Source organism: Medicago truncatula, chromosome 1, assembly GCF_003473485.1.
Source record: "Medicago truncatula cultivar Jemalong A17 chromosome 1, MtrunA17r5.0-ANR, whole genome shotgun sequence".
NCBI lineage: Eukaryota > Viridiplantae > Streptophyta > Magnoliopsida > Fabales > Fabaceae > Medicago > Medicago truncatula.
In genome coordinates, this window is record NC_053042.1 from 35,280,145 (window position 1) to 35,333,180 (window position 53,036).

Consider the following 53,036-nt stretch of genomic DNA (forward strand, 5'->3'; position numbering starts at 1 on the left):
CCTAGAAAAACAACATTATAATCGTTGTGACATTTCAGTAAGGTCCTACCTTCATGTAACAACAGACCATACTCCGAACGATCTAATTTTTTCTTGTATCGGCAACTACCGTTTACAATCCAACTATCAAATTACGATAACCCATCATAGCTATCCAGTTAATTCGTTGCAAGTATAACAGCGACTTAAGAGGGATGTATATTGTATTTATTTAAGGTGAAAATAAAGTAAAAATATTTATATTTCAGTAAAAAGAAATTAATAAATTTATTTTCTTTTATTAAAGCATCGATTGATTGATTTGGAGGAGTGTGTTATTCTTTTATATATATATATATATATATATATATATATATATATATATATATATTCGTGCCTTATAAAATAGTCTATAAATTAGCCGTATAAAATAATTAAGTGAAGAGCAACCAACCCTAGCTATAGTTTATCTCCAGTAGTCAAAAGCTGGGGTTGAATAATAAGATGTTAGTGTTAGACTATTCATGGTGATGATATCTAAAACGAAGGCGCATTGATAGCAATATAAAGCATTTTATGGCTATGTTTGCCCAAAACAATGAATCCACATGCATGGAAAACAATGAAGGTAAATTAGGCGGTGGTAGTGGGGACAAATTCTCTTAACCTATGTAATTCATTCCCTACCTACTTTCATATCAAACCAACAGATTCCAATTCTATCACCCAACGTGTGGATCAAATTCCAAATATTTCACCATCCATCCAATTAATTTTGCACCCCACACGTGTGTGCTTTTGATTTGACATTATCAACATCAATTCTTGCTATAGTTGCTTATAATTCTATATTAATATAGTACTGTACTTTCAATTTCAAGTCATACATTACCTTATTTTGGTAATAACCTACCCTAGTCATATATGCTAGCATTGTTAAACTGTTACGCCTAAGTCATTTAGAGTAGTACATATTCACGGATCAGGTTTTGCTATTGTAAAAACAGCACATGCAGTTTTTTATCTCAGTTGTTCATCTTAGATCGAACAGTTGAGATTGAAAATTGTGTGTTTTTTAATTAAAACAATCTATGTCATCCAACTATAATCGAATGGCTATTACTGACTACAGTACCCTACTGTAACAGCAGGGAATCCAATTCCCATATTCACCCCTCTTCGGTACCAAATATCTTGGTCCATAAAACCAAGATCATACTACACATGGATATAGCGGAATAAGGAGGATCGACTACATTTGTGATTGACAAAACAGTCGACTTAAGGGCAAGTTTATTATGATATTAAACCAATTGAATAAATATGTGACCTTGTTGCCTTATGGCGGTCTATTGAAGAGCCTCTCGATCACTTCTTATATAAAGAGCATGATATACCCTAATTAAAGTATCTATTATTTTCTTCTATACTTCGTTATTATATTATGTCTAGACTGACTTTGACATCAAAATATCTTTTACAGGTACTTCCTTGTTAAACGATCATCATTGGAGATCCTTGACTCTGACCATCCTTGAGGTTCGATTTATATTTTCAAACGAGAATAGCAAAAAAAAAATACAAAATCTTCTAATTTTTACTTAAAGTTAAAATGAGACATGAATATAAATTCTTTGTTGACTTTTTTATAGCGAATTTTCTTCGATCTTTCTTCAGTTTCAAGTGTCCCTCTATATTTGTATAGATTTAATCTTGAGCTGGCTAGGGGGGGATTCGGCAAATAACGAAACAAACAAATATTGATAGTTGTACGTAACTCAAATTTGATTGGTTGGAAGAAAAGTAAATGGACCTTTGTGTCTGCATTGCAATGAAAGAGGAAGAGAAAGTTGAGTTGTGTCCATAAAGAATGTCCTTGGTTTTATTATCACAGCCACAATTAACGTGGTATTGTCTATGCTTTGTTTGGTATTCTTTTTCTTTTTAGCTAACATATAACCCAACATGTATCATGTATCTGTGAGTTGTTTTTGTATTCGTGTGTTTGTGGTTTTCTTATGTGGTCCAAACTCCAAATAATACCTAACTTGCTATAGCTTCCTCTTTGTTACATATCTCTTTATGATTTTTGGGTGGGGCGAGGGAAATGTGTCATGGATATGTTAAATATCTCTTTATGATTTTGTCAAAATAAAATCTCTTTAAACTTTGTTATTAATCTATGTTAATATTTCTTTCAATTTTGATAATTTCATTGTAGGGTTAATATATATTTTTCTCAAGATTTAGAGTATGAACTTAGAAAGAAAAAATAAATGCAATTTTATTTTATCTCTTAGGAAATAATTATGCTTCTCCTCCCAAATGACTTAGGACCCTTGCTTTAATTTCTTCAAGACGACTGACCTGTTGTTTTTCATAAAATCAAACCCTTGCCACTGGTGTTTCATGTCGATAAAAAATGAATCAAATATGTTTCATATAAGTTGAAATATTGTACACACTTAAACTTAGTTTTTAAGATTATGATTTAATTGCTAAAAAAAGTAGATTATAATTTAAAGATGCCTATTTTTTTTTTTTTAAGAACTAAAGGGAGCCTTTAAAGATGTATATTAATACTATAATTTCCACTTAACATGTTCATCGTAAAAAATATCCACTTAGCATGTTATTATAATTAAGATCTTTGAAGAAGAATTGAGTAAGAAACACCCTTGTTATTTTTGGGGAATAAAAAAACATATCCAATTGACGAGACCGTGATAATTGCGCCCTAATTCTTTTTTTAACAACAAAATTTATTAGATAATGAAAGAAGTATAAAGAGTATTTAATCCACAATTCGGGAATAATATAAGAGGTACTCGCCCCATAAAAGAAAAAAATTAAATCAAATATCAAGAAATAAGACAAAGTACATGATTCGAAAACCATTGGTAATGCAAACAAAAAAACTCCTAATTTTCTAACAATAAACCATCTCCAATTGCGCTCTATTTGAATCAAGCAAGAGTAGGAGGAATGATAGAGAAAGGAGAGAAAGTGTGATAGCAAGAGTTACCCTCCCATTTGATACTCTCATACAATGGAAGGAAAGATTTTTATTATTTTTTTGGTGGGTCTGATCACACCAACAATGTTTTTCTAAGAAATTTTCGTTTGTAACCAAAAAAAAAAAAAGCTCTTCTAAGAAACTCGAAAAGAAATAAGACTGACTATATAAAATTTGAATTTAAAAAACCTAACACTTACTAGGGTGTCAATGTGTCATACGTATCTTGAGTGGCAAGAATGTTAATAAGTATGCTTAGGGGGTTTGGCTTAAAAATCATGAACTTGTTTCAAATTCTCAAAATAATGCTCAAAGTCTGATTCTGATTATATTCGGGCTGCAGACTTGTTTGAACCTACCTAACATTTAATATTTTAAATTGAAAAAAAAATATCCTTTGGAAAAAATATTGAATACCCTTTTTCAATTATTCATTTCACGTCAAAATAAGTATATCACATTTGATTTGATTTTTTTAAAGAATCTTACTTTTTTATTTTAATCTTTCGGTTTCAGAGAAAATGACCTAATAATCTGGAGTTCGATCATGATGTAAGGATAGCCTTACCAAAAATTGTTTCATTTGATAATCATGTTCTCCCGAACTATTCATCCTTGATGAAGCTGATTAACCACTTAAACCCAATTATTTAGTTAAAAAGAATACTACTTTGAATTTAAAATAGTATCTTTTTTTTAAAAAAAATTACCACACTTGTTAAGAAGTCTAATGAGGGAGTTTTGTTTTGAAAATGATGCATTCAACACATTGAAAATTTTAAAAAATAATTTTTTTTATATAAAATTTAGGGAAATGTTAAAGAGTGCCCTTGTGATATTGATTAAGAGAACAAAAATAGAAATATCATGTTAGAAAGTGATGAAAAGTGGTGAATTCAATTTTTTAAAAGTTAAAATTTTTTATTTCCAATGTAAAGTTACTATTTTTTGTTTCCTTAACAAATGTCTTAAGGGCACTTGTTAGCAAGACCTTAAAATTTATAATTTATTTCTATTTTTGAATCCTTAACAAATGTCTTAAGAGAACTCGTTAGCAAAATTCTTAATTATGTATGTTCTTTATTCATTTATTAGTATTTATTGGATACGAAAATCGAACTTAAAACCATCCTTCCAACTTCACTCTCTAACTCTTTCACCTTAACCACTAAGTCAACTTTATAACTCCCTCTTCTAGTTTATAGATAATACTTCCTTAGTTTATGTGAAATAGACAAGTCTGTTTTGTTTAAATCATTTTTAAACACTAATCAAATTTAGCAACTTCTTTTAGGCCTCTTCATTTGTATTTTAATGTTTTGATCTTCATCTTTATTCTCCTTCACTTTTTTATTACTTCCTTATACCAATCAAGCCATAGTGTCAGAAAAATAAAGCTTATGTTATCATTTTATTCTTCATAATATATTAACAATTTAATTAAAAATGTTAGTAAAAGATTCATATGATTAGATGCCCATTAGATAAGAATACCAACATTATAATACCACACTTAATTAATACAAGTATTTTATTTTTAAGGGAAGGGTAATAACATATCTAAGATTCTATTAGCACTCAGTTCCTACCCATACCAGCAGCTACCCACATGGTTAAGGGCATCCAATCAACAAGTCCTAAGTGGGACCCTCAACTACTCACATGTGTATCCGTTTTGTGTGATCCAACGCTCCAGGATTCGCTCTTCATATTCACTGTCACAATCAAAGCCGTCGATTCGTGGTCCCTAGTATTTAGTACAATTGGCTGTGCTTGTTGCTCAAATGTTCCCTTTTCCTCTTACAACTTGCTTTTTCATGTAGTTAAAGTCACCGACAATCGTATCTGTACTTAGAAATCGTACTCCACGCGCTTCTTCAACCGTGTGCCATCACTCTCATATCTATTTAGTGGTGGTGAAAATCTGTCAAAAGTACAAGCTTGATTAGATGTGTTTACCGACACAAGTGAATCTCATCACTCAAACTAACTTAAAATGCAATTTAACTCAACCTATCAAGTTGGGTTCAACTCCAACCAACCTACTTCAACCTAATGTGTTTGATTGCACTTGTGTCCTATAATATTAGATGACATTGATAGATTTAAATATGATCATTTTTTTAAATATAAAAATATGTGGAAGAAAAAATAGTTGAATGGATTTATGTATCACAATTAGATTAGTCAATTTCAGTGACATTTCTGTTTAATTGGTACATAAATGGAGTCTGATTTAGATTATATGTTTGACATTTTGAATATGTGAACCATATAACATTTATATTGTACCTTTAAAAAAAAACATATATATTGTAAAATATTTTTAAAAAAAAGTATCACCCTAGCACAACATAAATCAAATTATTTTAGAAGTTAAAGATTTTTATGATTGTACAAATTAATGTTTAAATTATAATATGTATTTTTTGTTTGACTTGATTTGAATTGTGGATAAACTTTTAAGTATTTATCAAAATTAAGTGTCGGAAATTTTTTTTTTTTTAATGTTCAAGCACCACAGTGTATTCATTTAACTTTATTTTTTTAAATTTAATAGATTTTCTCTTTTGCATGACTAACGAACCCAGCTCAACTCAATGATGAACGAGTTGGCTTGATTCAATATTAGTGTTAAAAATATAGGTTAGACATTTAACTCAAACTAAAGACAATTGATTATTTACTATAAATTTAGTCGAATTCAATATAACCAACCCACAAACACCTTGGGTTGATAGTTCAATGACAACCCGTGAATAAAATAAACAAATATTACAACTATATGTAAGTTGATTTTCTTTTAAAAGAAATATCGGTCAATTGATGGATACAAAAGCAAAAGTCATATATGTATTCGCAGAAGTATTACCAAAATATTCTTACTTAAATATTCATATTCGCAAATATGTGGATACCTCAAAGTTTGTTAAATAATCCTATAAAAGATATTGAACTAGAGAAGCACTAAGCACACTGTTTTCTTTTTTACACTCACTCTAACATGTATTCTCTTATTAAATGAAACTAATATAGATGTCAATTTTTTCATGAGAATTATTTCTAAAATGTATGACTCACATTAATTTCATACACTAAAAAATCAATATTAATTAAAATAGCGTCAAACAAACTATTTCTATCACTCATTATCTTATATGAGATGAACAATACTTATGTGACATTATAGTATCAATGTCATCAGAGATGTTCCTATGAAATAGGAGGTTCGACTCTCTTTTTAAAATAAAGTGAAAGAGAGGTGAAATTTATCTAATGGTGTTGTTTGTCATCCCTCCGTTGTGGGATAAGGAAAAATGAATGGTTTATGCAAAAAAGAAATGATTTTTGTGATTCTTTTAATGAAATGATATTAAGTGATTATACAAATTGAAAGTGGTTTGATAACATCAGATTTATGTCCAGAAAGGAGAATTAGAGTTTAGAAAAAACTCAAACATGTTCGAAGAAAGAAAAAGAAGTAATTTTTTTTTTTATTTAATAAGTGGGGTATGGGTATTAGACTTAATTTTCTTTTAAGGCTTATAGAATTTGGAGGCCCGACTTGATTGAGCTGCTTGTGCACCTTCAAAGTCGGACATGAATGTCATGTGATATTGATCAACCAGATGTAACAAGTGAATTTACGAGATAGATGATATATATGAGAAGGAAGGCAGATAACAAATATCTTTGAATATCCATTGTCTCTGTCCTGTCAACACCCTATTGGTCCGTGACTAAGCGCGTGTCACAAACGAAGGTGGAATCATATTTCATTATTGTGTTCCAATTCATGCACCACAAGGGAATAAGCCACCTAGATATTGTCCCACACTAATTTTGCTATAAAATTCATGAGCTACCATCTACTCTTACATCAACCGCATCTTATTCTTCCATCCATCTCATTTATCTATCAATTCTCAATTTACACATTCACACCAACAAATGGAAAATTCTTTGGGGAACCATCAAACAGAAATGAATCTTAAGGCTACAGAATTAAGGTTGGGATTACCAGGTAGTGATGAAGTGGAAAAACTTCCATGCAATTTTTCTGTTCTTAGAAACAACAAGAGATCTTCTCCAGAAGAAGCAAGTGATGTAGATTCCATTAGCAAGAGCAAATTGAATAGTTCTAATGGTTCTTCTCATACCACAAATGATGACCAAGATAATGCTCCACCTTCAAAGTAAGCAAAATCAAAACATTTATTTTGTTTTCTTCAATTTCTTTAGAAAAAAATATTAGAAAAAGTTGATTAACAACAAAAAATTAAATAGAAAAAACATTTAATTTTTTTTTAGAGATGCTATAGAAATTTGTTCGCAATAGAGATCAAACTCCTTCAGCGTCCTAACTCATACTACTGATGTACCTGAAAAAAAGAATATGTATATGATATGGATATGAATGTTGATTAAAGTTATGTATTATTATTATGCAGGGCACAAGTAGTTGGATGGCCACCAATAAGATCTTATAGGAAGAATAGTTTGCAACAAAAGAAGGGTGAAGAGGTTGGGATGTACTTGAAAGTGAGTATGGCTGGTGCACCTTATTTAAGGAAGATAGATCTCAAAGTTTACAAGAGTTACTCAGAACTTCTCAAGGTTTTGGAAAATATGTTCAAGTGTACAATTGGTGAATATTCAGAAAGAGAAGGTTACAATGGATCTGAATTTGTTCCAACTTATGAAGACAAAGATGGTGATTGGATGCTTGTTGGAGATGTTCCTTGGGAGTAAGTTTTCTTCTCCTCTATTATGTCTCTCTCTTTTCTTTTCTTTTTTAATTCATATTATTTAAAATAAACATTTAATTAATTAATATTGTTATCTTATGGAGTTGTTTTGTTTATATTAATTGCAGAATGTTCATGTCTTCTTGCAAGAGGTTAAGAATTATGAAAGGATCAGAAGCAAAGGGATTGGGTTGTTTTTGAACCAAGAAACAAAGGAAATAACAGTGAAGCCATTCAAGAGAGTTTCCTCTAATTGTCCTCTCAAAATCAGAGGCATACTTAGCTGATTAAAAAAGATAGAGACACGTAGAAACTTCTTTTTTTTTTTTTTCTTTTTTTTTTTCACAGCCAATTGCCTCTGATTATGCTTCTTTAAGTATAATAATTCTCTTCTAAATCATCAAAGCCAGGATGGAAAGAGAGAATATGAGAAGCAAATGCTATTTTAAATGTACAGAGGATATATACATACATAATACTTCATTTTGTCTTTTATATATTTGTTCACGTATATATAAGTCTAAATAAATAATGTATACAAGAGAATCACCAAGAAGGTGGAACTTTATTCTCTTTTTTCTGTAATATGGTTTGGTCTTGATTTGAAATTGAACTGTGTTTCTTTTTGCTTGATTTCAAGTGTTGTATTAAGGCAAATTTTATTTGACGAGTATTTAGCAACGAACTTTGATGCTAAACTTTCTATTATAATGACAAATTAATGTTAGTAGTTAGTGGTTACTGGTTACAAATTATAACTCCTCCCTCAAACCACCTTATCACCCTAAACGTTGATGCTAACTATTTCATTGTCAGAATGATCTTTGAATATACGCTAAAACTATTAGAAGCTACTATTAGTAATTTCAACCAAAGAATAGTAAATTATGGGATCCAAATTTGGGATTTCCTTAGATTCAATTTTCAAAAAGTTTGTCAATTTTTTTTTCAAATAGTTGGTCCAGATAATACAATTCTGGTGGAAATTACTAATAGAATTTAGAAGCTCTATATTATTCAACTGCAATTAATGCCTTGTCCAAAAATATACTATTAGACACTCTATATTATTCAACTGATTATGAATTATGGCATAAGACTAGTTCTATTATGTCAATGAAAAAGTATTAACATAAATCAAGAGTTAATAAAAGTAATATCTTCACTATAAATCAAACTTGCATCCTAGTCTCTATGTAGATCAAACCTTTGGTTAATTAGAAAGAAAGAAAGAAAAAAAAGAAGCTTTCTCAACACTATATGGTGTTTCAATAGTAATGTTGACATCAAATTATTGCTCAAGAGAGATCATGGAGTTCAAAACCGACACAGTTGTGGTGGGACAGACTCCATAACTGTGACAGTGCAAGATTAACTGGACATAATGAACTATCTACAACAGCTGGTTGACATGGTTACGTTTCAAACTTATCAATCTAATAGTAGACCAAGATACATGAATCCTTATAACAGAAACTTGCTCTAATTACTTACGCTTTGTTCTTTAGGAATCTGCTATTTTCGCCATTTTCATGATGTAGACACTTGATTAAGATCTATCATATATATCAATACAGCAGGTTAACGTATATGGCGTGTGTGCAATTCTAAATTTAGTTATTGTTTTGCCAAATTTTCACTAATTCTTCTCATAAATCTTCTCCAGAAAAATTACAATGAACAGGTAGGATCATTCTTGGTACGCATTTCCACATTAAAATGTTAATATCTGTTACATAGCCAAAAATCTAATTCTAAACAATGGTAACCAGGCTGATAAAATAGACTAGACTACTAACACAAATATATCACCAGAGACTATAAACAATGTCCCTATTTGTAGAACCAAAATTTAAGGGCAAAATGCAAACTGCACAAAGAAGTTTCCAGGTTGAAATGGAACATTACATTGGGCAAGGTTTGGCATAGCGTTTAGAAAGACAACATTTCATCTGCGCTCACCATATCTACAGGCATCCTACCATTTTGACCGGTATAAGACCCCATCCTCATGTCTAATATTTCCAGTTGGGATTTGACCCATGGTGGAGTGGATCTACCATCAATCCACAGAGCTTCTCCAGTATCTTTGTGCTTAAAATCAGGAGCTTTGGGGTTCCTCTGCAAAGTTACCAGAAATGTTTGTGAAGACACGGTGCATGAGAAATTCATAACAATTACTCATAAAATGAAATGGAGGAAATTTGTAAACAAAATCTTATTCATTCATCAGTGGTTGTCAACTTAGTTAAACATGGTTATTAAAACATGCAGATAGTTCTCCATGTTAATCCAAATAAAGAAAGTCAAGGTAACAATAATATTATTGGATTGATATGAAGTAATCAAGAAGATGTCTTTTGATTAAATCATTGAATTGTTATTTATATATATTGATCAGGATCTATAAAAATAAACCACTGGCCAAATATTGGAATTATTGTTTCCTTCACTGGTTCTCATTGGCCAAGGCCAATGTACCAAACCACAGTTAAATGATTGACAATCATGCAAAGAACGAAATATAAAAAACCTTGTTCTGAAAAGGTTTTAATTTTTTGTATAGACAAAATTTTCTCATAAATGCAAAAGGGGTACACGGTATGCTGCCAATAGGGTTGACTCTTTGTCAAGTTTTTAAAAAAGAAAAACTTAAAGAAAGAGATATTAAAACAATATTGGAACAATTAGAAGTTTTTAAAATAAAAACTTGTACAAATTGAAATTACCTTCCACGTCTCAACTATTTCACAATTCTCTCATTTAACTTCTTCATGAACAACTATAAGTACATAAAAATTTCTCCAAACATGAAGAACTATAAAGTTGTTTTATCTGAACAAGGGCTTTGGGGTTCAATTCCAGAAACTAATCTTCTATGGATAAGTTATTTATAAGTACCGACATAGATTCCGTCCTAAACTTCAGCTCATAAAATATGAAATGGAGGAAACAATAATATTGGATAAGTATGAAGTAATCGAGATGTCTTTTTGTTCAAATAATTGATTTGTTATTTATGGGTTCATAAAAATAAATAGCTGACTCAATATCATGTCAAAAAAAAATAAAATTAGTTGACTCAATATAATGCAAGCAGCAAGATATTGGAATCATTCCTTTCACCGTTGTCGGTTGATACGTGCTTTGCTGCAAGTGCAGACACCTAATTCTTAATGGAAAAGGTGCCAAGGTACTACAATTAAATTATTGAAAACTATGCCAACGTAAAAACCTTGTTCAGAAAAGGAATTTTTATTTTTTGGATAGAAAAAGTTCTCATTAATGCAGAAGGAGTAGTATGTGGCATGCCAACAGGGTTGACATCTGTTTGATAATTCTCAAAAAACACTTGCAGAAAAAGAGATAATAAAATAATCTTGGAATAATTATAAGTTTTTTAAATAAAAACTTATACGAAATTGAAATTAGCTTCAGCATCTTAACTATTTCACAATTCTATCATTTAACTTCATGAACAACTACAAGTTCATAAGAATTTCTGCAAACATAAAGAACTAAAAATCTGCTTATCTGAACAGAGGCTTTAGGGCTCAACTCCAGAAACTAATCCTTTATGGATAAGTTATTTAAAGTACCGACATAAACCTTGTACTGTGGCGCAAGTCCTAAGCCTAGAAATGGGGCAACCTACCCTTTTCCTAATCCTAAACTTCAGTGCATGAAACATTAAATGGAGGAAATCATTGAAAGGCTAGTAGAAATAGTGTGGTTGAGGTTGATGTCATAGAAGTTTGAGAGAGAATTAACTCCAAATACAATGGGATGTTAACAATAATCAATCAACATGCATGCAATATAAAACTTGCAAGTTGAAACAAACACTTGAAGACACAGAAAAGAAAAAGACGACATTATAGATGAATATGCAACTTTTCTTATTTCACATGATTAGTTAACATTACCTTGTTCCTCCTATTGTCCCACCACTCCCCTGGGTTGGCAAAGAAAGCTTGCCATAATTCCACCACAGAACCAGTCATACCATTTGTAGCATAACTCGCCTTCTTGCCTGAAACAATAACAGAAAAAGGCTCAAAGTTATATGGTAAAAAGCAAAACCCAGATAAAGCAGATAACTACATACTACAATCCACTGGTAAATTCTGTTCAACTTTTACAGGAAGCAAAATTGATTCTAGAATTGATTTTGACGTTATTTGGATGCTCTTGGGATGGGAATAGGCCAGGCTGCCCGTCAGGGGCCTATGACCCGGCCTACTTAAAGTTCGGCTCGGCCTAGCTCGGTTATTAAATAGGTTATGCTCAAGCTTTTTAAAAAGCTCATTATTTTAAATAGGCCAGGCTAATGCTTATCATGCTCTCAAGTATAATTGATATTGCCTCCAGAATTGGTAATTTGAAGATACAATTTCGAGTTTCTTCCTCTGAAATTGATTTTCAGCCTCAAATTTATTGTTCAACTCGCTTTACATAATGTCGCTGCAGAACCAAAAGTACACTTAATATATAACTTACCATTGTCATCAGACGTAATGAAATCAAAATCTTGATCATGTGACCGCACCGGCGAGTCACTCCTATCAATGAAATTCAGCTGCTGAGCAACCACCTGAACAAAAATCACAGCACATTGACATTAAATCTGGCATCAACAGAATCAAAATCAAAACAAAATTTCATAATCAAAACAAACACAGCAGTTACAAAAAAACAACCTTATAGTAAGTTTGTTGTTTGCCATCAACAGAATCAACAGTATCAGTAACAAGCCGACCAGAAACATGAATCTGATGACCTTTCTGAACATGTTGAGAAGCAACATGTGCAAGTTCATCCCAGAATGTCAAATGAATCCACGACATTTGCGAAGCATTTTTCTTGACGGAGAGACGAGTCCAAGCAACAACTTTCCCGGAAGGAAGATGTTTGATTTCGATAGGGTTTGCGACGAAGCCGATTAAATTGACGGAGTTGCTGAGGTCCTTGTTCCATGAAATTTCCGGGGGTTTAGGGTATGATGCTGCTCCATTATTGGTGATGGAATTGGAGCACTTCAAGTTGAAATTTCTGTGGATTGGTTTGGAAGAGAGTGTTGTGGAAAATGGGAGTTTGAATTTGGGGATGAAATTAGGGTTTTGAGGGAATGTGGTGAGGTTTCTGAAGCGAGTTGATGAAAGTGAAACTGTTTGCTCTAACGCCATTTCTGTCTGCTGCTGCCGTTTCACTCGATGATAAGGGGGGAATTGGCGGTCAATTTCCAGTTTTATTTTGGCGAGACAGTTGCTTTTTTGACAGACAAAATGTCCTAGAAACATAAGTTAACTGCCGCTGATTTTCTATTTATAATCAACGGTAGTTAACTACCGTTGGATGTATTTTAGTAGTTGGAAAAGCAATTCTCTTTTGGCGAAACAAAAATAAAATTGGGCTTTGGTCTATTTATTTATATTGGGAGGAATATCCCCACCATGGCCAACATGACTTAAAAATTGCTCTTTAAACACCTTGAAATTGCCGAAAATGCTTCCATCGGGTCCTAATTCCCGATCGACTAAGATCGGGAGATAAAATCTGATCAGTCCCGAATTGCATTTGCTACCAGATTGGGAGTTACGCCTTGAACATGGATCGGGAGTTAGAACATGATTCGTTCCCTAAATATTAAAATTCAAAAGCAATTCAACATTACGGAAATTGAGAACACGATATAAAATTACATTAAATATCTAGGCTTAAACGCACTTTTCACCCTCTAAGTTTGCAAAAGTTGCAATTTTGGCCCCCTTTTAAAAAAAATGGCAAAAGTGACCCCTCATGTTTACCCCCTTTTGCAAAACCTCAATTTTGACTCAGTCAACCATATGTGTCATGCCACCTGTGTATTTCTTGATTTTTTATTCCACGCGTATAATTAACTAATTAAAAAAATAATAAAAATTGGCCAAAAAAAGGACAGCACGTGCGAGAAAGAAAGAAAGAAAAAAGGGAGAGGTTTCTATTCTCCCTCAACCCACATGTCGCTTCCCTCTTCTCTCTGCAACATTTCGCCGCCACGACCACCATTTTTATTCTCCTTCAATCCACTCGGATCTATAGCATTTTCAAACGGAAGAATTTCTCAACATTCTTCATCAACTTAGCATGGTCAAACTTGTCTTGTTCAAGTTTAGTTTCAATCTTGAAACTCCATTTTCTTCCTACCCGTGTACAAATGTTCAAAGCTCCTAAATCTCAAATGAGTTTGATGCAAAATCTCTATTTGGTGTTGTTTCAATGAAAAAAAAATGAGATTTTGAATGATGGTAGTTTGACAAAATCGGAACACCGGAGCCGTTCAAAAGCCCTTAATCTCAAATGGGTTTGATTCAAAATCTCAAGTTGGTGTGGTTTCAATGAAGAAAGATGAGATTTTGAAGCAGGTAAAGAGGAGAAAAGGGCGCATAGAATATGGTGTTATTTCAATATATTTGGATTAGAAATGAAAGAACAAAAAGTGGGAAGATGAAGAAGGAACAAAAATGACAATGAAGACTGAGTTTTAGAATGAATGCTTGAGAGAAAATACTTGTGTATGTTGATATGGTTGTACATGATGTTTTTAGTGTTAATGTTTTAGTTCATTGGTTGTGTAAAGTTAGTGATTTTGATTCCAGATTTTCAATTGATGAAGATGAAGTGTTTCCATTTTTCTCTACTCACATGTCCCAATTTGCCTTTTCTTTTCGTTTTTTTAATTTAAGATATATACGCGTGGAATTAATTAATTAAAAAAATAAAAAATTACCATGTGGCATGACATGTAGGATTGATCAGGTCAAAATTGGTGTTTTGCAAAATGGGGTAAACATAGGGCCACTTTTACCATTTTTTTTAAAAGGGGGCCAAAATTACAACTTTTGCAAACTTAGAGAGTGAAAAGTAGGTTTAAGCCAAATATCTACCAACACTTTATGCACTTGTAGTTTGAACAAACTCACATATAAAACACTTCATCTTCAGATATCATATATGAAAACAAGGATTGTACATCGCTATCATCCTTAAGAATCTTAGGTTGGTAAACAACAATATCTTTGTAGTTATTATCTGTCATATCTATGTATGATACTTGAACAACAACATGACATGCAATATGACTTTCATCAGGATCATTATCGAAATGGTTAAGTTTTGTCTTTAATTCGTCGAACTTGTCGGTGAGTGTTAAAAACTTCTTAACCGTCTTTTTTCAAAGTTTCATATCTAACATAAGCTTCTTCTATTTGATCTACCTGAGACATGGTTCACGTTAAAGATGCAGATATAAGAGAAAATATCAGAAAAAAAATGAAATGAAAGAAAGGATAAAATGAAATGTAGTGTCATTAGAGAATTTTTTTTTATTGACATGCCTAGATTGTATCATATTACATATTTTATATACTTCACATATGTATGTATCATATCACACTCTTACTACGCATCAAGACTCCATAGTTATTGCATCTTTACCCTTTTTACAACATTGTTTAATATTGTCTTACATACGAGGTAGGGGGAAGCAATAGGTCTATTATAGGCTTTGAATTAGGTTCTGGATTAAAATGTGTTATTTTCGAGCAACACTATAATTGTTGTTGATGCCCTTGAGCAGTATAGAAACTATACATCTGAATTTGCTTTCATAGTAGACAAATATAAATAAGAGAAATGATATTTGTAAAACCGTTTTCTGACAACTTTTTGACAACTCTCTCTCATACTCACATTATACTCTTATTTTTTTTTTTTTTTCTCTCTCCGTTGTTTTTGACCAATGAAAAGAGAGGAAAAAAAAGTTGTTACATAAGTTGTCTCATTTAGTTGTTCAAATAACACTACTCTATAAATAAATAAGTTAGCTTATGAAAAATAATTTACGCAAATAATTAAGCTTTTATATTTAATTTATAAGTTTTTACTAACAAAAATTGTATCTTTATAAACGTTTTTTTTCATAAACTACCTTGACAAGCTTGTTAATAATATATAAAAGCTTATTTATTTGCATAAGCTTAAAAATAAGTCAATCAAATCAGGCTCCAAGACCTCTTCTATGATACTCCAAGCAATTAGGTTGAGTTTTTGAGACCTCAATTGTTTATTTATTGCTAGTGAAATAATTTAACTTTCCTTCCATAAAATAAATAATAACTAAGTGGATGAACTCAAATGTTTAATGAATATTAATTAAGGTTGAATCGTTAAGTACTAAAGAGTATTTGAGTTTGATTTATAAATGAAACAATCATTAAGTACCACAAGATTGGAAAGTAATAATCTCTTCCTCAAGCCAATCCATCCAATAGTCAACAAACAAGCCACATCACTTTTGACAAATTTTAATAAAAATTAACTTCTTAGCACACTTCAGCATTCAAGATGGAAGTTATACCATTCACATAAGAATGAATACTATGATTTGCATTTCCAAGAGGCATAAATACTTGCATCTATAGTATAACTTCCATCTTGAATGTTGTTTAGTGTTTTTATATGATATCCATGCTTCCTATCAATTTGTAATTCAATACACAAATTAATAGGTTCTGTTAGGTTAACTATATGTTGTGTATTATCAACAATTTCCACCGAAGGTGGTAAAATGATGTCTTGAGCAGTTACATATCCCATGACCTTTGAAACAAATAGATGCGTCCCGAGTTCCATACAAATTACTTTTCAATATATTTTCTTTCAAATTCATTAAAATTTCATGTATTGATTCTTGAATACCTAATATGGTAGAATATTCATGTGGTATTTTCTCAGATTTTGCACGTGTGATACATGTTCCCTCTATTTCTCCAAACAAAATTCTTCGCATTGCAATGCCTATTATATGTGCTTGATCTTTCCTAAGTGGAGTCAGAATAAAGCGTCCATAATAAAGACACTTACTATCTACCCTTGATTCAACACACTTCCATTGTAGTGTCCGAGTAGATACTTTAACTTTTTCTCGAATCATATTAATATATTTTTATGAAACTCTAGATTTAATTGTTTATTTCTCTTGAAATCTCTTTCTTTAATGTTTATTTTTAGTTTCACACACGTCTTTTTTTAGGAGCCCTACATCCATTATGTGGCATAGGGGTTACATCCCCTATAAATCTTAATAGTATACCACTTCTACGAATAGCTCTTAATGCCGCATCTCTTCCTAAACCGGGACCTTTTATTATGACTTCTGCTCGTTGCATGCCTTGATCTATCCATACAGCACGTAAAAGTTGAGAGCATGGTTTCTGTCACTTAAGAGTTAGGAATCAGGTCAAAGCTTCCTGATTGAGAGCCACTTGCTTGGGCACAATCAAGTTCCATTACTTGATTATACCTTAATATGAATTGGGTTAGGAGAGCACATTACTTGTCATTCCATCTCTCCTCCCATTATAAAAAGAGGTCCAATTACTTTTTTGAATAAACAACTCACGCCCACACACACCGCAAATAAACAAAAAACATCATCATTTTCTTCTGGACTTGCAACACCAGCATTCTTAAAGCAACCATTATCTATTGCACTTCAACATTTCATATCCTCTAGAGTTACATCACTAATAAATACTATATGGATACCACCCTAACCTTTTACAAGGTCCCACATCCCACTACAAAAACTAAAAACCCCACTATCAAAGCACTTACATCATCTTCCACTAACCTCCATCCTTTTTTATACAAAAAGGAAAAGCATATTAAATTAATTTTGACAAGTTATTTCCCTTTACAAGAAATTTTCCATGGACAGGATAGGGTTTGCTTGCATTTTTTTAGGTATTGACACTGAACCCTGTATTGACAAAAGCTGAAACAACCGCAAAAAAAGAAAAGACTATGGCATCCTACTTTGAATGCAACTTTATGCAAATCAATGACTAAGATTAAGGAGGTTAGGAACAGACAAATAACTTGTGGGCCCCAGAAGTAGTAGATGAGGTGCTCGATGGGACCACTGGATGATGTGCCAAGCATTGTTGAAGGCATGTCTATGGAGGAGGAATAGTTTCAGGCTTAACTATACTGGAGTTGTCTGATGGTTGCGATTGGTATATTGCAGATGCCAGTGAGATGGGCATTATGCAAAGAGCCTTTGATTGAAGAAACTGCATCGCAGCCCCAACATTTTCTTCCATGAGCTTAGCTACTTGCTTTTCTGTGCCATCATTAGACCACTTCTCCCAAGCTGGTTGGTTTCTCCCACTATCACTTCCTTCTTCCTGAACAATACTAAATTTTATAAATTGTCTGGAGAGAGAAACAAATTTATGCCAACGACATGATTTGAATAATTACCTCGACTGACGATAATGGGATGTCAGTTACCAGTGGAGCCACTGCACCGGCTCCACCCAATCTACTCATGCTCAAAACCTGAAAGATAGACAAAAGAACAATCATTGAAAATCTTCAGCACTCTTAGTTTCATGTTGCTGACAAATTTAAATTTGGATTCAATGAAGAGCCTTGCTTTCACTTTCATGTACAAACAGCAATACGTATGTACTTCCCACATGTGTCCAGAGAAATCACTGGAACTGCAAACATTTTTGTTGAAAACTAGATATTGGTTTTTACTATTCACACATTGAAAATTAGACCTATTTGGTGAACGGCAATTGAGTCCACAGTTGAAGACCTTCGGATAGTTGGATATTATTGGGTGGCTAAAGTAGCAACAACATAGCATGAAAATAGCATCATTTAATTGTATTTTAATATTCACCGGTCATCGGGAATAAAATCAAATGGCTAATGGGTCCCATACCAAAGTGGCATCTCAGACTCACAATTACCAGTTGAATCCCAACAAAATGATGATTACTAAGGGTGAGAGGTCAAAAGGCATAGGTAAATATGTTTAACATAATAAACAACAAATCCAGTTCAAGCTAACCTTAATTATAATTTAGACCTAATAAAGATAGAAATCAAATGTGAAATCCATGAAGCTCACAAAAGCACTAACCTTCACTTGAAGCCTTAAGAATTTGACATAATCCACAATTTCATCTAGCATGGCAGCTCGATCAGTCTGAATAAAGTACAAATACACAGTTTTATAAACATTGGAAATAATATACAGAAGAGGACCAAGAGCAATACAGCAGAACACAACTAAGTCACAAAAAAAAATCTCTATATCTTGAAATCCAGAAGACTTTCATACTTCAGAACTCTTCAAATTTCATGTTCACCTAATCAGAAACTATATGCAGATTTTATTCTCTTCTTTTAACCTTTTGATAGGATTGTTTCCCAGACTAATTGTAATAAACATGCAATTGTTAACGATCAAACAGAGAACATGAGAGGTATACCTATCTGGAGGTCTAACATTTAAGAGCACAAACACAGTCTAAAACGAAGAAAAAAAAAAAAAAAAAAGGGCAACCCGGTACAGTAAAGCTCCCGCATATGCAGGGTCCAGGAAGGGGTCCCACCATTTGGTGTATTGTACGCAGCCTTATCCTGTTTTTACACAAGAGGCTGTTTCCAGGAAACTGTTTTGAGTATTAAATTGGTCTAAATGTAAATTCCATTTTCCAAACTCAGACACTCTTCAAGTGGGAAACAAACATGACCAGTGTCTGTGTAGATTGTAGAACTATAGATTGTTATGTTTTGACCAAGTATGCATTGAACGATACTGACCAAGATTACATAAATACCAATGCCTAGCAACAAGGAAAATCAGTCAAAACACCCCCATAAAGCTCCATTTTCAGCATTGTTTTTGTTTCCGGCAGTAATTAACAAGCTGTACCAAATTTTGTCTCCATATCTTATCTAACTTCAGAGTAGGCACAAAAAGGACCACCTTCACAAGTTCTATAGACAAGTGCAAACAGTACATATCATGCAACAAAAACAACATGTAGGAGAAGTCGCATACCTTGTTGACACTAGGAACAAGTTCTTGCAAAGCCCTGATTCTTTCAGCTATTCTTTCTCTGCGCAACTGTTATTGAACGGAAAAATGAAGAGTAAAGAAACATTAGCATATCAAGGAATTAGCAATGTGATTTTATCCTCCTCATTACATGTTAATCATTCGTATTTGTTAAAAGATCCTAGAACTCACCCTTTCAGCGATGCTATGGGGATCTGTAGCCTGTCCTCTTCTTGCCCGCACTCTAGGACGCATTGCTGGTGGTTGTGGAGCAGCAGGAACTGTAGTAGGCATGGGTTGTCCATGAAAAGTCTGCAAAAACTTTATATATCGTTAAGACAAAAAAAATGCTACTTGGCCAACAACACTTCTCCAGGCCCTCCCAAAGGCAGAAAGGTAAATATAAGGAATCTTGCAAAAAGTAAGCAATTATTGTAGATTAGTTGAAGCCAAATACTATGTATTCAGTATTTTGCTTCTTCAAAAAAAAAATATGTATCCAGTATTTTAAGATACTAAAAATTACAGGGGGAAAATGACTCCAAGTACTGTTGGCAATGTCTAAATGGCCTAATTTTTTCTATATTTACATTCGGAAATGTTCATATAATTCATGAAAAAACATTCAAGTATTATGATCTAAAGATCCAGCCAATCCCACACATTCCATAATATATAATCATACTTCATTCATCTTTAAGTTGGATTAAATCACTCTAAAGATCATACACCAAGTCAGGTGCTACCAGAATGAACCACCCACAAAAAACCAATAATAATTCATGCTATGATAAGTTTTATTTTTAAGGGTCGTGCTATGACAAGTTGGCATCAGCAAAAGCAAGCCCAAGTAACTTGTTACTTCACCAGGCAGCTGAATTGAAGAATGTCATTTCTGAGATATAAGTATCAGCAAAAAAAGTATCATTCTTACTTACTACTAGTTTATTATTTCCATTAAACTCTGAAATGTTTTCTAACTTATTTGCATTATGTAAGCTACTACCAGCTGAGCTGACATAATTTTATTTTTTTGAAGAAGGTAAGTTAGCCCACCCAAATTGGCACCTAAGAGAATCGAACCTGAGACCCCAAGGAGGAGCACACTCCCAGGTCCCAAGCCAATACCACCGGACCATGATGGCAACCGCTATTTAAAACCCAGATAAATAGCAATACACTGTTTCTCACCAAAACCAAGTTCAATTTAGCTTAAACAGATGATCTTACCCACCAAAATTAAACAAAATTAGTTTAATAAAATATATAACTAATGTAATTTTGTGTTGATAGCAAGAAAAAAGTAAATATAAACGAAAAGTTTATGTTAAGTTACATTCTTAGGTCTTGTATCAACAAGATCCTCCCGGAAACGCTTCCCACTCCCGGAAGCTTCATCAGGCTTCAAAAACCCTCCTCCTTTACCCTGGTCCAAGCTCAAACCCAAATGATAAACCGGTGCATGAAACCCCCCTCCGGCGCCAAGGTGAGAGGCCGCGTCGCCGGAGTTAAGTTGCAGCATCATCGGAGAAGCGTCGGTTCCGTCGGCGGAGGTGAAATTCGGGAGACCGAGAATTTGTTCAAGGAAATCGTCGGCGGGTGTATCGGAAGGATGATTCGCCATAACTGAAAAGAAAAGAAAATTTGTAGTTGTTGTTTTCTCTCTGCTTATTTTCTACTCAGTTTGTTGTTGTCATTAGTTTCTGAGTGACTAGTTGAAAATGGTGTTTGAGTTCAGACACAAGACACAAGAAGGGGTTTCGCTTTATTGGATGCTTGGTTAAATTAAATACAACTCTACTTTTTTTAATTTTTAACAAAAGGGGCTTTATTTCTTTATAATTTGTAGCTTTCCTCATATTTTTGCCTTTTCTAGAAAACGTCCTTTGTGTTGAGTTGTCTTGGCTCATCAAGTTACGCCTCTACTAATGAAAAGTTGGAAATCACACTTCTTCACAGTTAATTGTGTGAGCTCTAGACTACTAGACAAAAAAAAATGGAAAGAAATGTATCACAAAACTTTTTTTTTTTACAAATATCACAAAATTGTGTATTTTTTATAAATATTTCAGCGACCTTTACAAATAAATAATTAAAAGGTTCGCATTTAGAAATCAATTTTAAACCATTTGGTTGCCTCTTATTTTGTTTTAACCGTTCAAATTTTAGAGAAAATTGATCATAATAATTAGAACTTTGATACAAGGAAAGAAAAATGTAGTCAAACATTTTTCTACCAAATATCGAATTCGAAAATTTGTAATCGATTCAATCTTAAGTGAAGTTCATTAATCACTTGAATTCAGTCATTTGATTACATTTAATTGACGTATCATACCAAATTAATAACCTCTTTCAAAATCTTAGTTAAAAATTAAAGTAAATTGAAATCTTATACAACATCTATTTACAATATCTCAAATTAAAGTCGTGAGCTTAACTCAGTTGGTAGGAACGCTGCATAATATATACAAAATTCGGATGTTTAAACCATCACAAAAAAAAAAAAAAAATCTTGAATTAAAACTCGACATCTATTTATCTTATCTTAAATAGAAACTCAATTTCTATTTATTGTTTGAAAATTGCTTTTTTGACATGAGAAACTTCACATTGACACAAGTAAATTACGTTAGGGTCCCTGGCGGTAGTTAACTACCGTTGAGAAAACCGCCGACAGTTAACTGCCACTGGTCCCAGCGGTACTTAACTACCGCTGCATTCTGTATCTTAAGAACGCAGAAAACTTTTAGTTTCTGGTTACAAGTTCAAAACAACACAAAACCAACTTCACCCCAACTTCATCCCAACTTCAATTGCACGGATTTGAGCCAAATTTCTTCAAGTAATTAACAAGTAAGTTATTTTCTTCCTATTTACATGCAATGTAGGTTGTTTAGGGTGTTAGTTTTCATAATTTTAGCAAAACTTTAGTGTTTAGGTTAGGTTTTTGAAATTGCAAATTATGTTAGAATTTGATGTTATAATGTAGGGTTTTTGCTGGCATTGTTGTTTAGAGTAGGTTTAGGTACAATGTAGTTGAATTTGATGTTGAATTAACACTAATTGTGCTAGTATTTTGAAATTCACATAAGGTGTTTGATGAAATGCCTAAGTGAGAAAATCTTGCTTTTTTTTGTGTAATATTTTTGCAAATATGTTCAATTTTATAATGTATGTTATAATGATTATAAGTTTGCATTTTTTTTTTTGGCAAGTTTGATTAGTTTGGACATAATAATATAATAACCGTATATTTGTGTAATGCATATATGTTATGATGTTTATAAGTTTGTTTTTTTGGCATTTTTTGACAAGTTTGATGAATGACATAATGTGGTATGTTACATAAAGTTTGATGAATGTGTTATATTAATTTTATGAATGTCTAAGTTTAATTTGTGATAATATAAGGGTTAGAACATTGCTCCATAATTTTGGCATAATGATAACCATAATGTAGAATAACCATAATGTGATAATGTACTTAGATTAGATTTGATGAATGCATAAGTTAGATTAGGATAATGTAGTTAGATTAGGTTTGATGAATGCATAAGTTAGATTAGGTTCCACGTATTTATGTTTTTTTTAAATTTGTTTTGTACATATATGGCTATGGATACGGATGAGCAGCAGCCGATTATTAGAGAGGATAGGATGCAGAAAGGTAAAGCGGCGAGTACCGCTAGCGCTCGGAGAGAAAAGGGGGATCAAAACCCTTATGTCCTTAAGACTCGGAAGCGCAGGGACCCGAGAATAGATGGAGAGGAGCCACAGACGAGGGAGGAGCTGCAGGAGAGAGGCAGGAGGAGGGTGTGGTGTGTGAGGAGTTTCCTTCTATATCTCGTCGGTCGTGCGCTGTTCACTAACAAAACGAACAGACACATCCACTTGTTATATCTTGATTGCATGGCGAACTTGCAGGCGATTGGGAAGTGGTCATGGGGAGGGATGACCTTAACTTACCTGTACGATTATCTGGATGATTATGTTATCCTGAATAATAGAACGATGGCTGGTTGTACGATTTATTTTAATTTAATATTTATCTTAATTTCATTTTGAATTTATTTTATAAATCATGTTAGATTATTTTATAATGTTTTAGATTTATTGAATATTTAACTCGAATAATTAATTTTGTGTATTATTTATTTTGTTGCAGGGATGGATTTTGGAGCATTTGTCAGGTCCTTACCCAAGGAAGCCTAACCCGAGGTGGAAGCCGGAGAGACCATGTGCTGGGAGATGGCTTACTAGCAGAGGGCATAAAGATGTCCACCATTACCGCTTACGTATGGATCGCTTGGAGGTGGATGACGTTAGGTTTTCTACTTATGGTGATCACAGAGACGTGCACCCATTTCAGCTTATGTGCACTTACTCGGGATGGCTCATGTGCGGGAAGGAGAGGGTGTACCGTCATTTACCTGAGCGAGTAAAGAGGCAGTTATCCTTTGTACATGACGTTCCTAGACATCCGTCAGATGTCCCTCATGTGCCTACGCAGATGCTAACCACTGTGTTGATGGACGCTCAGGCGTGGTTATTCACTGCTTGGGGAGATGGGTGTGAGAGACCATGACATCATGCGCCTGGCTACATGGCTTGGTATGCCAAAGTCTCTCACCCTCGTATTCTCCCACCTGATGAAGGATCTCCTCACAGGGCGGCGAACGTGGAGCAGATCATAGAGGAGGAGCATGCCAGGGAGATGCCTGACACACTGACGATCATCCGGGATGTGGTGCATATAGCTGATGATATTGTGGCCAGGCAAGCCGAGATGACTAAAGAGGAGACTGTCCAGGAGGTGATGTGGATAGCCGGTACTGGTCGCCCTGCCCTTACGTATCAGATTGCCAGGCGGCGCAGGGGGCCGAGGCATGCTAGGCAGCAGGGTTGATTGTGATTAGGCTTTTTTACGTACTTTTTGACTGTGATGTATAATTATGACATGTTCCGTACATTTTGATATTTCTATGACATTTTCCGACATACCTTTATATTATTTCTTGCGTTTTAATATTATCTGTTAAATATTATTTTGTACGTACGTTTTAATTTTCCGACATATCCTGACTGTTTACTTTAATTTGCAATTGGATGCAAAAACAGGAAAAATTCCCCTGGATAACCTGGTCTAGTTTACTTGTATTGAACGATAGTTAACTGCCGCTGGTGCCAGCGGTTGTTAACTGTCGGCGCTTTATCCAACAGTTGTTAACTGCCGCTGGAGGCATTTTAGTATTTTACTTATGTCAATATGAAATTTTCATTATCATAAAAGCAATTTTCTTATTGTTTTTACCTAAAAAAAAAAGTAGATTTATAAGATTTACAAGCATTTATGTCATTGCTCGCCTTTGTTCTCATTTGTCAAACAAGAAGGCTTGTCATGGACACATTTTTAACCCCAGCTTCTCTCTCAATTATTCGAGTGACATTGACAGAAAGTTGATAGACATGGAAGCGATGGACGGGATGAGTCAATCCAACTATCTCAATTCTTTTAAACCTCCAAAACATCATGGTTATTAAGTTCTAAAAACGGGTTAAAGTTAAAGAGTTGGCCAGACCAAAATCTAGAGACATTTTATGGTCGAGTTTAACGCGTCTCAACTTGTCACTTGCTCACCCCTCACATCTAATTGTTGGCTATGTTTTTGTATACAATTGTTAGTTATATTAAATTAGTAACGAAACTTGTGTTTATAGAGGGAAATTGTTGCACGGATTTCTTGGCAAAGTTCAGGTGCTCTTCAAAACTAAGTGTAACTTTTTATCAGATTCTTCTTGAATTTAAATCTATGTTGAGCCTTGATGCTCCAAACTGAACTTTGTTCGGTTTTGTTTTTCTTTCTTCTTTGTCATTCTATCAAAAGAAATTATTAAGAAGCTGCTTTTATAAACAAAATATTCAATTTAATATTTTTACTCAAAAAAAAAAATATTCAATTTAATATTTGTTATTTTAGATAGAAATCTAGTGGTAGAGAATTATTTTAAGAATCGTGTTTTGAATTTGAATATACGGTAAAATACTAACAATTGTAAAAAAAAAATCAATCTTTCACATTCAACATTTACTCATAACCAAACGATGGTCATAAACTATCATGTCAATTGTCCTTGGAACCTACTTGGTGTCGTCTTAAATATATTCAATCTTAATTCGACCCGTAGAGCATCAGATTTATTCACGTCTAAGGATGGATTAGGACAATGACAAAGAGTGCTGAATACTGATGGTGACAATGGATAGTAAACAGTGATATCACGAAGGAATGTGCTAAACAGTGGCTGAGCGTTAGGCAATGGAAAGGGTGAGGTTTAGTATTTGGATGGAGAGTTGTTTCCCATCATGGGAAAGTCATTTTTAACGATTGGATTAAATAGAGAACATAGTTTTATTATGGACATTCAACACCAAATGTTTTTCCCACACTCACCAGTCACCACTCCCACAAATAGCTGTTGCTCTAACTCTCTTTCTATTACTCACACAATATCACTTCTCCATCTTTTTCCTCCAACGCCATATCATCATCAACCTCAAACACCCATAACTACGTTAAACCAATTTCTGGGTTTACATTCCTCTCTAATTTTTTTTTATTGTCTTCTCAATTCACCTCAAAGTCCATGACAGTTTTCTCTAGAAATAATGGAGTCTTTAACCTAACTCATCACTGTTGATCTCCCGAAACTCAACTTATTTACCACTGAAATTGTTTATCCCTACGAAGATGACACTCTTTCCCTCAGCTTCCTCAAAGAACGCTCTAACGGTAATGACTGACTCGATCGGTAACGAGTTTGACTCGGACCGAGTCGACTCATGACCATTGAAGAGGTTAAACGTTGTGTTCTCTCTCAAACAATACGGACTGTTACTTTGTGTGTGATGCTGGACTCTATTCTTCGAAGAAGTTAGGAATCCGTTGAAGAGGTTAAAAGTAGTTAAATGGGTTGAAACGTGAAAAGGAATCCATTTAATCTTTTCTCACATTTCAATATCATAGAAAAATTGTATCATAAAAAAAATAGCTTCTCACCTTTCAATATCTAAGAAAAATTGTACCGTGAAAGAAAAAGAAATTCAGAAAATTGTCCATAAATGAACTTATCACATTAGTGAACAAAGTATTTGAAAGGATATAATAGTTGTGAGATGTCATGGTTATTGTTACCGAAACAACCCTTTTCAATATTAATGGTGGATTTTAGTTTTTTCATGTCTAATTATTGAAAATTGATTTTCATTTTGAAACTGTTGCAATCGTAAGAAATGGATGGAGGACCAATTTCATTACAAAAATGCAAAATCCAAATTGAAAATCAGTATTCAATTGGATCCAAATTGTTATTTTCTAGAACAACTGATGTGATCCTAAGATGTTCTCCCTTTACAAGAATAATAAATTCATTATGGAATAAAAGAATCAAATTATTTTTGGTTCAAATTGTTATTTTCGTAGGTCATTATGTATCTGTCTTGTATTCATCAATCAATGTGCAAATGAATATGTAACCTTCTCATGCATTGATCAGCCACCAACTTTAAAGATCCAATTAAATTGTAACCTCTTTTGTAATAACTAGCCACCTAGAAGTTATAACACTAATTATGCTATGATTGTAAACTTTTTCAGCATCCGAGCCTATTTCCTATATAAAGGGGGCGAAAATAATGAAGGGGACAAGTAGAATTTTGATTAAAAAAAAATACACTTTGTGTGTTGTGAAGCTTTGCTTCTTTTTGGTTCTGGATTGAACCAAGTTTATCGAATCTTATCAATGGCTTCCTTACCATTGTGGCGATTCCATAATGAATTTATTATTCTTGTAAAGGGAGAACATCTTAGGATCACATCAACAACACTCATATAAAACTTGGAACTTTGAGTTTTCCGGTAGCAACCATGGTGGTGCGGTGGTGGTCAAAGTGGTTCTGTGATTTGGTGGTGGTGGTGTGGGTGTGTGGGGACATGAAAGAGAGAGTGAAAGATAGTGTAAAAAATAATCTAATGTTGAGAGAGTAGGATAAAAATGTGTTCCTCATTTATTCCAATGGACATAATCAACTTTCCCATGGTGGGAAAGAACTCCATTGACCCATGCTAAATGCCACCATGGAAAGTGCTACTTCTTAGTGATGTAGATAGGGTGAACTGTGAAGTATGGTTATCAGCATAAAAAAATTGCATGAGTCATATCTTATTCAAAACAAATTAAATACAATGAATTAATCGCTACGTATATCATTTTTGGACAGAATAAATGTATGAATCCTAGTTCATTCTCGTGAATTGCAACTTGCCCATAAACATTTTTGTAGCAACCCAAACTATATCTAGGATGAAGGACACTATCAACAACTACTTAACAGAGAAGTTATCAAGCAACATCAACGGAAGATCTAGTAACTTAAAATAGTAAAAACACAAGCATTCCTTGAGATTTTCTGTCCTGAAGAACAAGAACTGGTAACTCTTTTTTTTTTTTTTTTTAAGAAGTGGTAAACTTATTACTTAAAGAAATGACAATGCATCGACCAATACCTTCAAGATAAAATACACACTAAATATATATCATTGTGAATCTACAAATGCTAACATCTAGAAAAATTAAGGTATTATTTAGGATTACCCTATCACTCATATTTGATTTTGGGGTTGTGAAAAGAATTCCTTTGCATTATGAGCTACCTCTGCCTCCAAAATTGCTTCTTGAACTATGTCAGATCCTTTCACATCAGCTCCTAATACAACCAAAGCTTGTTTCAAATCAGATATCATTATAAACAAACAGAAACCCATCAATAATATACATTACAGCTAGGACTTGTTACTCAATCAATAACAGAAAAGACATAAAGCTACCGTGCATTTACTAATAAATAATGAAAAGAAGGAATTTATGCTTTTCAGAAAGAAATAAAAACAATTTTTATAATCTTCTGGTTTTCTAGTATATGCCAAATGAGCCAAAGTATAAACAATGAACGAAGTTCAAGCAAAAACCTTAACTTCCGGACCTTTTGAATAACAAAATATAGTTCATAAATTAATAATTATACATGATGAACAAAGTCAGATCTGAAAACATCTTTTTTTAGAAGATCTGAAAACATCTTTGTATGCGTATTTTAGTGCATGTATTGAAAGACATAGCAAGGAAGCCATAAACATCACAGGATCACAATACATGCAGAAACTGTGAATATAAGAAAGTTGAGTATAAAATTTCTAGCATAGCATGCAACACAGACATCAGACAATCATATTAAGGTATAGCAACTACACAACAAAAATTATTATTACCCCCGCGATTTGGCAAGAGTCCAGTATTTTCAGCGGAAACTGGCATGACAATAAGCTGCAGACCAACTTTAACATCCTCAACTTCAGTGCTATTTGCCGAGGAACCATTCTTTACGGCAGGGGCCTGTGCCAAACTGGCATAAGCAGTTGCTTGACTTTGCATATTTAATGATTTGGATGGCAATGAAGTTGAATCCTATAAATAAATATATACACGTAAGAAAACACAATTCCTAGAGCAGTATATACTGTAAATTATCAGGTTGTATCTGGTCATTAAACCTTGGTATGAGAGGATATTGAGTTATTCACCCCAGCATATTCTGGTTTCCTGTTGTCTATATATGCAACAATAAACAATAACATGGTTATACAAAATCTCGGCAATTGTATCGGTAATTTTTTTGGATTCTATCATATGTTTCAGTTTCAGATTAAATGGTGCAGCAGTATAAACAATACCATTTGAGATAGATGCCTGGTCAAGATTATCATGCCTCCGAGTTGATGGGCCAGGATTTATGAATGAAATGCTTCCAATTTCATGACGAATAGCCTCTAGCTGTGCCATTGTTTCCTGAAGTTCCTTATGAACCTAAAATACAACATATGTTGGTAATTAGAACATAGTTTTTTGTTAAAATGGAATGATTCTACCACGTTTTAGTATGGACATAGTTTTTTAGTATGGAATGACTCTACCACGTTTTAGTATGGACAGGCAATCCTTGATGTTATGATGTTCCTAACTTTTAAATTCTTACTTGATATTATTGTCTATCAAATTCAAAGTGAATCACATGTAGTTGGACTCCAAAATGCCAAGAATACATTATCTTTTTTCAAACCAAATCACAGTCAATATTTTCTTCATTTAGAAATTTCAGGAATTTTTTTTAAAAATGAATTTTTTCCATGAATATATTTTGCCAATTTTTTAGCAAGAAACCAAATGTAACACATTAACAATTAATATTAGGACTCGCTCGATAAAAAGTAAAAGACCTAATGAAACAAATCCATGTGAATTATAAGTTGATCGTAGAAAGGTAGAGTACCTGGTTAACTTGAGATCGCTGCATAACAGAATCAAACTGTCCACGGGCCAATTGTACATATCCAACAGCCCGTCCAGCTAGCCTCCCTGCTGTTCTGGATATCATTGGCAAATCCTTTGGACCTATTGCACATTCATTTTCCGGATAAGCAATTTAAAGTATTACTATTGAATTTTCCTTATGATAAACAGAAGTAAGAATAACATGAACCAACCAATCACAGCAGCAGTGGCTCCCAGCAACAGAAATATTTCTCCAAATGAAAATCCCAGCATTGTTCAGTGTTCTTGTGTGAGATTTCTGTTGGAGAGGTCACAAATCAGCAAAATTGTAGAAGTAGGAGTCCGATTCTGATCAATAAAGAGTGTATCAATTTCCTTCAGAATCAAATATCATCTGGACATTTGCCTCCACTAACTATAATTTCATATGTTCTTGTTATACTTCTATAACATCAATAATTTACAGAAGTATAATATAATTTGCAATGTCTTCTTGACAGAATTATAAAGGTGTGACAAACATTACATCTTGATCATTTTAGCTGATGCGAATACTATTGAGTGTGAGGGTTCCCAATACTAATAGTATCCACCTGCCGGTAAAGCGTTAGATATAATAAAACAATACTTTACCGGAACTGCCTCACAATTTTATTATAATATAACTGAGCACACAATAATGGTTCAAGTACACTGATAGACTGATTACTCTAACCATCAACATAATCATGCCATTAATTTATTTAATAACAACTGACCATTTCTATCTTTAGAAATCTGAATGTTAAACTATCATTAAACAGTTATCGTATCTGCTGTTGAGATTATTAATCTATAAACCACATTAACATATTATCGTTCCATCTAAGCATTTCATCTAATTCAACTATTACATCTTATATCCAAATCATCTAGTTTTTATCTTCTCCACTATCCACTTACCATTCCTTTAGGTATGAAAAGACAGAGATGATGAATATAAGTATTGGAAATGATTGGATTCATTGGAACTACGAAAGATCACTTCAACATTTTAAAATGATCAAAAAGCAAAACTTGATTAAAAACGCACACAAACCATCCCACTTGCAACTGCAGATTTTATGCATAAGAACATGTAGAAAAACTCATTTAAAATTAACACAAACAGTCCCAATTTGAAAAACATATCTTCTGCATAATTTTCCACATAAAACATGTAAAAACTCATTTAAAGAAAACACGAACAGTGTCAATTTCAACCCCAAATTTTCTGCATAAAAACTTATAAAAATTCATTTGTAACAAACACAAACAATGTCAATTTCAATCACAGATTTTCTGCATAAAAACTTGTAAAAAAAATCAGTTAAACCAACACAAACAGTGACACTTTCAAGATGAGATTTTCTGCATAAAAATTCAGTCAAAACAAACACAAACAGCATCACTTGGAACTGCACATTTTCTGCATAAAAGTACAAAATGATCACAATTAGTCCCAACAATTCAAATTCATTTCCAATTCAGTTACTATCATCCATCAAGGATCAAGGAATATTTAAAGATACATAATATAGGTTAATCATTCGTTCTAATAGAGTCTTAAAATGATCTAATTCTGGAACTACTTGACTTATCATGAGAATTTTGTATGAAAATCTAATTTTCTCATACATAACACAAAACACATTATTCTTAAACTACAAATTCAATTCTAACACATTGAATTCAAGCCTAAGAAAGGATAACCCACCTCAAAGAGAAGCTTCCACTTGATGCAGTTTGTCCAGAAATCTCTCTGTCTTCTTCTTCAAAGCTTCTTTGCTCCCTAACAAGTCCTCACTCCAACTTATAACAACCCAACATCTATCTTCAGTATAGACTTCTACATGCAAATAGCCTATTACTCAATTTGATTGAAAGGTGAATTTGGGTAAAAGGGTTTGGACGGAAATTGAGGGAAAAAGAGAGGAATTGAGTTTGTTCCAATTACCTTTGTTTCCTACTACTTCCAACTTGAAAGAATGCGGTTGGGTTCAACACATGCAAGCTTGAAGATTGACAAAAAATGGAGGATTTCTGAATGAGGGTTGGAGAGAGCTTCACGAGAGAGAGAGAGAGAGAGAGAGAAGAAGATCTGAATTTTTTTCTTCTTTTGTCTATTTCTTCCACTAATACAGCCACATAAAAATTAACATTATGTCACTCATCAATTGATATTTTACTATTTTTTCCATTAGATATTTGTATGACCACTTTATCCTTCATTTTGGTGGTATTAATCCAAATTTTCTTTGTTAGGCTTAAGATAATTCTAATTTATTCCTTTTTCCATCAAAATTTAGAATTGGGTTGTTACATGCTACTACCCTCCTTAAAGGAATTTCGTCCTCGAAATTCATACTTCATTCGATTATCTCAAGAATAATTCGTCTATGATCGGATTTTAATTCTTATCGGTTCTCTTCCAAATCCAATTATAGCTATGTCTCTTCAACTACTTGATTATATCATCTTAACTTCAAAAAATTTACCATTACCTATTTGATTCATTCGGTACGTAGTCTACTCCTTTATGTGATTTCCCAGTTAATTTATTATTCATCCTACAATATCACATCTGTCAACTCCTTCAAACAATCAATCTGATTATTTCATTCACAATTCAAGGTTTATCTTATTATCCGAACGATTCTCCGAGTCTACTGAGTAATTTCCATGTCTTCTCAATCATTGTCTCCTTCATATGGTTTCGAACAATTCAAGGTCCACACATCCTACTACTTTCTCACATCCAAAATCAGTTCGAAGTTATTTACTTGGAGCTGAGATGATCCTCACCTAGCTGATCACTCATCACAAAACTCTCGCCTTGTCAAAAGCTAGAAAGTCTTTGCCTGTTCGCTGGCTCAACCATCTCATTTTCCTTTGTCTTTCAACTAACAAAGTTAAGCATCACAACATAGTTCAAAGAGATCATTATACCTAACAATCATTTAGACGTTCAACCCTACCAGGAAACCAACGAGGTTATCAATATTAAAATCCTCCACACTAAGTAATTTTGTAAAGATAATTCTCCGACCTCGGCTATAAAGTTGTATTGTTACACATCTTCTGATAAACCATGTGATTAAGGTTATACATATGTGCATCTTACTTGAAGCGTATCTGTCAAAAATCTTATGAACATCTTTGCTCCAAAACCCTGAGTTTTAAGTATTCCTCAACTTCCTTCATAGGCTCATTCTTCCGCTGCGCCCTTCGATACTAGTAACTCACATTTAACCCTTAGGGTGCATCTCTGAAGTTCAGTTTACGGATTGACGCACAAATTCTATGAGACAAATAAGCTTCAGGTATACAAGAAAATAAAGGGTCAAAGTTCCAGAGAAACGAAATACAAGCAAAAAATTGAGTACATAGTTTAAAGGTCTCAGCTCTAAAATACACCAAGTCCGGTTAAAGTAGAGGCAATGCTGAATTTTTTTATTTCCTACAAAGTTATTCAACATATTAAGGAGTTTGGTCAATAAATGGTGATTAAAAACAACTATTTAAAGGACATTGAGTTTTCTCTAAAGAGGGAGAATTTCTTTTGTTGATGACTTTAGCCATTATGAAAGGTAAAAATGATTCAGAAATATTGGTTAATAATATGCTATGTGCTGACTTTGAGATATACTATTGATAGTTTGAGATGGAAAAAGAGGACAATTATGTTTTATAATTACGACGGTCAAAAGCTTGTTTGGAATTGCTCCATCTTGTGTAAACTAATCAATCAGATTTGGCATAGGAAATAATGAGTGGAGTTTAGCCACTTTGATTGTCGACTATATTTATATGATTTTGATATGAAAGAGATTACTCGAATGCGGGAAGACATAGATGAACTCCGAAGAAGGGTTAGTTTCAAGTTTTCTACAGGAGTGGTAGGTACCCTTGAAGTCCCACTTAGTGATTTCCACTTCCTAGTGTGGTTAATAGGTAAGAAATTGCTATTTTCGGTTAATCTACAAGCCAACAGTCTACAAAGACTTTGGGTTAGCTTAAAATTCGTACTTACCATTATGTCAGATAAGATCACATCACATGCTGCATCAAAATTTCAACAGTTACTGCCCTAAGGCCCTCTTTCTGGTTTCACCCTTGCACTATGTTCCCAGTTCTTGCTACTTGGTTAGGTTCCGCTTAATACCATTCATCACCATATCCTTCTAGTCCATCAATATTTCTCCAATCTTAGGTTCAGTCGATGATAGGTTACCTATTTCGGGTTCCCAGATTATTTACGTAAGATATCTCGTAGAATGAAAACATATAATCCTTCGATAATCAAACCTACATTCTTTAACTTCCACATGATAGCTACGGTCTTCCATATGCCGAAATCCCAAATAATTCTCGATCCTAAATTCCGTTTAATCTTCAAAACACCAGTCTACTATAACTCTAAGTTAACTTAAATTTCTCCCTTAAACACCAGTCTACTATAACGCGTGGATTGGTTTCACCTAACGTTTGGATCTGAATTTGAAGTCCTTGATCATACATTAAAATGGATTTATCAACTTGACCTAACATCGAAAAAGTTACAAAACTTAAATGAGACTTTGAATACAAATGAGCCACGTGTTACAAAGAGGGAAGAGGTTAAACTACAACTGAGGAATCCTAACTCTAGAGATGATTAATATATTAATAATCATACATCACTAGAGATAGTTACTCAAAAGCATATATGCAATAATTTAATCATACTAATACTACATGCATGCTCCAAGATTGTCACATTCATAGATTAAAATCCCAAAACCCAAATTCAAACCATTAATCTCAAAATAATGAGGAATGAGGAAAGGGAACCCACCTTTTATACTTATGATGAATGATGTTGATGTTTGCTCTCAATTTCCTTGATTCCCAATTTTTCTTCTCTTTATCTTCAAAACCCCAAAATTACCATGTTCTTTCTCAAACCCTAGATTAATTTTGTCTTCCTAAGCTTCAATCTTACTTTTTCTAAGTTTTTATTATAGCCTTAGGATGGATTAGGTGATTTGTTTCTTGAATTACATGAACAATTTCTATGGTTTGAAGGTGGAAGAAGAAGATGGTGGTGTGTTTTTGTTGTTTTTACGGTTCTAAGACCAAAGGAAGGAGAGGAGAAAATGAAAGCTCTCCTTGTTTTGCCTATATATAAGTTTTACGAGAAATTACGTTATTGCCCTTAATAATGCAATTCTACATGACCCAATGATTTAAAATGAGGGAAATGATATCTGGTGCTCCGAACACCGGTTAACGATCTTAAATAGTAATTTTTTATAAAAATTTATGTAATTGGTACATTATAAATTAAAAAATTTCACATTTTAAAAAAATAATTATTTAATTTAGTCTACTTAAAGAGTACCTCAGACACTCGTTAACCAGACTCAAATCATAGAAGCAAACTATTAAAAGCATACTAATTTACTTCATGTAATGTAGGCTTCAGAGCTCATTCCACCTTTGTTGCAGCAACAAAGTTCCCCACATTAGTTCCATTGACGAGTTCAGCGATAGATTTCTATAACAAAAAGTTTCATCAAAACAAACTTAGAGATACAACAATTTAAAGAAATGTAATGCAATCTTCAAAATCCCTTTGAAAATTTAACAAAGTAAACTAAAGAGTATATACGATAATAAGGATAAAAGAGTGTACCTTATTTTTCTCTGCTTCTGTTTGAAATTTTTTACTTGTTATTATGTTTTAGATGGGGAAACCAGGCACATAGGCATAGCAATAGGACAGGGACGTGTTTCATTTTCTCTGTAATCAAATCTTATATACAGTACTAACCGAATTTTGAGGATGAGAGATTGAACTTTGTTCCCATTTTTGATAGACCGAGTATCCTCCTCTTCATCTTCGCACTGAAATTACTTTTAAACATAAAAAGAAGTTTTTTTAAACCCAAACCTGAACACGTCCCAAACAAGAATTTTCCCCAAACTTGTAACTCGAGCCTACTATCAGAATTTAATTTCAATATTTTTTCTATTAATCTTAATCCATTTGGGGTGGAAAAACGCTAAACACTATGTGTATTTGTCAACCGGAAACCATGAAAATGTTCACTGTGATTAATTGTTCAAAAATATCTCAAAAGTAGGGACGACATTTAAAACCGTGCATTTGTACATAGCAGCGAAGCCATAAATTTTAAATAGTGGAGGCAGGCATTATATATATAATTTGTAGCATTACATATATTAAATAGAGGACATAATCATATATTGAATTTTATATGATTGAATTAAAGACATATATTACCCCGACGTACTCTAAATTTTTAACTTTGAATAGAAATGTTAAACTAACTCAAATTTGAATATCTCATTCTTATGTAGCTATTTATTAAAGTAACCTTAAAAATGAACATATTTTTTTATTTTATATGATTGAATTTTATTATATGATGAATTATGCATATTTGTAGAGAACAAGCTGAAGAGTTGGCTCGTAAGAAAAGGGAAGAAGCTCAAGAGTTGGCTCGTAAGAAAAGGAAAACACCAACATCAACAGATGGATCATCTGCTAGCAAAAGAGAGAATTTTTCTGGTAAGAATTATGTAAAGTTTCTAGTTTTACATATCATGTCTTTGAATAATCAATGTATAAAATAAGAGACTTTGAATTATTTTTTAGGTTAGTGTGAAACTTAAGATGTTAAATAAAACAAAATATCATATATTGTTTAACCTAAATTTCCTTTGATATTGAAGGTGATGCTTCTCCTAAGAGAACTTATGATTTGAGGATGTGTACAAGCAATGAGCCTCGCGTAGTATAAAAATACATGTAAAAGAAAATTTGTGATATTTTACACTTACATTTTTTACTTTTAATATAAATGTTTCACTAAATCAAATTTCACTATCTAATTCTTATATATCTGCTTATTAAAACAACATTAAGATTGAACTTATTTTATATATTTTATAGGGTTAATTATGTTTTCGGTCCCTACAAAATTGCGACCTTGTAAGTTTAGTCCTTATTTAATTTTAATAGCTTTTTTAATTCTTACAAAAAATTTATGCACTCAATATTAGTCCTTACTCAATTCAAATTTGTTTAATTTATGTTTAAACTCTTAAGTTTTTCAACAATTTTTTACAGACGTGTTAAGAACGTTATTAAAAGGTCCTCCGAAAAAAATATCGCAAAAATTTGATTTCTACGTCCATATTTTTGTTACTTATATCTTAAACTTTTGTCGTTTTAAAAAATTCATATTTAATTTATTTCATGATAAAAAATTATAGATTTTAGTAAATGAACCTTTCATAGTGTTCTAAACTTGTATAAAAAGAATCGTTAAAATATTTAAGAGTTTAAGGATAATTAAGCAAAATTTATTTTAGCAGGGACTAAAATTATAAGTATTTTTTTTTGTAGGGATTAAAAAAGCTATTAAAATTAAGTAAGGACTAAACTTAGAAGATCGCAATTTTATAGGAACCAAAAACATATTTAACCCTACTTTATATGATTGAATTTTATTCTATGATGAATTATGCACACTTTTTAGTGAAAAGTCTCAAAAGACAGCTCTTAAGAATAGGAAAACTACAAAAGGGGTCATATGCTTGAAAAAGAAAGAAAATTCTTGAAAATAATTTTGAGAAACTTTCTAATTTTTACATGTCTTGTCTTTGAATAATTAATGCATAAAATAAAAGACCTTGAACTATATATTACGTGAGTGTGAAACTTATGATGTTAAACGCGATAAGATATCATATATTGTTTTTTAACGGTTTTAATTTGTCATATATGTAGGCCTTGGAGAACGATTGAGGTTGGCAGTTGCAAAAAAATGGAGTCTAGATTTATTGGGAAAAGCTCAATAACCTCAATTATCATTTAGTTGCATCTACCCAGTGTTAAACAATTGTATTTTACATTGAAAACTATTGTCTTTGTCTTTAATATCTCATAATTTCTACCCCCAAAAAAACATCTCATATTTTCTTATAGACATGGAACATGTACTGTGTATATCATATTATTTACATATTTTTTATTTTTTTGTCTAGTAGCCTAGTGGTTAGAGCTCACACAGTTAATTGTGGAGACGTGGGGTGTCCGGGGTTTGAACCTCGGCTCCTGCATAAATTATGCAATGTCCCTATCAACTGAGCTAAGCTCACGGGAACTCTTTTTTAATAGTATGTGCTTACGACTTTATATATATATATGGCAAATTCTACGGTACACCCAACATATTTGAGTGCACCGGTACACCAAACATTTAATTTTATAGGTAAATGAGTTGTTTTTTGAAGATTTTTTTTTATTCATTTATAATTATAATGATTAAATCTTATTCATCAAAAGCGTAAACAAAATAAAATTGATTATTTTTGAATTTTTATGGCTAATAATAAGAACTTTGATTATTTTATACGATAATATCTAAAAAAAATTACTATGATTCTTATAAACAATGAATGATGTGTTTTTCTTATAAAATCATATTTATTGTGTCTGGGATTCGAATCTCGGACCTTGCATATATTATGCATTGTTTTTGTCAACTGAGTTAAACTCACGGGGACTTACGACTTTATATATACAATAATGAAATGTATTTTTGATTTTTTTTTTATAAGAAAGTGAATATACATATATATTTTTGTCCCAAATTGAGGAAGAACATTCGAAATATGTATCAATATATAAAATTACGCTACTTTATAAATGTATCTTGTTGTTAAAATAATATCTTTCCAAAATTAATTTGACATTTTTTCTTTAAAATAGGGTGAAACAAAGAGCATTTAACCCCCAAAATATATTAAAAGTAGAACATAGATACAAAAAAAGAGGAAGGGGACCACTCTCTCAAGAAGTAGAAAATATGAAATTAGGTAAACCAATCTTGTTTTGGCATATGATTCTTTTGCAAACAAAGGAATCCAAAGATAAATCAAAGTTTGCAAGAGAATCTGCCACTTGATTTCCCTCCCTATAGATATGAGTTACTATACATGTTCCTAAGAAGAATACCAACATTAAACCATCTATTTATAACTTGCCAATGAAGATGAGCTAAAGATTTGAAAGCATTCACTACTAGAGAAGAGTATGTCTCCAACAAAAGGTTTCTCCAATTATTTTCTGAAGCAATCTTTATGGCTATCATTGCTCCACAAAGTTCTGCTAAGTAAGATGTTGAGTTTCCGAAAGGTTCAGCAAAATAGGAAATGCAAGTAGCTTCATGGTTTATGAATATACCACCACAAGAAGACATACCTGGATTACCATTTGAGGCTCCATTTGTATTGCACTTTATCCAAGATTGCATAGGAGGATGGTAAACAACTTCCAAAATTGAAGGGGATTTGGGATTATTGATAGTAGCTTTAAGATTCTTCAAAAGGGTAAAATCTTACCGAACATGTATCGTTTTTGAATGAGACTTGAACCATTGGAAAATAGACAAAATTTAACACGAAATAGGTTCTTGAATGACTTGATTTATTTAGTTATGTTATTACTTAGGAAATTGAGTTACAAATTTCTGTTTGTGTTGTAAAATTTGCACTAATTTATGATGTAAAGTTCATGCTATAATTTTGGTATAATGCTCGAATTGGACTGACAAAGAACTTTATATTAAGAATAAGGAAGCTTGAAAGGAGACAAGAAGCTTTGAAGGAAGGCTATAAACATGAAACAACATATAAGATTTTTGGAGATTCAGTGATTTGGGGATTTTGGCATTAAGTGGAAGCTACAATGAGGTGGGTTTCTAGTAAGATATTGATTTACTTAGCCTTATTCTTGAAATTATGAGTAGAAATAGTTTTATGCGCATGCACATCAAATTATATATGTTAAGGATATTTAGAGTTAATTGGAAATCATGTGAGAATAATATTGGACTAGGAATTCCTTTCAAAAAAATAATAATATTGGACTAGGAATTTTTCATGAGAAGTATCATTTTATGGCATTGAATGTAACTTGAACCAAGTGTTCGAACTGAATTTGCTTAAATATATGAGTATTACTGACAAAAAAAAATGTTAACGATAATCTCTTTTTAAAACTATCTCTAACACTTGCTCTCTTATGTGATGAAACTCATGTGGTTTTCAACATTTTATGTGACCCATTTTCAAAGTATGAAATTTATGAATTTCACTTGATAAAAAAATAAGTGTTAAAAATAGATTGTTTACAACACTCTTTGTAAGACAAATTACTACTTAAAATTAAAAGGAAACTTGATTATAAATTAATTATTCAGAAGGATAATGAGAATGATATATGACTCATAAATGGATAATAAGAATGTCCTAGTTTTAAGGAGGAGAGTGTATGGGAGTTTTCTATTTTATTGAATAACATTGTTTTGCCGGATAATGTTCATGACACTTGGAGGTGGTTGTTAGGTCCTGCGAAAGGGTATTTGGTGCGTGCAGCCTATAGCTATTTAACAAATACATCTGACATACTGGACATGTCCTTAGTAGATGATGTTTGGCACAAGCAAATCCCTTCAAAGGTGTCTGTGTTTGTGTGGCGCCTTCTCCATAACATACTTCAGACTAGAGAAAATTTGGCTCATCGGGGAGTCCTTAATCCATCTGACATGGCGTGTGCAGCCGGATGTGATACAACTGAAACAACTTCACATCTATTTCTTCACTGCAACATCTCTAGCGAATTGTGGGCTAAGGTGTGGAATTGGTTAGGCATTACATCGGTGCTTTCTGGTGAGCTTCGACATCATTTTATTCAGTTCACTATGATGGCGGGAATGCCTCGTTTTTTACATTCTTTCTTCAGGATAATTTGGTTTGCAACCGTTTGGATGATTTGGAAGGATAGGAATAACCGCGTATTCCAAACTACGGTATCTAATCCTTTTACTCTAATTGAAAAGGTTCAGCAACAGTCTTTCTTCTGGTTGAAATCGAAACGAGTTTCTTTTGTTTACAGCTACCACGAGTGGTGCAAACACCCGCTTCTTTGCATGCGTGTTCATGTGTAATTTATTTTCTAATATTGATGGTACTCTTTATTTTGGCACCTTGACTCTGTAAATATTGAACGGTGTTCTTTCTTTTGCACACCATGTGCGGGAGGGATTATCAATGGATTTTATATATCATTTTTATTTGTTCAAAAAAAAGAATCTAATTAAAATGGCTACCAAATCATATGAGTATGATGTGGCCTATAGGTTCATAAGGTAGTAAATTGGGTCCCACCATTTTTTTTTACTTGTATTCATTTTATCCAATAAAAGAATGGTTAAAATATGATTTTGGTCCCTGCAAATATGTCTCGTTTTAGTCCCTATAATTTTTTTTTTGTTTTTGGTCCTTGCAAATATGCTTCGTTTTGATTTTGGTCTCTAGCCCTACTTTTGTGATGATTAGCACACGCGGCACATGATGAGTGAACCCATTTATTAGAAAAGTAGTCCCTGCAAAATCTTTTGATTTTTAAAAAGGTCCCTGCAAGATATTTTGTTTTTGAAAATAGTCTCTTCAGGGACTAAAACAACAACGAGACATGTTTGTAGGGACCAAAACCATATTTTAGCCTAAAAGAATTAATGTTGAAAATGAGAAAGATCTCATCTGATATGAAAATTCATTGAAATCTCCATCATTCATTTGAAAGGAGAGAAAGATAATTTCGATAAAAGTGAGATTTTTTTTTTTTTTTGTCAAATAGCGTTGTGGGACTTGTATGCATTTTATCCAATAAATGAGCGAACGAGAATGAATCATCTCATGTGACATGAGAATCCATTGAAATCTCCATCATTCATTTGAAAGGAGAGAGAAAGATAATTTAGATAAAAGTGACTTTTTTTTTTTTGTAAGTAGCATTGTGGTTAGAAATTCACATATTAAACCTTCAATAAAGAAATCCACCTCTTAAATGAATAAGTGAAGTGTTTGGAACTGAAGCTCCGACTTCTACATTATTATGCAATGTAATATCAACTGAACTACGGAGACAAATAAAATGAGTTTTTAATGATGTAAATTATAAAATCCATTTAAAAAGTGTATTAAAATAAGTGTCGCTAGCATTATTCGTGACAAAAATCTTAACGACTAGGTGTACTTTCAAACAACATATATTGTTCTGTTGACTAGATTAAAATTATGTTAGCACAAATCCAAACACTTAGAACAATTCTTTATAATTCAAACACTCAAAAAGAAATGTCTTATTGTTCTCAATAGAAATTGTTGACCTTTAATATGATTAATAGTGCTTTATCCCTGTAATATAAGTTATTTTTGGGTTTACCCTCTGTAAAAATTTTGTTTTGGTTTTCGTCTTTATAAATTATTTTTTCCAGAATACCCCCTAATAGGCCATTTTTAGAATTTTTTTTTTTTTAAATTTGGTTTTTGAATGACCTATTAAGGAGCTATTCTGGAAAAAAAATAATTTTACAAGGAGGGAAACCAAAACAAATTTTTTACTGTGGCACTATTAACCCCCTTTAATAAGAGGTTTTTTAAATATTCTTTTAGGGAATCCTTTAATAAGAGATGTTTCAAATTATTCCATGAGTGGCACCTTAAGCTTATGTAAATCTGAATCTTATGATATATTATCCAATGTTTGGTTATTTTGTTTTGTTCATGGATGCATGAATATACATGATTTAATCCATTGATTGCTTTAATTTTCACCCCTAAAGTGAACAAAGGAATGCATTTGTTTAATAATTTCATACTTCTGTTGTATTTATAAGAGAATCCACACTCATCATGTCCACCTTAGATACCCACATCTGCAACATGATAGATTTAGTCTGTTCTTTGTCGATTTGGATCATTCTTATTGCTTCTGTATAAAGGTAATAGCCACTGGGATCCATATTTCCTCCCATAACTCCACCAATAGATAATAAACAGTGACATAATTACACCAAGGGGTATAGCCCATCTGTTTCAATAAAAAAAAAAAAAAAATCATATAAATAAATACTAAGCATGAATAAGATAGAGCAAATAGTCATTTTCGTCCCTGCATGTGTAACGAGTAATCGCAATAGTCGTTTAATGTAGCGAAATTACAAAGTAGTCAAAATAGTTCTTGACGGAGTCAAAATAAATAAGCAATCAAAAACTATTTTGACTAACAGAATGCAGAGTAACAATCTATTCTAAAGAGTCAAAGAGTATTTTGGGCTAACAATCTATTCTAAAGAGTCAAAGAGTATTGAGAAATTTTACTAAGCATGAACATAACTAATCTGGATAGAAATTAAATTACCTATCAAGATCCAAGATTGGGTTGTAAACCAGAGTTTCCCAAGTTGCAACTATAAACTGCCAAGCTGAATTATAGTAAAGTGACTCTACTGACCAAAACATTTTAGTGTAGGTCTCCAAAAATATAAAGAGTATCCATGCTCCAATTTCAATCAAAATGAACTTTATAACAAAGCGTCCAATCACAACCATAATCAGGGAGAACACCACCAACCAATTGAAAAGTCTTTGGTTGTATTCCTTTATAAATTGAGACCTAGACTTCCCTAACATCTGCAGAATACATATCCATTTGTTACCAAGCCATATAAAAATTCAAATATTCATAATAAATGTTCTTGTATCAGACCTTATTAATCCGTGTCACATAATTTGTCTTCGATGGTCCAATGCATTCATGATCAAAACTATGATTGCATTGCAAGAAACCTGCATTAAATTTTGCCAATGAAGGAAGTCTGAGAATTTGAAGCTGATCCATTTTGTCCTCACATCTGATGTACAGTGCCTCACAGAGCTTTGAAGATTGATACTCATTTTGCAAAATAACATTCTTATACATCTGCAAGATTTTCCCCAGATAAATTATTACTAAATCTTGAAATATAATTGGTTGAAACTTCCATCAACAAGATGACTATATAAAGGATCTTCCATACTTAACAAAACCATCAAAATATATTTGATTTGAGGAAATCACTGTCGTAATTTTTGCTAATATATTTTAGGTTCCAAGAGATTTCTCAATTAGCCAATTATATTTTCAGCTTTTATTTACTATACTAACATTTTTTTTTTTAAGGAATTTACTATACTAACATAAACAGCACCTTTTTTATTTCTTCATTCAGCTGCATGGTTGATTTCTTAGCATGGTGATGACCAAAATGCTGCTGATCAAAAACTTTCATGACTTCATTTCTAGACCTATTATGGACCCCTTGCAGATATTCCTCTGAAAGAGGTAGATCCAGTGTTGCCATCTTTTCACCATATAACTTGAGACATCTCTCAATAATACCTTTGTTGAAAACCTCCACAAGAGAGCCTGATGATGGAATTTCTCCTTTGTTCAAGGCGTCAAGTATCTACATTTAAAATGTCAAGTATCTAAATTTAAATCCTTTTTAATGGTTTGGCTGACTCTATTGTATAATAATTATGAGATAAGGGGAAAATATAAGAATTTTATAAAGGTCCTCTAAGGCTGTCAGTTAAATAGAGGAATAAGTCTGAAAAACTGTTTAGAAGCTAAGTACCTGCTCCAGGAAAGAGACAAATTCCTTCCCATTTAAAGTCTTCCCTTGTACAATCTTTGGAGAGATTATACTGGTAACAAGCTCTTTCAACTGCTCCCTTCTCGTAACATATAACTGATCGAGTTCTACATCGTTCATATCACAAAGCTTTGTCCTCTGAATATGTGGCTGTTGAGATCCAATGATTAGTTTGATCAACCAATGCATTGTTTTAACACAAAAAAATGACTACATTCTAACATGGCGAAAGTTTCTATAAAAACAGATTAGTAGTTATGTGAATACTTAGATCGGTGCCACCATGCCAAGAAAGTGGATTTAAGGTGTAAACAAAATTATAGATAACTAGTACATGAGATGACTATTGAATTCAGGCAACTGAAATAAATTACTCCCTATATTGAATTCAACACATACCTGTGGTAAACTAAAGGCAGTGTTGTTGTTCCCCATCATAGCCAGCGAGTCCCGGATCTGATTAACCTGAAGAAATGAACTTTCAGTATAAATTTTCAGTTCCAGAATAGCAATAGTTCACTGATAATTGGAAGTTGAACTCCAGAAGAGGAGATACCAAGTCAATATTTTTGTCTCCTGCAGTTAAATAGTATAAGAAAGACCTTCTATCAGATCATTTGCTTTAAAAAACATGGAAAATTAGGCTGTGTAAAAGTAAACTTTAGCCAAAGCTGCAAGAAATGGTGCTAACCATTGGTATTGGGAACTCTTTGAAGAGCTTCATTCACCATTTCTTGCACTGATTTCCCTTCTGTAGATGATTAAGATAAATACCTGTTATTAGTAATGTTATTATGTTATCATGCAACGGTTATTATATTAGGCTGTTATTGAATAAATAGGGAAATGGAAAGGTAGGCAATTAATTGGGACAAGATATTATTGATTGGGAGAGATCAAGATTTTGAATTCTTAAAAGGGAGATCCCCAAGACTCTTGAATTTTGGTACCAGTTTCTATCAATATCAATATTCAATAAGTTGCAATGCCCTAGAACTCATCAATGACCGAGGCATTTAAAGGGATTGTCTACTGAAGACTAAAGAACCCCGGATGGCGGTATGGAATTGAAAGGCGGCATGCAGGTTCCTGATGTATGAACACGACTACACAACTGAGCGAAGTATTTACAAACTTACGCAGAAAATCACGTTGGATGAGCCACAAGAGCTTAGCTGGTTCAAAGGCCACATCATCGCCCTACAAAATATCCAAATATTCAAAACAAAAGCAATTATCATCGACAATTTTAAGTTAAATTAAAAAAAAAAACATAAAGAAATAAAGATTAGATAAATGGAGACAATATTCAGGTCCTTGGCTTACCTTCACTCTTTTCAACATATGGCAGTTACAAATTTAAGATATATGCAAAAGAAATAAACTAGTCAGTAACCATAGAGTATCCCTAAAACAAAGAGGTTTCACAAAGCAATTTTAAATGACAGATACAAAAATTGATAATCACGAAAAGATTAACAAATCCATCCAGCAGATGCAAACCTCCCATAAAATTCTTCAGCAAGCTCGACCGCAAAAGAGAGTCGAGAGATGTCAGCTTCTCGTATCTAACACACAAAGATGAAAACATTTGAGATTGGTCTAATTTTTTATTGAAAAATTATGTGCTGGCTGAGGACATCGAGATTATTCATCCCAGATCAAGTAATTCAAAGTTGATACCAGCAATCTTCTACATGTAGTCAAGTTTCTTGAAAAGAAAACCAATTTGTGCTCAGTTATTTAAAGCCTAAAAGTAATCTATCATAATTTGTGCCTAGTTAGTTAGAGTTTTGGGACAACGATAGGGTGTTCTTCTCTCCATATCACACCACGGTAATTTGTTTGCTTCCGGTGATTGGAAATTCGAGTAAATCTATTAAAAGGCCTATCACCCTAACAACAACTAATGCTGCACATCATGGACTACATAAAGAACTAAAATCAGTCATCAATATATTACTCATTAGCAACATTTTACCCATTTTTCTATGTTCTTTTGTTAAACTAATTATTGACCGAGTGCACTTTACCTTCGCATGGACCAATGTATACATGCCATATGAAGTCAGAAAGCAACATTATATTATACTCAACAATGAAACATAAACTTCTTTCTACGTTGCTCAATCTCAAAATGAAGGCCTTTAACATTGCAACAAGATAAACACCGGCAATGAACATGAAAATTAGGTGAGGAAGACATTATCTAACCGTCTCAGGCAAGTTATATACAAGCACAGAGCTCATGACAGTTGCGAGAGCAAATATCCTGCAAAAGAAAGAAAGGCCAACTGAAAAATCATACATGACTCAAGAAAGAACACAGAATGCATGATTTGTCAGCAATTACCGATCATCATATACATTGGACTTCCCGACACTTTCAAATCCTTCTGTATCAAGGTAAAGCACAGAAGTTCTTACTCCATTGATATCTAACTCTATAGGAGTTCCCCAAACCCATATTCCTGAAGATACGAACCAAAAGATAATAAAAATGATTACAAAAGATTTATATATATAAATTTAAATATGCATATTCATGACAAAAATGCCAATTTTCATCCACCTTTTGTCTTGACATCACGCATGTGCCCAACACCAAATCCTAACAAAAGAACATTTCAACGTAAATCATTTAAAACTATCAAATACTGACATACAACAACAAAAATAGAGAGAAATCAATAAAATGCATGTTGGGAGTATATTCTAGTAGCAATAAAAGATGCACCTTCATAACAAGAAAGAGATAGAAGTTGATTAAGCAAAAAAGATTTTCCAGAACGATGCGGCCCAATCACCTGATTGAAACAACCATAAACCAATGGTAACTGGTAATCAACATTAAATTAGAAGTTTGCGAAAATTCATGTTAAAATAAAGTAAAATGAAAAGTTATAGACAATGTATGCTTTAAAGTTACAGTCAAACATACTGCAACAGATGCAATGGGGTTTGTAATTCTCTCAATAGCCTCCAAACCTTCTCTTGAAAGACGGAGTTTTGTATGACCAGGATCCGGTTCCACAATGGGAAAACTGTACAAAACACAAACAGGACAAGAATAAAGGAAACTTAATCAACTTGAAACAAAAAATGCACTTTACAACAAACTTTAGAAAATCGGCCATGTACAATGGCCAAGAGGATCTCACTAAAACCACGATTCAGAATAGAATAATAAGTGTGTAACAGAAGCAACATGGAAAAATTGCCAACTACTCCAACAAATCATAACAACAATAGAAGAACTTGAGTCCCAAGCTATTGGTTGAGTTTGCCACATTCAAAGAAATAGATAAATCAACACACGTTGACACTATAATTAGGTTAAAAAATATCACTTTCCTCTACATATATCTTAATAGTTTGTCCTCTGATTTTCATTGGTCTCACTTTACCTTTCAATATTTGAATATCCTATTCCTTCTAGTTTACTATTCTTTAGTGCTTTGCTGCTTGTACAAGTCATCTCAATGCATACCAAAACCATCTCAGAAGATATTTTACGGTATTTTATATTGCAAATGACCCAAATTTTCTTTCTAATCTTATATTTTCTTGTGTAATCAATCATCCATAGTAACATTGTCATCTTAACAGCAGTAAATATAGTTTCTTGTTATTAAGATAAGTTACTCACTTCAAAATGTTGCATGCTTGTGAACTTGTGACCATATTTAAGTCTATAATTTCGCTTGAAAACTATAATTTCAAGAATCCTATCTATCCGATGTGAGACTAAATCCCACCCGAGTGTTGGTCGCTAACACACCCCCTCACGCTTCAGCCCAAGCGTGGACGATGCAAGCCCAACGATGGACCCGACCATGTAACGAATATCGAGGCCTAACTTATCCATCCATACAAAACCGGCTTGTACGGTGAGATGTGCCTCCTTTTTATAAACTCTTTTCAAGAATCCTATCTATCTGATGTGGGACTAAATCCCACCCGAGTGTTGGCCACTAACATGTATAGCAAGACAAAATCATCCCATCACCACCACCCCTTTTTGTATTGATACCACATTACCGATTTAATTTCTGAATAACCGTATTGCAAAGAGAAAAGGGAACATGATTGATTACACATATGTTGGGTAACAACAATATAGGCTCTCATTGACAAGACAAAATTTTGAGCTTATAACGGATAGCTAATAAATTCATATGACCAAAATAGAAATGTTTGGTAACAATTTTTATCTTAATTGAAAAAAATTAGATATCAATTACATGTATCTTTTTTATATCATATCAGCTAGTTCAAATGCTAATTTTTTCAAACATTAAAAATTCAATCGGTTGCTTTATCCTCCGTCAACTATTCCCTAATTTTTTTTCCAAACTAAGTCAAAGTATTTTACATTATTTTGCCCGTGTTATATAAAATGTTGACACAAAGTATGCTTATGTGACAATATTTTTTTTATTTTTACCAAAAAAAGATAATGGGGTGAGAGAGGCTCAAACTCTCGACCTCAGGATTACTAGAAGCTATGAGACCTACGCGCTAGCCAACTGCGCCACCACCCCTTTATGCTTATTTGACAATATTATAAATTCTCTTTTCGAAATTGGTGCAAAATTAATTTACACATTAAACTCCATCACGCAAATCTAAAATGACATAAAATGCAAGAAAAAGTAGTGGAAATGCAAGAAAAGCTTGATGATGGTGTTAGGACCTAAGTCCATGAGGAGAGTCCAACCCAAAAGACTAGTTGAATAGGTGGGAGAACCTCACGGCTTAAGTACCACATCAAGCATTTTGATCTACTCGATGTGGGACTCCTAACAGATGGCAGACATATTGTGCATGCATAGTAAGAAAATGAAAAAAATGAAGGAAGTGGTAACACTCACGGTTGGTGGAAATTGTGGATGGAGAAGGAAGGAATTGAAGAGAGGGAAATGATGAGTAGAAAAAGCAGCACCATATTGGGATTATGGTTGAAGAAAAGCTGAAGAAACAAACCATATTATTCATAATGATCATAATGGATGATGAAAAGAAGAAGAGGAAAAGGTAAGAATATTGGGAAATGAAGGAAAACCTAGAGAGCGGTGTAAGTTAAGAATCATGGTGGAGAAGGAAGAAGAAAACTTGGAAATGAAAGACGTTAGTTTTGTGCTTTTGGCTCATGCTTTTGTTGCAAGATTGCATACAATATATGGTCATAATTAAAGATCTAATACAAATAACTTCACACTCAAGAGTCTCAGACTCGAGTTGACAACAAGAAAATCAAAATCGTCTTAGATAATATATATATGAGTCATATTAACTTGTTTAGAAAGGGTACCGTTTAAAACAGAAATTTTGTATTGAAAATAGTGGCCGAATTTCTTGTGTAGCTAAATTAGAGACTGAATTATTATTGACCGATTTATTAAGAATTATACTAAGAATGGTTTTTTTTTTCAAAGAATTTTATTAAGGATCCTACACACAGTGACAGAATCAGATTTCTAAAATCATTGTATTAAGAACACAAGCTGGAGACTGAATTAGTCACGAACTCAGTCGTTACATTTGGTCACAAATTTAGTTGGTATGGCAGTCTCAATTTAGCAAAGAAATAAAATTGAGCGCTAATTCAGTCTCTAATGTATTTAGCGACTGAATTTCAAAATATCGGTATCTAAATAGCATTTAAGCAAAATTGGGGAAAAGCCCCACCAAGCCGTACGCTAAATCCACCCCCTCGTTAAAAATATAAATGGTTAAACTTTTAAATTATTGAATGCATAGTTTTTAATATTATATATTTGACTAATTGCATGTTTGATCTCTTAAGTTTGTTTTAGATTTCAATTGATCCATTTTCTTTTAAACGTTTTAAGTTGGTCCAAAATATTATTCATATCATTTGACCATTTAAATTTGAGACGTGGCTAATAGATTGTACATGTGGCCACACGTGGATGCCACTTCAATATACTAATCACTTTTTTTTTCATTTTTAAAAAAAAAATCAGTAACTTTAAAAGTTTTGTAAAATAATAATCATATTCATCCCTACTACCACCACCACCACCACCATAAAAATTATATCACCAAATAAATCAATTCCTGCAATTGTGTAAAAAAAAATACACTGCATATTTCATAGTATTTGGAAGAGTGGGTGGAAGAAACACATATCATAATTTTGAAACATAATAAAAATTATTAAGCGTGTTTGATTATGCGGTGATCAAAATTGAGTTGAATGTGTAATAATTTATATTTTGATATATTTTGAAAGCTTTAAGCTATAATTAATTTTAAAATAGATCACCGCATAAAACTTGGTTACATTATGCTTCCAAAATTCAATTTTAAAATAATTTCAAATTCTATCTTCAAATTAGAATCAATTTTAAACGCAAAATCAATCCTACGTGAGAGCAATCAAATGTGTCAATCAATTATAGACTTATAGAATTAATTTTGCCTCTTCAAAAAATGAAATCAAATATATACCAAAATGAAAAAGAGAAGATAGTACCTAAATTAAATTGTCTTTTAAGAAAAGTTGTGGATAAGTTACATACAACCGATTAAAATCAGTTATGTGTACTCATTGAATTATGTCAAACATTAAACTAAAAAATAAAGTAAAGAACAGGTCACTAATTTTAATTGATAGTCGACAACTTACCAAAATTTTCCAAAAGCAACTTAGAATTTACCAAAGAGAATCATATTGAAGTTTAATTAAAGTTTGATAACATGATTGACTACAAGCACCTAAATAAAGCCTTTATAAAGGGTGAACCAACTTCCAATACGCGGCTACACTACAAATGACTCTTACAAAGAATATTGAAATGAACCAGACAGCCTTAAAGAATACACCTTACTTTGTAACACATCATGATCCTTAACAAATTCCATACCATTTAGCTTTATGGCTTTATTCAAATGACATTATATGCTTTTGTTGAAAAAAAATGCATTGTATGCTGTATTTTATATCTCTCTTTCTTCACTCATGAAAAACATGCAATGTTGTGATTAAAATTGATTATATTTTTTACAACATATTCCCTCCATTTTAAAATATAAGGCAAATTCACTTTGTAGGTTCATTTATTTAATGATGTATGTGGTTCATATTTTGAACCTGAACCACATACATCATTAAATGAATGAACCTAAAAAGTGAATTTTGCTTATATTTTGAAACGGAGGGAGTACACTCTTAAAACATTATAACCGAAATATTAGAGAAATGTTATTTATACAACTATTTTGAAACAACTTTTGAACAATTTTTTAAGTTTGACCTAAATGTTATCTTTTCAAAAAGAGTCAATATCATCATTGATGGATTATTTTATCGACAGAGACTATTTTAACCAATGAAGTACACAATCAAATACTATTTTAAAATTTAAATACATTAAAGGATTATTATGATTACTTGTTAGACATTCAAAGACCAAAAATAACCACTACTCCAATATATATATATATATATATATATATATATATATATATATATATATATATATATATATGAGGGCATATCAAGTGAGAGAACTTTTTATTGTGAGAGGTGAGAGGAGCTTTTATCATCCGTTAGATCACAAATCAATGGCTTATATTAAACCTCTTATTTTAGGAGCACGTGTACTAGATCTTTTCCCTAACTTCATTCCTGAACACTGAATTACTCATCTTCATCCTCTAGACTCATTCACTCCCATGGATACAAGACAATTTGTAAAACCCTTTCTGATACCCACAAAACAAACGAGATTGACCATCAACGTTCGAAACGGAAAGAACGAATGACTGAGACAATGGACCTTGGTGCTGCGAATCTCTTTGTCGAGAATAGGAGTAGATCTAGTGACTGTTCATATTCGGTAACCGGTTATATTCAAAGATTGCATCTTGTTGGCCATATGGGTTACAATTTGCAACCTTTCTTCAAACTAACATAACACAAATATATTGAATTTAATACAAATAAGATTGTTAATCCATGAATATTGTGCTTGGTTTTGTGGTTGCTGTGAGAAAAGCCACACACAAAAATGATGGAAAAGCCACATGTGAGAAGAGAGTGAGTCTCGCATAATTATTTTTTTTGTGGGAAAAGATGATTTCATTCTACTTAATTTTGGATATGAGCTTGATGTGTAACCAATTGCAGACTGTAGAAAAAATTAAAGTGTGTGAGTTCTTAAAATAAGAGGTTTAATATAAGCTATTGATTTTGATCTAACGGATGATAAAAGCTCCTCTCACCTCTCACAATAAAAAGCTCTCTCACTTAATATGCCCTATATATATATATATATATATATATATATATATACACACACACACACACACTACATTATTAGACCTATTAATGGTCGCGATGATAAGCAACACCCATACTGTCTGCCGTAAGCAATAAACGAAGCTCGACTGAAGGA

General features: G+C 32.7%; 5 protein-coding genes, 1 non-coding gene and 1 pseudogene across 18 annotated transcripts; 1 reads left to right on the forward strand and 6 right to left on the reverse strand.

Annotated features, from left to right (window-relative positions):
- The first annotated feature begins 6,849 nt into the window (after positions 1–6,849).
- Positions 6,850–8,376, forward strand: LOC11431266 (auxin-induced protein 22D). Its single transcript, XM_003590484.4, has 3 exons — positions 6,850–7,191; positions 7,447–7,743; positions 7,872–8,376. Exons 1-3 carry the CDS (start codon positions 6,947–6,949, stop codon positions 7,942–7,944), a joined length of 615 nt encoding a protein of 204 aa, XP_003590532.1. The 5' UTR covers positions 6,850–6,946; the 3' UTR covers positions 7,945–8,376.
- A 1,038-nt stretch (positions 8,377–9,414) lies between these two features.
- On the reverse strand, positions 9,415–13,038 carry LOC11423120 (protein OSB2, chloroplastic). The gene is made up of 4 exons (XM_003590485.4): positions 12,444–13,038; positions 12,244–12,337; positions 11,670–11,776; positions 9,415–9,864 (listed from the first exon to the last, which is right to left on the reverse strand). Exons 1-4 carry the CDS (start codon positions 12,927–12,929, stop codon positions 9,676–9,678), a joined length of 876 nt encoding a protein of 291 aa, XP_003590533.3. The 5' UTR covers positions 12,930–13,038; the 3' UTR covers positions 9,415–9,675.
- A 3,068-nt stretch (positions 13,039–16,106) lies between these two features.
- LOC120578314 (DNA-directed RNA polymerase subunit alpha-like) lies at positions 16,107–16,805 on the reverse strand (annotated as a pseudogene).
- A 417-nt stretch (positions 16,806–17,222) lies between these two features.
- On the reverse strand, positions 17,223–21,442 carry LOC11425606 (transcription factor UNE12). Of its 2 annotated transcripts, none has more exons than XM_003590489.4 (6): positions 20,982–21,442; positions 19,838–19,966; positions 19,649–19,714; positions 18,722–18,787; positions 18,049–18,126; positions 17,223–17,972 (listed from the first exon to the last, which is right to left on the reverse strand). In XM_003590489.4, the coding sequence occupies exons 1-6, from the start codon at positions 21,267–21,269 to the stop codon at positions 17,742–17,744; spliced, it is 858 nt and encodes a 285-aa protein (XP_003590537.1). In that variant the 5' UTR covers positions 21,270–21,442; the 3' UTR covers positions 17,223–17,741. The 2 variants fall into 2 exon arrangements, with proteins under 2 accessions (XP_003590537.1, XP_003590536.1); XM_003590488.4 differs by having other exon boundaries at positions 19,838–19,957; positions 20,982–21,437.
- Positions 21,443–28,045: 6,603 nt separating this feature from the next.
- Positions 28,046–35,191, reverse strand: LOC11421330 (uncharacterized). 10 transcript variants are annotated; one of them, XM_039828180.1, is made up of 9 exons: positions 34,890–35,191; positions 32,010–32,066; positions 31,770–31,901; positions 30,247–30,449; positions 30,033–30,154; positions 29,437–29,569; positions 29,257–29,312; positions 28,975–29,170; positions 28,046–28,412 (listed from the first exon to the last, which is right to left on the reverse strand). In XM_039828180.1, the coding sequence occupies exons 4-9, from the start codon at positions 30,305–30,307 to the stop codon at positions 28,309–28,311; spliced, it is 672 nt and encodes a 223-aa protein (XP_039684114.1). In that variant the 5' UTR covers positions 30,308–30,449; positions 31,770–31,901; positions 32,010–32,066; positions 34,890–35,191; the 3' UTR covers positions 28,046–28,308. The 10 variants fall into 10 exon arrangements, with proteins under 10 accessions (XP_039684114.1, XP_039684129.1, XP_039684119.1 ...); XM_039828195.1 differs by having other exon boundaries at positions 30,247–30,332; positions 31,770–31,898; positions 32,010–32,187; XM_039828185.1 differs by having other exon boundaries at positions 31,770–31,898; positions 32,010–32,187.
- Positions 35,192–42,639: 7,448 nt separating this feature from the next.
- On the reverse strand, positions 42,640–49,836 carry LOC11421331 (guanylate-binding protein 4). Of its 3 annotated transcripts, XM_003590494.3 has the most exons (18): positions 49,676–49,836; positions 49,485–49,582; positions 47,552–47,654; positions 47,348–47,417; positions 47,183–47,221; positions 46,964–47,081; positions 46,825–46,882; positions 46,114–46,178; positions 45,937–45,943; positions 45,750–45,810; positions 45,302–45,361; positions 45,167–45,186; positions 45,010–45,075; positions 44,593–44,760; positions 44,164–44,421; positions 43,683–43,895; positions 43,335–43,606; positions 42,640–43,004 (listed from the first exon to the last, which is right to left on the reverse strand). In XM_003590494.3, exons 2-18 carry the CDS (start codon positions 49,556–49,558, stop codon positions 42,866–42,868), a joined length of 1,791 nt encoding a protein of 596 aa, XP_003590542.1. In that variant the 5' UTR covers positions 49,559–49,582; positions 49,676–49,836; the 3' UTR covers positions 42,640–42,865. The 3 variants fall into 3 exon arrangements, with proteins under 3 accessions (XP_003590542.1, XP_039684130.1, XP_039684133.1); XM_039828196.1 differs by having other exon boundaries at positions 49,485–49,836; XM_039828199.1 differs by lacking the exon at positions 45,302–45,361 and having other exon boundaries at positions 49,485–49,836.
- TRNAM-CAU (transfer RNA methionine (anticodon CAU)) lies at positions 49,071–49,154 on the reverse strand. The gene is given in 2 exon segments: positions 49,071–49,106; positions 49,117–49,154. It is a non-coding gene; the product is annotated as a tRNA-Met (tRNA).
- Positions 49,837–53,036: the final 3,200 nt, after the last annotated feature.

Excerpts from the sequence above, each read along its gene's own strand:
- LOC11431266 (XM_003590484.4), top strand. The coding sequence starts at position 6,947 with ATGGAAAATTCTTTGGGGAACCATCAAACAGAAATGAATCTTAAGGCT. Across the intron at positions 7,192-7,446 it reads GATAATGCTCCACCTTCAAA|GGCACAAGTAGTTGGATGGC; the intron begins GTAAGCAAAATC and ends ATTATTATGCAG. Across the intron at positions 7,744-7,871 it reads GTTGGAGATGTTCCTTGGGA|AATGTTCATGTCTTCTTGCA; the intron begins GTAAGTTTTCTT and ends TATTAATTGCAG.
- LOC11423120 (XM_003590485.4), bottom strand. The coding sequence starts at position 12,929 with ATGGCGTTAGAGCAAACAGTTTCACTTTCATCAACTCGCTTCAGAAAC. Across the intron at positions 12,338-12,443 it reads AACAACAAACTTACTATAAG|GTGGTTGCTCAGCAGCTGAA; the intron begins GTTGTTTTTTTG and ends ATTTTTGTTCAG. Across the intron at positions 9,865-11,669 it reads GGGACAATAGGAGGAACAAG|AGGAACCCCAAAGCTCCTGA; the intron begins GTAATGTTAACT and ends GTAACTTTGCAG.
- LOC11425606 (XM_003590489.4), bottom strand. The coding sequence starts at position 21,269 with ATGGCGAATCATCCTTCCGATACACCCGCCGACGATTTCCTTGAACAA. Across the intron at positions 19,967-20,981 it reads TTGATACAAGACCTAAGAAT|TTTTTGCAGACTTTTCATGG; the intron begins GTAACTTAACAT and ends CGATATATAAAG. Across the intron at positions 19,715-19,837 it reads CCCATAGCATCGCTGAAAGG|TTGCGCAGAGAAAGAATAGC; the intron begins GTGAGTTCTAGG and ends GTTCAATAACAG.
- LOC11421330 (XM_013613131.3), bottom strand. The coding sequence starts at position 30,307 with ATGCTGGGATTTTCATTTGGAGAAATATTTCTGTTGCTGGGAGCCACT. Across the intron at positions 30,155-30,246 it reads AGCCACTGCTGCTGTGATTG|GTCCAAAGGATTTGCCAATG; the intron begins GTTGGTTCATGT and ends AATGTGCAATAG. Across the intron at positions 29,570-30,032 it reads AGCGATCTCAAGTTAACCAG|GTTCATAAGGAACTTCAGGA; the intron begins GTACTCTACCTT and ends GTTGTATTTTAG.
- LOC11421331 (XM_003590494.3), bottom strand. The coding sequence starts at position 49,558 with ATGGTGCTGCTTTTTCTACTCATCATTTCCCTCTCTTCAATTCCTTCC. Across the intron at positions 47,418-47,551 it reads ACCCCATTGCATCTGTTGCA|GTGATTGGGCCGCATCGTTC; the intron begins GTATGTTTGACT and ends TGTTTCAATCAG. Across the intron at positions 44,761-45,009 it reads CTGCCTTTAGTTTACCACAG|CCACATATTCAGAGGACAAA; the intron begins GTATGTGTTGAA and ends GGATCTCAACAG.